The following is a 72,089-nucleotide window of genomic DNA, read 5'->3' on the forward strand; positions in this document are numbered from 1 at the left end:
CAAACCTGCAGAGTTATGAATGACAGCTATCGTCCAAAAATGTATAGAAGTAAGTCTTCGAAGAGGACTTGAAAGTGGGGCAGAATTTCAGGAAAACGATTTCAGGGGGTAGACAGGAATTGCACTTAAAGCATAGGAAAAGAGGCAGAATGTCGACAATGATGCACTTGGCCAAAAAGGGCGTATGCGTTTTTTCCTGAATATATTCAGAAAAAACGCATACGCACTTTTTGGCCAACCAAGCAAGCGTGTAAATAAATCTGCACTACAATGAAGTCTCACTGCCCCCCGGTCAAAAGGGCCATCTGAAAAAAGTGTCAAATCCAGAAAGACAGGACAGGTCATGGAGAACAGGGAGCCTTGTCATGCTGATGGGCGGGATGTAAGTTGCCAACAACCACTCTGGAGAAGTGTATGGTTTTTCCAGAAACACGTAGGAAACAAAGCAACACAGCCTATGGCACTTCCACTTATAGTCCTATAGCTTAGGGAAATTAAATTCAAAAACACACATCCACCCCAGAGTTTGGGACGGCTCTGTTTACAAGAACCTCGTCTATGGTACAAGTAAAATATCCCAGAAAGCAAAAAATGGATAAAGAAGTTGTGGTACGCACGGACAATGGAATATCACTCAGCAATGAAATCTACGTCATCAGGCCCGTAGCGGCATAATGAGTGGATTCAGGTACGATGATTCTACGAGAAATAAGTCACACAGAAAAAGAAACATCATAAGATATCACTAATACACGGAATGTAAAGTTGGCTACACATGAACTGAAATACAAAACAGAACAGGGTCTCAAATTTAGAAAACCAACTTATGCTTGCTTATGGGGAAAGGTGAGTTGGGGTGCTGCATAAAACCAGAGATTGAAATTAGCACAGATACCGTTCCATAAGCCAAATATATAATAGACTAGCCCTACTCCTTGCTCAACGAAATGGACTCAACACCCCATATTCAACGCTTGGCAAGATACCTGACAAGTAAGAATCTTAAAACCCATGGATTTATATGTCTCCATAAGGAAATCAAGCGTGTGTACAGCGGCCTAAACGCAGCAGTGAAAATCCGATAAATCCCATTATCAAACTAAATTTCAAAAACAAAACACAATGACAGTGAAATAGAGAGCAATTCTTAAATCATTCATTCAGGGCTTGTGATGCACCCTGGATTTACCACATCTACACCCAGAGCTGGGTGAGACATAAGGCTGGACACTTCGGGCTGATAGCATTGGTGAGGTTCGGTGAGCAAACGCAGACCCTTTGAAGTCATATTGCATGGTACCCATTTCATGGGTTCCAAATTTCCAGGTTTAAGGGATTCTTCCTTCAGCTAAAACATGCATGGGAAACCCATAGTATGGTCCACCGTGTGATTGGGAAACGTTTTCAAATGCATCTCAGTTTTCGTCCCCTGGTACTCGGGTTCACCATTCCAGACGCTTTACTAACACTCTCCCCACTTGGAGAGTCAGTGCCATTAACCTCCTGTTTGGCACAGTTTGCAATTTCTGCGCAAGATGAACAGGCATAGGGAGATCCAGTGAGAGGCTAGCTGTTGGTGTCTGCACGGGCAAATGGAACGCTCATTTCCCACCAGGAAGAGGAATTACACAAAGGCTCAGCATGCCCTGCTGGAAAGAGATTAGGGCCTGAAGCAATCCTGCGGTTTTGCGGCCAGCTCACAAGAAAGCGAGTTGAAGAAAGGAGCTCAGGGGCACTGTAATTCACAAACCTGCAGAGTTATGAATGACAGCTATCGTCCAAAAATGTACTGAAGTAAGTCTTCAAAGAGGACTTCAAAGCGGGGCAGAATTTCAGGAAAACGATTTCAGGGGGTAGACTGGAATTGCACTTAAAGCGTAGGAAAAGAGGCAGAATGTCAACAATGATGCACTTGGCCAAAAAGGGCGTATGCGTTTTTTCCTGAATATATTCAGGAAAAAACGCATACGCCCTTTTTGGCCAACCAAGCAAGCGTGTAAAGGAAATCTGCACTACAATGAAGTCTCACTGCCCCCCGGTCAAAAGGGCCATCTGAAAAAAGTGTAAAATCCAGAAAGACAGGACAGGTCATGGAGAACAGGGAGCCTTGTTATGCTGATGGGCGGGATGTAAATTGCCAACAGCCACTCTGGAGAAATGTATGGTGTATCCTGAAACACGTAGGAAACAAAGCAACACAGCCTATGTCACTTCCACTTATGGTCCTATAGCTTAGGGAAATTAAAATCAAAAACACACAGCCACCGCAAAGTTTGGGATGGCTCTGTTTACAAGAACCTTGTCTACGGTACAAGTTAAATATCCGAGAAAGGAAAAAATGGATAAAGAAGTTCTGGTACGCACGTACAATGGAATATCACTCAGCAATGAAATCTACGTCTTCAGGCCCATAGCGGCATAATGAGTGGATTCAGGTACAATGATTCTACGAGAAATAAGTCACACAGGAAAAGAAACATCATAATATATCAGTAATACACGGAATGTAAACTTGGCTACACATGAACTGAAATACAAAACAGAACAGGGTCTCAAATTTAGAAAACCAACTTATGCTTGCTTATGGGGAAAGGTGAGTTGGGGTGCTGCATAAAACCAGAGATTGAAATTAGCACAGATACCGTTCCATAAGCCAAATATATAATAGACAAAACCTACTCCTTGCTCAACGAAATGGACTTAACAACCTATATTCAACACCTGGGAAGATACCTGACAAGTAAGAATCTTAAAACCCATGGATTTATATGTCTCCATATGGAAATCAAGCGTGTGTACAGTGGCCTAAAAGCAGCAGTGAAAATCCAATAAATCCCATTATCAAAATGAATTTCAAAAACAAAACACAATGACAGTGAAATAGAGAGCAATTCTTAAATAATTCATTCAGGGCTTGTGATGCACCCTGGATTTACCACATCTACAACCAGAGCTGGATGAGACATAAGGCTGGACACTTCGGGCTGATAGCATTGGTGAGGTTCGGTGAGAAAATGCAGACCCTTTGAAGTCATACTGCATGGTACCCATTCCATGGGTCCCAACTCTCCAGGTTTAAGGGATTCTTCCTTCAGCTAAAACATGCATGGGAAACCCAGAGTATGGTCCACCATGTGATTGGGAAACGTTTTAAAATGCATCTCAGTTTTCGTCCCCTGGTACTCGGGTTCAACATTTGAACGCTTTACTAACACTCTCCCCACTTGGAGAGTCAGTGCCATTAACCTCCTGTTTGGCACAGTTTGCAATTTCTGCGCAAGATGAACAGGAATAGGGAGAAGCAATGAGAGACTAGCTGTTGGTGTCTGCACGGGCAAATGGAACGCTCATTTCCCACCAGGAAGAGGAATTAACCAAAGGCTCAGCGTGCCCGGCCGGAAACATATTAGGGCCTGAAGCAATCCTGCGGTTTTGCGGCCAGCTCACAAGAAACCGAGTTGAAGAAATGAGCTCAGGGGCACTGTAATTCACAAACCTGCAGAGTTATGAATGACAGCTATCGTCCAAAAATGTACTGAAGTAAGTCTTCAAAGAGGACTTGAAAGCGGGGCAGAATTTCAGGAAAACGATTTCAGGGGGTAGACTGGAATTGCACTTAAAGCATAGGAAAAGAGGCAGAATGTCAACAATGATGCACTTGGCCAAAAAGGGCGTATGCGTTTTTTCCTGAATATATTCAGGAAAAAACGCATACGCCCTTTTTGGCCAACCAAGCAAGCGTGTAAAGGAAATCTGCACTACAATGAAGTCTCACTGCCCCCCGGTCAAAAGGGCCATCTGAAAAAAGTGTAAAATCCAGAAAGACAGGACAGGTCATGGAGAACAGGGAGCCTTGTCATGCTGATGGGCGGGATGTTAATTGCCAACAACCACTCTGGAGAAGTGTATGGTTTTTCCAGAAACACGTAGGAAACAAAGCAACACAGCCTATGGCACTTCCACTTATGGTCCTATAGCTTAGGGAAATTAAATTCAAAAACACACAGCCACCCCAGAGTTTGGGACGGCTCTGTTTACAAGAACCTCGTCTACGGTACAAGTAAAATATCCCAGAAAGCAAAAAATGGATAAAGAAGTTGTGGTACGCACGTACAATGGAATATCACTCAGCAATGAAATCTACATCATAAGGCCCGTAGCGGCATAATGAGTGGATTCAGGTACGATGATTCTACGAGAAATAAGTCACACAGAAAAAGAAACATCATAAGATATCACTAATAAACGGAAGGTAAAGTTGGCTATACATGAACTGAAATACAAAACAGAACAGGGTCTCAAATTTAGAAAACCAACTTATGCTTGCTTATGGGGAAAGGTGAGTTGGGGTGCTGCATAAAACCAGAGATTGAAATTAGCACAGATACCGTTCCATAAGCCAAATATATAATAGACAAGCCCTACTCCTTTCTCAACGAAATGGACTCAACACCCCATATTCAACGCCTGGCAAGATACCTGACAAGTAAGAATCTTAAAACCCATGGATTTATATGTCTCCTTAAGAAAATCAAGCGTGTGTACAGCGGCCTAAACGCAGCAGTGAAAATCCGATAAATCCCATTATCAAAATAAATTTCAAAAACAAAACAAAATGACAGTGAAATAGAGAGCAATTCTTAAATCATTCATTCAGGGCTTGTGATGCAACCTGGATTTACCACATCTACACCCAGAGCTGGGTGAGACATAAGGCTGGACACTTCGGGCTGATAGCATTGGTGAGGTTCGGTGAGCAAACGCAGACCCTTTGAAGTCATACTGCATGGTACCCATTCCATGGGTCCCAACTCTCCAGGTTTAAGGGATTCTTCCTTCAGCTAAAACATGAATGGGAAACCCAGACTATCGTCCGCCATGTGATTGGGAAACGTTTTCAAATGCATCTCAGTTTTCGTCCCCTGGTACTCGGGTTCACCATTCCAGACGCTTTACTAACACTCTCCCCACTTGGAGAGTCAGTGCCTTTAACATCCTGTTTGGCACAGTTTGCAATTTCTGCGCAAGATGAACAGGCATAGGGAGATCCAATGAGAGACTAGCTGTTGGTGTCTGCACGGGCAAATGGAACGCTCATTTCCCACCAGGAAGAGGAATTACACAAAGGCTCAGCATGCCCTGCTGGAAAGAGATTAGGGCCTGAAGCAATCCTGCGGTTTTGCGGCCAGCTCACAAGAAAGCGAGTTGAAGAAAGGAGCTCAGGGGCACTGTAATTCACAAACCTGCAGAGTTATGAATGACAGCTATCGTCCAAAAATGTACTGAAGTAAGTCTTCAAAGAGGACTTGAAAGCGGGGCAGAATTTCAGGAAAACGATTTCAGGGGGTAGACTGGAATTGCACTTAAAGCGTAGGAAAAGAGGCAGAATGTCAACAATGATGCACTTGGCCAAAAAGGGCGTATGCGTTTTTTCCTGAATATATTCAGGAAAAAACGCATATGCCCTTTTTGGCCAACCAAGCAAGCGTGTAAAGGAAATCTGCACTACAATGAAGTCTCACTGCTCCCCGGTCAAAAGGGCCATCTGAAAAAAGTGTAAAATCCAGAAAGACAGGACAGGTCATGGAGAACAGGGAGCCTTGTTATGCTGATGGGCGGGATGTAAATTGCCAACAGCCACTCTGGAGAAATGTATGGTGTATCCTGAAACACGTAGGAAACAAAGCAACACAGCCTATGTCACTTCCACTTATGGTCCTATAGCTTAGGGAAATTAATCTCAAAAACACACAGCCACCGCAAAGTTTGGGATGGCTCTGTTTACAAGAACCTTGTCTACGGTACAAGTTAAATATCCGAGAAAGGAAAAAATGGATAAAGAAGTTCTGGTACGCACGTACAATGGAATATCACTCAGCAATGAAATCTACGTCTTCAGGCCCATAGCGGCATAATGAGTGGATTCAGGTACGATGATTCTACGAGAAATAAGTCACACAGGAAAAGAAACATCATAATATATCAGTAATACACGGAATGTAAACTTGGCTACACATGAACTGAAATACAAAACAGAACAGGGTCTCAAATTTAGAAAACCAACTTATGCTTGCTTATGGGGAAAGGTGAGTTGGGGTGCTGCATAAAACCAGAGATTGAAATTAGCACAGATACCGTTCCATAAGCCAAATATATAATAGACAAAACCTACTCCTTGCTCAACGAAATGGACTCAACACCCTATATTCAACGCCTGGGAAGATACCTGACAAGTAAGAATCTTAAAACCCATGGATTTATATGTCTCCATATGGAAATCAAGCGTGTGTACAGTGGCCTAAAAGCAGCAGTGAAAATCCAATAAATCCCATTATCAAAATGAATTTCAAAAACAAAACACAATGACAGTGAAATAGAGAGCAATTCTTAAATAATTCATTCAGGGCTTGTGATGCAACCTGGATTTACCATATCTACACCCAGAGCTGGATGAGACATAATGCTGGACACTTCGGGCTGATAGCATTGGTGAGGTTCGGTGAGCAAATGCAGACCCTTTGAAGTCATACTGCATGGTACCCATTCCATGGGTCCCAACTCTCCAGGTTTAAGGGATTCTTCCTTCAGCTAAAACATGCATGGGAAACCCAGAGTATGGTCCAACATGTGATTGGGAAACGTTTTAAAATGCATCTCAGTTTTCGTCCCCTGGTACTCGGGTTCAACATTTGAACGCTTTACTAACACTCTCCCCACTTGGAGAGTCAGTGCCATTAACCTCCTGTTTGGCACAGTTTGCAATTTCTGCGCAAGATGAACAGGAATAGGGAGAAGCAATGAGAGACTAGCTGTTGGTGTCTGCACGGGCAAATTGAACGCTCATTTCCCACCAGGAAGAGGAATTAACCAAAGGCTCAGCGTGCCCGGCCGGAAACATATTAGGGCCTGAAGCAATCCTGCGGTTTTGCGGCCAGCTCACAAGAAACCGAGTTGAAGAAATGAGCTCAGGGGCACTGTAATTCACAAACCTGCAGAGTTATGAATGACAGCTATCGTCCAAAAATGTACTGAAGTAAGTCTTCAAAGAGGACTTGAAAGCGGGGCAGAATTTCAGGAAAACGATTTCAGGGGGTAGACTGGAATTGCACTTAAAGCGTAGGAAAAGAGGCAGAATGTCAACAATGATGCACTTGGCCAAAAAGGGCGTATGCGTTTTTTCCTGAATATATTCAGGAAAAAACGCATACGCCCTTTTTGGCCAACCAAGCAAGCGTGTAAAGGAAATCTGCACTACAATGAAGTCTCACTGCCCCCCGGTCAAAAGGGCCATCTGAAAAAAGTGTAAAATCCAGAAAGACAGGACAGGTCATTGAGAACAGGGAGCCTTGTCATGCTGATGGGCGGGATGTAAATTGCCAACAACCACTCTGGAGAAGTGTATGGTTTTTCCAGAAACACGTAGGAAACAAAGCAACACAGCCTATGGCACTTCCACTTATGGTCCTATAGCTTAGGGAAATTAAATTCAAAAACACACAGCCACCCCAGAGTTTGGGACGGCTCTGTTTACAAGAACCTCGTCTACGGTACAAGTAAAATATCCCAGAAAGCAAAAAATGGATAAAGAAGTTGTGGTACGCACGTACAATGGAATATCACTCAGCAATGAAATCTACGTCATCAGGCCCGTAGCGGCATAATGAGTGGATTCAGGTACGATGATTCTACGAGAAATAAGTCACACAGAAAAAGAAACATCATAAGATATCACTAATACACGGAATGTAAAGTTGGCTACACATGAACTGAAATACAAAACAGAACAGGGTCTCAAATTTAGAAAACCAACTTATGCTTGCTTATGGGGAAAGGTGAGTTGGGGTGCTGCATAAAACCAGAGATTGAAATTAGCACAGATACCGTTCCATAAGCCAAATATATAATAGACAAGCCCTACTCCTTGCTCAACGAAATGGACTCAACACCCCATATTCAACGCCTGGCAAGATACCTGACAAGTAAGAATCTTAAAACCCATGGATTTATATGTCTCCATAAGGAAATCAAGCGTGTGTACAGCGGCCTAAACGCAGCAGTGAAAATCCGATAAATCCCATTATCAAAATAAATTTCAAAAACAAAACACAATGACAGTGAAATAGAGAGCAATTCTTAAATAATTCATTCAGGGCGTGTGATGCAACCTGGATTTACCACATCTACACCTAGAGCTGGGTGAGACATAAGGCTGGACACTTCAGGCTGATAGCATTGGTGAGGTTCGGTGAGCAAACGCAGACCCTTTGAAGTCATACTGCATGGTACCCATTCCATGGGTCCCAACTCTCCAGGTTTAAGGGATTCTTCCTTCAGCTAAAACATGCATGGGAAACCCAGACTATCGTCCGCCGTGTGATTGGGAAACGTTTTCAAATGCATCTCAGTTTTCGTCCCCTGGTACTCGGGTTCACCATTCCAGACGCTTTACTAACACTCTCCCCACTTGGAGAGTCAGTGCCTTTAACCTCCTGTTTGGCACAGTTTGCAATTTCTGCGCAAGATGAACAGGCATAGGGAGAACCAATGAGAGACTAGCACTTGGTGTCTGCACGGGCAAATGGAACGCACATTTCCCACCAGGAAGAGGAATTAACCAAAGGCTCAGCGTGCCCGGCCGGAAACATATTAGGGCCTGAAGCAATCCTGCGGTTTTGCGGCCAGCTCACAAGAAAACGAGTTGAAGAAATGAGCTCAGGGGCACTGTAATTCACAAACCTGCAGAGTTATGAATGACAGCTATCGTCCAAAAATGTACTGAAGTAAGTCTTCAAAGAGGACTTGAAAGCGGGGCAGAATTTCAGGAAAACGATTTCAGGGGGTAGACTGGAATTGCACTTAAAGCGTAGGAAAAGAGGCAGAATGTCAACAATGATGCACTTGGCCAAAAAGGGCGTATGCGTTTTTTCCTGAATATATTCAGGAAAAAACGCATACGCCCTTTTTGGCCAACCAAGCAAGCGTGTAAAGGAAATCTGCACTACAATGAAGTCTCACTGCCCCCCGGTCAAAAGGGCCATCTGAAAAAAGTGTAAAATCCAGAAAGACAGGACAGGTCATGGAGAACAGGGAGCCTTGTCATGCTGATGGGCGGGATGTAAATTGCCAACAACCACTCTGGAGAAGTGTATGGTGTTTCCAGAAACACGTAGGAAACAAAGCAACACAGCCTATGGCACTTCCACTTATGGTCCTATAGCTTAGGGAAATTAAATTCAAAAACACACAGCCACCCCAGAGTTTGGGACGGCTCTGTTTACAAGAACCTCGTCTACGGTACAAGTAAAATATCCCCGAAAGCAAAAAATGGATAAAGAAGTTGTGGTACGCACGGACAATGGAATATCACTCAGCAATGAAATCTACGTCATCAGGCCCGTAGCGGCATACTGAGTGGATTCAGGTACGATGATTCTACGAGAAATAAGTCACACAGAAAAAGAAACATCATAAGATATCACTAATACACGGAATGTAAAGTTGGCTACACATGAACTGAAATACAAAACAGAACAGGGTCTCAAATTTAGAAAACCAACTTATGCTTGCTTATGGGGAAAGGTGGGTTGGGGTGCTGCATAAAACCAGAGATTGAAATTAGCACAGATACCGTTCCATAAGCCAAATATATAATAGACAAGCCCTACTCCTTGCTCAACGAAATGGACTCAACACCCCATATTCAACGCCTGGCAAGATACCTGACAAGTAAGAATCTTAAAACCCATGGATTTATATGTCTCCATAAGGAAATCAAGCGTGTGTACAGCGGCCTAAACGCAGCAGTAAAAATCCGATAAATCCCATTATCAAAATAAATTTCAAAAACAAAACACAATGACAGTGAAATAGAGAGCAATTCTTAAATAATTCATTCAGGGCTTGTGATGCAACCTGGATTTACCACATCTACACCTAGAGCTGGGTGAGACATAAGGCTGGACACTTCAGGCTGATAGCATTGGTGAGGTTCGGTGAGCAAACGCAGACCCTTTGAAGTCATACTGCATGGTACCCATTCCATGGGTCCCAACTCTCCAGGTTTAAGGGATTCTTCCTTCAGCTAAAACATGCATGGGAAACCCAGACTATCGTCCGCCGTGTGATTGGGAAACGTTTTCAAATGCATCTCAGTTTTCGTCCCCTGGTACTCGGGTTCACCATTCCAGACGCTTTACTAACACTCTCCCCACTTGGAGAGTCAGTGCCTTTAACCTCCTGTTTGGCACAGTTTGCAATTTCTGCGCAAGATGAACAGGCATAGGGAGAACCAATGAGAGACTAGCTGTTGGTGTCTGCACGGGCAAATGGAACGCTCATTTCCCACCAGGAAGAGGAATTAACCAAAGGCTCAGCGTGCCCTGCTGGAAAGAGATTAGGGCCTGAAGCAATCCTGCGGTTTTGCGGCCAGCTCACAAGAAAGCGAGTTGAAGAAAGGAGCTCAGGGGCACTGTAATTCACAAACCTGCAGAGTTATGAATGACAGCTATCGTCCAAAAATGTACTGAAGTAAGTTTTCAAAGAGGACTTGAAAGCGGGGCAGAATTTCAGGAAAACGATTTCAGGGGGTAGACTGGAATTGCACTTAAAGCGTAGGAAAAGAGGCAGAATGTCAACAATGATGCACTTGGCCAAAAAGGGCGTATGCGTTTTTTCCTGAATATATTCAGGAAAAAACGCATACGCCCTTTTTGGCCAACCAAGCAAGCGTGTAAAAGAAATCTGCACTACAATGAAGTCTCACTGCCCCCCGGTCAAAAGGGCCATCTGAAAAAAGTGTAAAATCCAGAAAGACAGGACAGGTCATGGAGAACAGGGAGCCTTGTTATGCTGATGGGCGGGATGTAAATTGCCAACAGCCACTCTGGAGAAATATATGGTGTATCCTGAAACACGTAGGAAACAAAGCAACACAGCCTATGTCACTTCCACTTATGGTCCAATAGCTTAGGGAAATTAAAATCAAAAACACACAGCCACCCCAAAGTTTGGGATGGCTCTGTTTACAAGAACCTTGTCTACGGTACAAGTTAAATATCCGAGAAAGGAAAAAATGGATTAAGATGTTGTGGTACGCACGTACAATGGAATATCACTCAGCAATGAAATCTACGTCTTCAGGCCCATAGCGGCATAATGAGTGGATTCAGGTACGATGATTCTACGAGAAATAAGTCACACAGAAAAAGAAACATCATAAGATATCACTAATACACGGAATGTAAACTTGGCTACACATAAACTGAATTCCAAAACAGAACAGGGTCTCAAATTTAGAAAACCAACTTATGCTTGCTTATGGGGAAAGGTGAGTTGGGGTGCTGCATAAAATCAGAGATTGAAATTAGCACAGATACCGTTCCATAAGCCAAATATATAATAGACAAGCCCTACTCCTTGCTCAACGAAATGGACTCAACACGCCATATTCAACGCCTGGCAAGATACCTGACAAGTAAGAATCTTAAAACCCATGGATTTATATGTCTCCATAAGGAAATCAAGCGTGTGTACAGCGGCCTAAACGCAGCAGTGAAAATCCGATAAATCCCATTATCAAAATAAATTTCAAAAACAAAACAAAATGACAGTGAAATAGAGAGCAATTCTTAAATAATTCATTCAGGGTTTGTGATGCAACCTGGATTTATCACATCTACACCCAGAGCTGGGTGAGACATAAGGCTGGACACTTCGGGCTGATAGCATTGGTGAGGTTCGGTGAGCAAACGCAGACCCTTTGAAGTCATACTGCATGGTAACCATTCCATGGGTCCCAACTCTCCAGGTTTAAGGAATTCTTCCTTCAGCTAAAACATGCATGGGAAACCCACAGTACAGTGCACTGTGTGACCGGGAAACGTTTTCAAATGCATCTCAGTTATCGTCCCCTGGTACTCGGGTTCACCATTCCAGACGCTTTACTAACACTCTCCCCACTTGGAGAGTCAGTGCCATTAACCTCCTGTTTGGCACAGTTTGCAATTTCTGCGCAAGATGTACAGGAATAGGGAGAACCAATGAGAGACTAGCTGTAGGTGCCTGCACGGGCAAAAGGAACACTCATTTCCGACCAGGAAGAGGAATTAAACAAAGGCTCAGCATGCCCTGCCGGAAAGAGATTATGGCCTGAAGCAATCCTGCGGTTTTGCGGCCAGCTCACAAGAAAGCGAGTTGAAGACATGAGCTCAGGTGCACTGTAATTCACAAACCTGCAGAGTTATGAATGACAGCTATCGTCCAAAAATGTATTGAAGTAATTCTTCGAAGAGGACTTGTAAGCGGGGCAGAATTTCAGGAAAACGATTTCAGGGGGTAGACTGGAATTGTACTAAAAGCATAGGAAAAGAGGCAGAATGTCGACAACGATGCACTTGGCCAAAAAGGGCGTATGCGTTTTTTCCTGAATATATTCAGGAAAAAACGCATACGCCCTTTTTGGCCAACCAAGCAAGCGTGTAAAGGAACTCTGCACTACAAGGAAGTCTCACTGCCCCCCCGGTCAAAAGGGCCATCTGAAAAAAGTGTAAAATCCAGAAAGGCAGGACAGGTCATGGAGAACAGGGAGCCTTGTCATCCTGATGGGCGGGATGTAAATTGCCAACAACTACTCTGGAGAAGTGTATGGTGTTTCCAGAAACACGTAGGAAACAAAGCAACACAGCCTATGGCACTTCCACTTATGGTCCTATAGCTTAGGGAAATTAAAATCAAAAACACACAGCCACCCCAGAGTTTGGGACGGCTCTGTTTACAAGAACCTCGTCTACGATAGCAGTTAAATATCCCAGAAAGCATAAAATGGATAAAGAAATTGTGGTACGCACGTACAATGGAATATCACTCAGCAATGAAATCTACGTCATCAGTCCCGTAGCAGCATAATGAGTGGATTCAGGTACGATGATTCTACGAGAAATAAGTCACACAGAAAAAGAAACATCATAAGATATCACTAATACACGGAATGTAAACTTGACTACACATGAACTGAATTACAAAACAGAACAGGGTCTCAAATTTAGAAAACCAACTTATGCTTGCTTATGCAGAAAGGTGAGTTGGGGTGCTGCATAAAACCAGAGATTGAAATGAGCACAGATACCGTTCCATAAGCCAAATATATAATAGACAAGACCTACCCCTTGCTCAACGAAATGGACTCAACACCCCATATTCAACGCCTGGCAAGATACCTGACAAGTAAGAATCTTAAAACCCATGGATTTATATGTCTCCATAAGGAAATCAAGCGTGTGTACAGCGGCCTAAACGCAGCAGTGAAAATCCGATAAATCCCATTATCAAAATAAATTTCAAAAACAAAACACAATGACAGTGAAATAGAGAGCAATTCTTAAATAATTCATTCAGGGCTTGTGATGCAACCTGGATTTACCACATCTACACCCAGAGCTGGGTGAGACATAAGGCTGGACACTTCGGGCTGATAGCATTGGTGAGGTTCGGTGAGCAAACGCAGACCCTTTGAAGTCATACTGCATGGTACCCATTCAATGCGTCCCAAATTCCCAGGTTTAAGGGATTCTTCCTTCAGCTAAAACATGCATGGGAAACCCATAGTGTGGTCCTCCGTGTGATTGGGAAACGTTTTCAAATGCATCTCAGTTTTCGTCCCCTGGTACTCGGGTTCAACATTACAGACGCTTTACTAACACTCTCCCCACTTGGAGAGTCAGTGCATTTAACCTCCTGTTTGGCACACTTGGCAATTTCTGCGCAAGATGAACAGGCATAGGGAGAAGCAATGAGAGACTAGCTGTTGGTGTCTGCACGGGTAAATGGAACGCTCATTTCCCACCAGGAAGAGGAATTAACCAAAGGCTCAGCGTGCCCTGCCGGAAACATATTAGGGCCTGAAGCAATCCTGCGGTTTTGCGGCCAGCTCACAAGAAAAGGAGTTGAAGAAAGGAGCTCAGGGACACTGTAATTCACAAACCTGCAGAGTTATGAATGACAGCTATCGTCCAAAAATGTACTGAAGTAAGTCTTCAAAGAGGACTTGAAAGCAGGGCAGAATTTCAGGAAAACGATTTCAGGGGGTAGACTGGAATTGCACTTAAAGCATAGGAAAAGAGGCAGAATGTCGACAATGATGCACTTGGCCAAAAAGGGCGTATGCGATTTTTCCTGAATATATTCAGGAAAAAACGCATACGCCCTTTTTGGCCACGAAGCAAGCGTGTAAAGGAAATCTGCACTACAATGAAGTCTCACTGCCCCCCGGTCAAAAGGGCCATCTGAAAAAAGTGTAAAATCCAGAAAGGCAGGACAGGTCTTATAGAACAGGGAGCCTTGTTATGCTGATGGGCAGGATGTAAATTGCCAACAGCCACTCTGGAGAAATGTATGGTGTATCCTGAAACACGTAGGAAACAAAGCAACACAGCCTATGTCACTTCCACTATGGTCCTATAGCTTAGGGTAATTAAAATCACAAACACTCAGCCACCGCAAAGTTTGGGATGGCTCGGTTTACAAGAACCTTTTCTACGGTACAAGTTAAATATCCGAGAAAGGAAAAAATAGATAAAGAATATCTGGTACGCACGTACAATGGAATATCATTCAGCAATGAAATCTACGTCTTCAGGCCCGTAGCGGCATAATGAGTGGATTCAGGTACGATGATTCTACGAGAAATAAGTCACACAGAAAAAGAAACATCATAATATATCAGTAATACACGGAATGTAAACTTGGCTACACATAAACTGAATTGCAAAACAGAACAGGGTCTCTAATTTAGAAAATCAAATTATGCTTGCTTATGGGGAAAGGTGAGTTGCGGTGCTGCATAAAACCAGAGATTGAAATTAGCACAGATACCGTTCCATAAGCCAAATATATAATAGACAAGACCTACTCCTTGCTCAACGAAATGGACTCAACACCCCATATTCAACGCCTGGCAAGATACCTGACAAGTAAGAATCTTAAAACCCATGGATTTATATGTCTCCATAAGGAAATCAAGCGTGTGTACAGCGGCGTAAACGCAGCAGTGAAAATCCGATAAATCCCATTATCAAAATAAATTTCAAAAACAAAACAAAATGACAGTGAAATAGAGAGCAATTCTTAAATAATTCATTCAGGGCTTGTGATGCAACCTGGATTTCCCACATCTACACCCAGAGCTGGGTGAGACATAAGGCTGGACACTTCGGGCTGATAGCATTGGTGAGGTTCGTTGAGCAAACTCAGACCCTTTGAAGTCATACTGCATGGTACCCATTCCATGGGTTCCAAATTTCCAGGTTTAAGGGATTCTTCCTTCAGCTAAAACATGCATGGGAAACCCATAGTATGGTCCACAGTGTGATTGGGAAACGTTTTCAAATGCATCTTAGTTTTCGTCCCCTGGTACTCGGGTTCACCATTCCAGACGCTTTACTAACACTCTCCCCACTTGGAGAGTCAGTGCATTTAACCTCCTGTTTGGCACACTTGGCAATTTCTGCGCAAGATGAACAGGCATAGGGAGAAGCAATGAGAGACTAGCTGTAGGTGTCTGCACCGGCAAATGGAACGCTCATTTCCCACCAGGAAGAGGAATTAACCAAAGGCTCAGCGTGCCCTGCCGGAAAGAGATTAGGGCCTGAAGCAATCCTGCGGTTTTGCGGCCAGCTCACAAGAAAGCGAGTTGAAGAAAGGAGCTCAGGGGCACTGTAATTCACAAACCTGCAGAGTTATGAATGACAGCTATCGTCCAAAAATGTACTGAAGTAAGTCTTCAAAGAGGACTTGAAAGCGGGGCAGAATTTCAGGAAAACGATTTCAGGGGGTAGACTGGAATTGCACTTAAAGCGTAGGAAAAGAGGCAGAATGTAAACAATGATGCACTTGGCCAAAAAGGGCGTATGCGTTTTTTCCTGAATATATTCAGGAAAAAACGCATACGCCCTTTTTGGCCAACCAAGCAAGCGTGTAAAGGAAAACTGCACTACAATGAAGTCTCACTGCCCCCCGGTCAAAAGGGCCATCTGAAAAAAGTGTAAAATCCAGAAAGACAGGACAGGTCATGGAGAACAGGGAGCCTTGTTATGCTGATGGGCGGGATGTAAATTGCCAACAGCCACTCTGGAGAAATGTATGGTGTATCCTGAAACACGTAGGAAACAAAGCAACACAGCCTATGTCACTTCCACTTATGGTCCTATAGCTTAGGGAAATTAAAATCAAAAACACATAGCCACCCCAAAGTTTGGGATGGCTCTGTTTACAAGAACCTTGTCTACGGTACAAGTTAAATATCCGAGAAAGGAAAAAATGGATAAAGAAGTTCTGGTACGCACGTACAATGGAATATCACTCAGCAATGAAATCTACGTCTTCAGGCCCATAGCGGCATAATGAGTGGATTCAGGTACGATGATTCTACGAGAAATAAGTCACACAGAAAAAGAAACATCATAATATATCAGTAATACACGGAATGTAAACTTGGCTACACATAAACTGAATTACAAAACAGAACAGGGTCTCAAATTTAGAAAACCAACTTATGCTTGCTTATGGGGAAAGGTGAGTTGGGGTGCTGCATAAAACCAGAGATTGAAATTAGCACAGATACCGTTCCATAAGCCAAATATATAATAGACAAGCCCTACTCCTTGCTCAACGAAATGGACTCAACACGCCATATTCAACGCCTGGCAAGATACCTGACAAGTAAGAATCTTAAAACCCATGGATTTATATGTCTCCATAAGGAAATCAAGCGTGTGTACAGCGGCCTAAACGCAGCAGTGAAAATCCGATAAATCCCATTATCAAAATAAATTTCAAAAACAAAACACAATGACAGTGAAATAGAGAGCAATTCTTAAATAATTCATTCAGGGCTTGTGATGCAACCTGGATTTACCACATCTACACCCAGAGCTGGGTGAGACATAAGGCTGGACACTTCGGGCTGATAGCATTGGTGAGGTTCGGTGAGCAAACGCAGACCCTTTGAAGTCATACTGCATGGTACCCATTCAATGCGTCCCAAATTTCCAGGTTTAAGGGATTCTTCCTTCAGCTAAAACATGCATGGGAAACCCATAGTGTGGTCCTCCGTGTGATTGGGAAACGTTTTCAAATGCATCTCAGTTTTCGTCCCCTGGTACTCGGGTTCAACATTACAGACGCTTTACTAACACTCTCCCCACTTGGAGAGTCAGTGCATTTAACCTCCTGTTTGGCACACTTGGCAATTTCTGCGCAAGATGAACAGGCATAGGGAGAAGCAATGAGAGACTAGCTGTTGGTGTCTGCACGGGTAAATGGAACGCTCATTTCCCACCAGGAAGAGGAATTAACCAAAGGCTCAGCGTGCCCTGCCGGAAACATATTAGGGCCTGAAGCAATCCTGCGGTTTTGCGGCCAGCTCACAAGAAAAGGAGTTGAAGAAAGGAGCTCAGGGACACTGTAATTCACAAACCTGCAGAGTTATGAATGACAGCTATCGTCCAAAAATGTACTGAAGTAAGTCTTCAAAGAGGACTTGAAAGCAGGGCAGAATTTCAGGAAAACGATTTCAGGGGGTAGACTGGAATTGCACTTAAAGCATAGGAAAAGAGGCAGAATGTCGACAATGATGCACTTGGCCAAAAAGGGCGTATGCGATTTTTCCTGAATATATTCAGGAAAAAACGCATACGCCCTTTTTGGCCACGAAGCAAGCGTGTAAAGGAAATCTGCACTACAATGAAGTCTCACTGCCCCCCGGTCAAAAGGGCCATCTGAAAAAAGTGTAAAATCCAGAAAGGCAGGACAGGTCTTATAGAACAGGGAGCCTTGTTATGCTGATGGGCAGGATGTAAATTGCCAACAGCCACTCTGGAGAAATGTATGGTGTATCCTGAAACACGTAGGAAACAAAGCAACACAGCCTATGTCACTTCCACTATGGTCCTATAGCTTAGGGTAATTAAAATCACAAACACTCAGCCACCGCAAAGTTTGGGATGGCTCGGTTTACAAGAACCTTTTCTACGGTACAAGTTAAATATCCGAGAAAGGAAAAAATAGATAAAGAATATCTGGTACGCACGTACAATGGAATATCATTCAGCAATGAAATCTACGTCTTCAGGCCCGTAGCGGCATAATGAGTGGATTCAGGTACGATGATTCTACGAGAAATAAGTCACACAGAAAAAGAAACATCATAATATATCAGTAATACACGGAATGTAAACTTGGCTACACATAAACTGAATTGCAAAACAGAACAGGGTCTCTAATTTAGAAAATCAAATTATGCTTGCTTATGGGGAAAGGTGAGTTGCGGTGCTGCATAAAACCAGAGATTGAAATTAGCACAGATACCGTTCCATAAGCCAAATATATAATAGACAAGACCTACTCCTTGCTCAACGAAATGGACTCAACACCCCATATTCAACGCCTGGCAAGATACCTGACAAGTAAGAATCTTAAAACCCATGGATTTATATGTCTCCATAAGGAAATCAAGCGTGTGTACAGCGGCGTAAACGCAGCAGTGAAAATCCGATAAATCCCATTATCAAAATAAATTTCAAAAACAAAACACAATGACAGTGAAATAGAGAGCAATTCTTAAATAATTCATTCAGGGCTTGTGATGCAACCTGGATTTCCCACATCTACACCCAGAGCTGGGTGAGACATAAGGCTGGACACTTCGGGCTGATAGCATTGGTGAGGTTCGGTGAGCAAACTCAGACCCTTTGAAGTCATACTGCATGGTACCCATTCCATGGGTTCCAAATTTCCAGGTTTAAGGGATTCTTCCTTCAGCTAAAACATGCATGGGAAACCCATAGTATGGTCCACAGTGTGATTGGGAAACGTTTTCAAATGCATCTCAGTTTTCGTCCCCTGGTACTCGGGTTCACCATTCCAGACGCTTTACTAACACTCTCCCCACTTGGAGAGTCAGTGCATTTAACCTCCTGTTTGGCACACTTGGCAATTTCTGCGCAAGATGAACAGGCATAGGGAGAAGCAATGAGAGACTAGCTGTAGGTGTCTGCACCGGCAAATGGAACGCTCATTTCCCACCAGGAAGAGGAATTAACCAAAGGCTCAGCGTGCCCTGCCGGAAAGAGATTAGGGCCTGAAGCAATCCTGCGGTTTTGCGGCCAGCTCACAAGAAAGCGAGTTGAAGAAAGGAGCTCAGGGGCACTGTAATTCACAAACCTGCAGAGTTATGAATGACAGCTATCGTCCAAAAATGTACTGAAGTAAGTCTTCAAAGAGGACTTGAAAGCGGGGCAGAATTTCAGGAAAACGATTTCAGGGGGTAGACTGGAATTGCACTTAAAGCGTAGGAAAAGAGGCAGAATGTAAACAATGATGCACTTGGCCAAAAAGGGCGTATGCGTTTTTTCCTGAATATATTCAGGAAAAAACGCATACGCCCTTTTTGGCCAACCAAGCAAGCGTGTAAAGGAAAACTGCACTACAATGAAGTCTCACTGCCCCCCGGTCAAAAGGGCCATCTGAAAAAAGTGTAAAATCCAGAAAGACAGGACAGGTCATGGAGAACAGGGAGCCTTGTTATGCTGATGGGCGGGATGTAAATTGCCAACAGCCACTCTGGAGAAATGTATGGTGTATCCTGAAACACGTAGGAAACAAAGCAACACAGCCTATGTCACTTCCACTTATGGTCCTATAGCTTAGGGAAATTAAAATCAAAAACACATAGCCACCCCAAAGTTTGGGATGGCTCTGTTTACAAGAACCTTGTCTACGGTACAAGTTAAATATCCGAGAAAGGAAAAAATGGATAAAGAAGTTCTGGTACGCACGTACAATGGAATATCACTCAGCAATGAAATCTACGTCTTCAGGCCCATAGCGGCATAATGAGTGGATTCAGGTACGATGATTCTACGAGAAATAAGTCACACAGAAAAAGAAACATCATAATATATCAGTAATACACGGAATGTAAACTTGGCTACACATAAACTGAATTACAAAACAGAACAGGGTCTCAAATTTAGAAAACCAACTTATGCTTGCTTATGGGGAAAGGTGAGTTGGGGTGCTGCATAAAACCAGAGATTGAAATTAGCACAGATACCGTTCCATAAGCCAAATATATAATAGACAAGCCCTACTCCTTGCTCAACGAAATGGACTCAACACGCCATATTCAACGCCTGGCAAGATACCTGACAAGTAAGAATCTTAAAACCCATGGATTTATATGTCTCCATAAGGAAATCAAGCGTGTGTACAGCGGCCTAAACGCAGCAGTGAAAATCCGATAAATCCCATTATCAAAATAAATTTCAAAAACAAAACAAAATGACAGTGAAATAGAGAGCAATTCTTAAATAATTCATTCAGGGTTTGTGATGCAACCTGGATTTACCACATCTACACCCAGACCTGGGTGAGACATTAGGCTGGACACTTCGGGCTGATAGCATTGGTGAGGTTCGGTGAGCAAACGCAGACCCTTTGAAGTCATAGTGCATGGTAACCTTTCCATGGGTCCCAACTCTCCAGGTTTAAGGAATTCTTCCTTCAGCTAAAACATGCATGGGAAACCCACAGTACAGTGCACTGTGTGACAGGTAAATGTTTTCAAATGCATCTCAGTTATCGTCCCCTGGTACTCGGGTTCACCATTCCAGACGCTTTACTAACACTCTCCCCACTTGGAGAGTCAGTGCCATTAACCTCCTGTTTGGCACAGTTTGCAATTTCTGCGGAAGATGTACAGGAATACGGAGAACCAATGAGAGACTAGCTGTAGGTGCCTGCACGGGCAAAAGGAACACTCATTTCCCACCAGGAAGAGGAATTAAACAAAGGCTCAGCATGCCCTGCCGGAAAGAGATTATGGCCTGAAGCAATCCTGCGGTTTTGCGGCCAGCTCACAAGAAAGCGAGTTGAAGACATGAGCTCAGGGGCACTGTAATTCACAAACCTGCAGAGTTATGAATGACAGCTATCGTCCAAAAATGTATTGAAGTAAGTCTTCGAAGAGGACTTGTAAGCGGGGCAGAATTTCAGGAAAACGATTTCAGGGGGTAGACTAGAATTGTACTAAAAGCATAGGAAAAGAGGCAGAATGTCGACAACGATGCACTTGGCCAAAAAGAGCGTATGCGTTTTTTCCTGAATATATTCAGAAAAAAAAGGCATACGCCCTTTTTCGCCAACCAAGCAAGCGTGTAAAGGAACTCTGCACTACAAGGAAGTCTCACTGCCCCCCCGGTCAAAAGGGCCATCTGAAAAAAGTGTAAAATCCAGAAAGGCAGGACAGGTCATGGAGAACAGGGAGCCTTGTCATCCTGATGGGCGGGATGTAAATTGCCAACAACTACTCTGGAGAAGTGTATGGTGTTTCCAGAAACACGTAGGAAACAAAGCAACACAGCCTATGGCACTTCCACTTATGGTCCTATAGCTTAGGGAAATTAAAATCAAAAACACACAGCCACCCCAGAGTTTGGGACGGCTCTGTTTACAAGAACCTCGTCTACGGTAGAAGTTAAATATCCCAGAAAGTATAAAATGGATAAAGAAAATGTGGTACGCACGTACAATGGAATATCACTCAGCAATGAAATCTACGTCATCAGTCCCGTAGCAGCATAATGAGTGGATTCAGGTACGATGATTCTACGAGAAATAAGTCACACAGAAAAAGAAACATCATAAGATATCACTAATACACGGAATGTAAACTTGACTACACATGAACTGAATTACAAAACAGAACAGGGTCTCAAATTTAGAAAACCAACTTATGCTTGCTTATGGGGAAAGGTGAGTTGGGGTGCTGCATAAAACCAGAGATTGAAATTAGCACAGATACCGTTCCATAAGCCAAATATATAATAGACAAGACCTACTCCTTGCTCAACGAAATGGACTCAACACCCCATATTCAACGCCTGGCAAGATACCTGACAAGTAAGAATCTTAAAACCCATGGATTTATATGTCTCCATAAGGAAATCAAGCGTGTGTACAGCGGCCTAAACGCAGCAGTGAAAATCCGATAAATCCCATTATCAAAATAAATTTCAAAAACAAAACACAATGACAGTGAAATAGAGAGCAATTCTTAAATAATTCATTCAGGGCTTGTGATGCAACCTGGATTTACCACATCTACACCCAGAGCTGGGTGAGACATAAGGCTGGACACTTCGGGCTGATAGCATTGGTGAGGTTCGGTGAGCAAACGCAGACCCTTTGAAGTCATACTGCATGGTACCCATTCAATGCGTCCCAAATTTCCAGGTTTAAGGGATTCTTCCTTCAGCTAAAACATGCATGGGAAACCCATAGTGTGGTCCACCGTGTGATTGGGAAACGTTTTCAAATGCATCTCAGTTTTCGTCCCCTGGTACTCGGGTTCAACATTACAGACGCTTTACTAACACTCTCCCCACTTGGAGAGTCAGTGCATTTAACCTCCTGTTTGGCACACTTGGCAATTTCTGCGCAAGATGAACAGGCATAGGGAGAAGCAATGAGAGACTAGCTGTTGGTGTCTGCACGGGTAAATGGAACGCTCATTTCCCACCAGGAAGAGGAATTAACCAAAGGCTCAGCGTGCCCTGCCGGAAACATATTAGGGCCTGAAGCAATCCTGCGGTTTTGCGGCCAGCTCACAAGAAAAGGAGTTGAAGAAAGGAGCTCAGGGACACTGTAATTCACAAACCTGCAGAGTTATGAATGACAGCTATCGTCCAAAAATGTACTGAAGTAAGTCTTCAAAGAGGACTTGAAAGCAGGGCAGAATTTCAGGAAAACGATTTCAGGGGGTAGACTGGAATTGCACTTAAAGCATAGGAAAAGAGGCAGAATGTCGACAATGATGCACTTGGCCAAAAAGGGCGTATGCGATTTTTCCTGAATATATTCAGGAAAAAACGCATACGCACTTTTTGGCCAACGAAGCAAGCGTGTAAAGGAAATCTGCACTACAATGAAGTCTCACTGCCCCCCGGTCAAAAGGGCCATCTGAAAAAAGTGTAAAATCCAGAAAGGCAGGACAGGTCTTATAGAACAGGGAGCCTTGTTATGCTGATGGGCAGGATGTAAATTGCCAACAGCCACTCTGGAGAAATGTATGGTGTATCCTGAAACACGTAGGAAACAAAGCAACACAGCCTATGTCACTTCCACTATGGTCCTATAGCTTAGGGTAATTAAAATCACAAACACACAGCCACCGCAAAGTTTGGGATGGCTCGGTTTACAAGAACCTTTTCTACGGTACAAGTTAAATATCCGAGAAAGGAAAAAATAGATAAAGAATATCTGGTACGCACGTACAATGGAATATCATTCAGCAATGAAATCTACGTCTTCAGGCCCGTAGCGGCATAATGAGTGGATTCAGGTACGATGATTCTACGAGAAATAAGTCACACAGAAAAAGAAACATCATAATATATCAGTAATACACGGAATGTAAACTTGGCTACACATAAACTGAATTGCAAAACAGAACAGGGTCTCTAATTTAGAAAATCAAATTATGCTTGCTTATGGGGAAAGGTGAGTTGCGGTGCTGCATAAAACCAGAGATTGAAATTAGCACAGATACCGTTCCATAAGCCAAATATATAATAGACAAGACCTACTCCTTGCTCAACGAAATGGACTCAACACCCCATATTCAACGCCTGGCAAGATACCTGACAAGTAAGAATCTTAAAACCCATGGATTTATATGTCTCCATAAGGAAATCAAGCGTGTGTACAGCGGCGTAAACGCAGCAGTGAAAATCCGATAAATCCCATTATCAAAATAAATTTCAAAAACAAAACACAATGACAGTGAAATAGAGAGCAATTCTTAAATAATTCATTCAGGGCTTGTGATGCAACCTGGATTTCCCACATCTACACCCAGAGCTGGGTGAGACATAAGGCTGGACACTTCGGGCTGATAGCATTGGTGAGGTTCGGTGAGCAAACTCAGACCCTTTGAAGTCATACTGCATGGTACCCATTCCATGGGTTCCAAATTTCCAGGTTTAAGGGATTCTTCCTTCAGCTAAAACATGCATGGGAAACCCATAGTATGGTCCACAGTGTGATTGGGAAACGTTTTCAAATGCATCTCAGTTTTCGTCCCCTGGTACTCGGGTTCACCATTCCAGACGCTTTACTAACACTCTCCCCACTTGGAGAGTCAGTGCATTTAACCTCCTGTTTGGCACACTTGGCAATTTCTGCGCAAGATGAACAGGCATAGGGAGAAGCAATGAGAGACTAGCTGTAGGTGTCTGCACCGGCAAATGGAACGCTCATTTCCCACCAGGAAGAGGAATTAACCAAAGGCTCAGCGTGCCCTGCCGGAAAGAGATTAGGGCCTGAAGCAATCCTGCGGTTTTGCGGCCAGCTCACAAGAAAGCGAGTTGAAGAAAGGAGCTCAGGGGCACTGTAATTCACAAACCTGCAGAGTTATGAATGACAGCTATCGTCCAAAAATGTACTGAAGTAAGTCTTCAAAGAGGACTTGAAAGCGGGGCAGAATTTCAGGAAAACGATTTCAGGGGGTAGACTGGAATTGCACTTAAAGCGTAGGAAAAGAGGCAGAATGTAAACAATGATGCACTTGGCCAAAAAGGGCGTATGCGTTTTTTCCTGAATATATTCAGGAAAAAACGCATACGCCCTTTTTGGCCAACCAAGCAAGCGTGTAAAGGAAAACTGCACTACAATGAAGTCTCACTGCCCCCCGGTCAAAAGGGCCATCTGAAAAAAGTGTAAAATCCAGAAAGACAGGACAGGTCATGGAGAACAGGGAGCCTTGTTATGCTGATGGGCGGGATGTAAATTGCCAACAGCCACTCTGGAGAAATGTATGGTGTATCCTGAAACACGTAGGAAACAAAGCAACACAGCCTATGTCACTTCCACTTATGGTCCTATAGCTTAGGGAAATTAAAATCAAAAACACATAGCCACCCCAAAGTTTGGGATGGCTCTGTTTACAAGAACCTTGTCTACGGTACAAGTTAAATATCCGAGAAAGGAAAAAATGGATAAAGAAGTTCTGGTACGCACGTACAATGGAATATCACTCAGCAATGAAATCTACGTCTTCAGGCCCATAGCGGCATAATGAGTGGATTCAGGTACGATGATTCTACGAGAAATAAGTCACACAGAAAAAGAAACATCATAATATATCAGTAATACACGGAATGTAAACTTGGCTACACATAAACTGAATTACAAAACAGAACAGGGTCTCAAATTTAGAAAACCAACTTATGCTTGCTTATGGGGAAAGGTGAGTTGGGGTGCTGCATAAAACCAGAGATTGAAATTAGCACAGATACCGTTCCATAAGCCAAATATATAATAGACAAGCCCTACTCCTTGCTCAACGAAATGGACTCAACACGCCATATTCAACGCCTGGCAAGATACCTGACAAGTAAGAATCTTAAAACCCATGGATTTATATGTCTCCATAAGGAAATCAAGCGTGTGTACAGCGGCCTAAACGCAGCAGTGAAAATCCGATAAATCCCATTATCAAAATAAATTTCAAAAACAAAACAAAATGACAGTGAAATAGAGAGCAATTCTTAAATAATTCATTCAGGGTTTGTGATGCAACCTGGATTTACCACATCTACACCCAGACCTGGGTGAGACATTAGGCTGGACACTTCGGGCTGATAGCATTGGTGAGGTTCGGTGAGCAAACGCAGACCCTTTGAAGTCATAGTGCATGGTAACCTTTCCATGGGTCCCAACTCTCCAGGTTTAAGGAATTCTTCCTTCAGCTAAAACATGCATGGGAAACCCACAGTACAGTGCACTGTGTGACCGGGAAACGTTTTCAAATGCATCTCAGTTATCGTCCCCTGGTACTCGGGTTCACCATTCCAGACGCTTTACTAACACTCTCCCCACTTGGAGAGTCAGTGCCATTAACCTCCTGTTTGGCACAGTTTGCAATTTCTGCGCAAGATGTACAGGAATAGGGAGAACCAATGAGAGACTAGCTGTAGGTGCCTGCACGGGCAAAAGGAACACTCATTTCCGACCAGGAAGAGGAATTAAACAAAGGCTCAGCATGCCCTGCCGGAAAGAGATTATGGCCTGAAGCAATCCTGCGGTTTTGCGGCCAGCTCACAAGAAAGCGAGTTGAAGACATGAGCTCAGGGGCACTGTAATTCACAAACCTGCAGAGTTATGAATGACAGCTATCGTCCAAAAATGTATTGAAGTAAGTCTTCGAAGAGGACTTGTAAGCGGGGAAGAATTTCAGGAAAACGATTTCAGGGGGTAGACTGGAATTGTACTAAAAGCATAGGAAAAGAGGCAGAATGTCGACAACGATGCACTTGGCCAAAAAGAGCGTATGCGTTTTTTCCTGAATATATTCAGAAAAAAAAGGCATACGCCCTTTTTCGCCAACCAAGCAAGCGTGTAAAGGAACTCTGCACTACAAGGAAGTCTCACTGCCCCCCCGGTCAAAAGGGCCATCTGAAAAAAGTGTAAAATCCAGAAAGGCAGGACAGGTCATGGAGAACAGGGAGCCTTGTCATCCTGATGGGCGGGATGTAAATTGCCAACAACCACTCTGGAGAAGTGTATGGTGTTTCCAGAAACACGTAGGAAACAAAGCAACACAGCCTATGGCACTTCCACTTATGGTCCTATAGTTAGGGAAATTAAAATCAAAAACACACAGCCACCCCAGAGTTTGGGACGGCTCTGTTTACAAGAACCTCGTCTACGGTACAAGTAAAATATCCCAGAAAGTAAAAAATGGATAAAGAAGATGTGGTACGCACGTACAATGGAATATCACTCAGCAATGAAATCTACGTCATCAGTCCCGTAGCGGCATAATGAGTGGATTCAGGTACGATGATTCTACGAGAAATAAGTCACACAGAAAAAGAAACATCATAAGATATCACTAATACACGGAATGTAAACTTGACTACACATGAACTGAATTACAAAACAGAACAGGGTCTCAAATTTAGAAAACCAACTTATGCTTGCTTATGGGGAAAGGTGAGTTGGGGTGCTGCATAAAACCAGAGATTGAAATTAACACAGATACCGTTCCATAAGCCAAATATATAATAGACAAGACCTACTCCTTGCTCAACGAAATGGACTCAACACCCCATATTCAACGCCTGGCAAGATACCTGACAAGTAAGAATCTTAAAACCCATGGATTTATATGTCTCCATAAGGAAATCAAGCGTGTGTACAGCGGCCTAAACGCAGCAGTGAACATCCGATAAATCCCATTATCAAAATAAATTTCAAAAACAAAACACAATGACAGTGAAATAGAGAGCAATTCTTAGATAATTCATTCAGGGCTTGTGATGCAACCTGGATTTACCACATCTACACCCAGAGCTGGGTGAGACATAAGGCTGGACACTTCGGGCTGATAGCATTGGTGAGGTTCGGTGAGCAAACGCAGACCCTTTGAAGTCATACTGCTTGGTACCCATTCCATGCGTCCCAAATTTCCAAGTTTAAGGGATTCTTCCTTTAGCTAAAACATGCATGGGAAACCCATAGTGTGGTCCACCGTGTGATTGGGAAAAGTTTTCAAATGCATCTCAGTTTTCGTCCCCTGGTACTCGGGTTCACCATTCCAGACGCTTTACTCACACTCTCCCCACTTGGAGAGTCAGTGTATTTAACCTCCTGTTTGGCACACTTGGCAATTTCTGCGCAAGATGAACAGGCATAGGGAGAAGCAATGAGAGACTAGCTGTAGGTGTCTGCACGGGCAAATGGAACGCTTATTTCCCACCAGGAAGAGGAATTAACAAAGGCTCAGCGTGCCCAGCTGGAAACAGATTAGGGCCTGAAGCAATCTTGCGGTTTTGCGGCCAGCTCACAAGAAAGCGAGTTGAAGAAAGGAGCTCAGGGGCACTGTAATTCACAAATCTGCAGAGTTATGAATGACACCTATCGTCCAAAAATGTATAGAAGTAAGTCTTCGAAGAGGACTTGAAAGCGGGGCAGAATTTCAGGAAAACGATTTCAGGGGGTAGACTGGAATTGCACTTAAAGCATAGGAAAAGAGGCAGAATGTTGACAATGATGCACTTGGCCAAAAAGGGCGTATGCATTTTTTCCTGAATATATTCAGGAAAAAACGCATACTCCCTTCTTGGCCAACAAAGCAAGCGTGTAAAGGAAATCTGCACTACAATGAAGTCTCACTGCCCCCCGGTCAAAAGGGCCATCTGAAAAAAGTGTAAAATCCAGAAAGGCAGGACAGGTCATGGAGAACAGGGAGCCTTGTTATGCTGATGGGCGGATTTAAATTGCCAACAGCCACTCTGGAAAAGTGTATGGTGTTTCCTGAAACACATAGGAAACAAAGCAACACAGCCTATGTCACTTCCACTATGGTCCTATAGCTTAGGGTAATTAAAATCACAAACACACAGCCACCCCAAAATTTGGGATTGCTCTGTTTACAAGAACCTTTTCTAAGGTACAAGTTAAATATGCGAGAAGGGAAAAAATGGATAAAGAAGTTGTGGTACGCACGTACAATGGAATATCACTCAGCAATGAAATCTACGTCTTCAGGCCCGTAGCGGCATAATGAGTGGATTCAGGTACGATGATTCTACGAGAAATAAGTCACACAGAAAAAGAAACATCATAAGATATCACTAATACACGGAATGTAAACTTGGCTACCCATGAACTGAATTACAAAACAGAACAGGGTCTCAAATTTAGAAAACCAACTTATGCTTGCTTATGGGGAAAGGTGAGTTGGGGTGCTGCATAAAACCAGAGATTGAAATTAGCACAGATACCGTTCCATAAGCCAAATATATAATAGACAAGCCCTACTCCTTGCTCAACCAAATGGACTCAACACGCCATATTCAACGCCTGGCAAGATACCTAACAAGTAAGAATCTTAAAACCCATGGATTTATATGTCTCCATAAGGAAATCAAGTGTGTGTACACCGGCCTAAACGCAGCAGTGAAAATCCGATAAATCCCATTATCAAAATAAATTTCAAAAACAAAACACAATGACAGTGAAATAGAGAGCAATTCTTAAATAATTCATTCAGGGCTTGTGATGCAACCTGGATTTCCCACATCTACACCCAGAGCTGGGTGAGACATTAGGCTGGACACTTCGGGCTGATAGCATTGGTGAGGTTCGGTGAGCAAACGCAGACCCTTTGAAGTCATACTGCATGGTACCCATTCCATGGGTTCCAAATTTCCAGGTTTAAGGGATTCTTCCTTCAGCTAAAACATGCATGGGAAACCCATAGTATGGTCCACCGTGTGATTGGGAAACGTTTTCAAATGCATCTCAGTTTTCGTCCCCTGGTACTCGGGTTCACCATTCCAGACGCTTTACTAACACTCTCCCCACTTGGAGAGTCAGTGCATTTAACCTCCTGTTTGGCACACTTTGCAATTTCTGCGCAAGATGTACAGGAATAGGGAGAAGCAATGAGAGACTAGCTGTAGGTGTCTGCACGGGCAAATGGAACGCTCATTTCCCACCAGGAAGAGGAATTAACCAAAGGCTCAGCGTGCCCTGCCGGAAAGAGATTAGGGCCTGAAGCAATCCTGCGGTTTTGCGGACAGCTCACAAAAAAGCGAGTTGAAGAAAGGAGCTCAGGGGCACTGTAATTCACAAACCTGCAGAGTTATGAATGACAGCTATCGTCCAAAAATGTACTGAAGTAAGTCTTCAAAGAGGACTTGAAAGCGGGGCAGAATTTCAGGAAAACGATTTCAGGGGGTAGACTGGAATTGCACTTAAAGCATAGGAAAAGAGGCAGAATGTCGACAACGATGCACTTGGCCAAAAAGAGCGTATGCGTTTTTTCCTGAATATATTCAGGAAAAAACGCATACGCCCTTTTTGGCCAACCAAGCAAGCATGTAAAGGAAATCTGCACTACAATGAAGTCTCACTGCCCCCCCGGTCAAAAGGGCCATCTGAAAAAAGTGTAAAATCCAGAAAGGCAGGACAAGTCATGGAGAACAGGGAGCCTTGTCATGCTGATGGGCGGGATGTAAATTGCCAACAACTACTCTGGAGAAGTGAATGGTGTTTCCAGAAACACGTAGGAAACAAAGCAACACAGCCTATGGCACTTCCACTTATGGTCCTATAGCTTAGGGAAATTAAAATCAAAAACACACAGCCACCCCAGAGTTTGGGACGGCTCTGTTTACAAGAACCTCGTCTACGGTACAAGTAAAATATCCCAGAAAGTAAAAAAGGGATAAAGAAGTCGTGGTACGCACGTATAATGGAATATCACTCAGCAATGAAATCTATGTCATCAGGCCCGTAGCGGCATAATGAGTGGATTCAGGTATGATGATTCTACGAGAAATAAGTCACACAGAAAAAGAAACATCATCAGATATCACTAATACACGGAATGTAAACTTGGCTACCCATGAACTGAATTACAAAATAGAACAGGGTCTCAAATGTAGAAAACCAACTTATGCTTGCTTATGGGGAAAGGTGAGTTGGGGTGCTGCATAAAACCAGAGATTAAAATTAGCACAGATACCGTTCCATAAGCCAAATATGTAATAGACAAGACCTACTCCTTGCTCAACGAAATGGACTCAACACCCCATATTCAACGCCTGGGAACATACCTGACAAGTAAGAATCTTAAAACCCATGGATTTATATGTCTCCTTAACGAAATCAAGCGTGTGTACAGCGGCCTAAACGCAGCAGTGAAAATCCGATAAATCCCATTATCAAAATAAATTTCAAAAACAAAACAAAATAACAGTGAAATAGAGAGCAATTCTTAAATAATTCATTCAGGGCTTGTGATGCAACCTGGATTTCCCACATCTACACCCAGAGCTGGGTGAGACATAAGGCTGGACACTTCGGGCTGATAGCATTGGTGAGGTTCAGTGAGCAAACGCAGACCCTTTGAAGTCATACTGCATGGTACCCATTCCATGGGTCCCAACTCTCCAGGTTTAAGGGATTCTTCCTTCAGCTAAAACATGCATGGGAAACCCATAGTATGGTCCACCGTGTGATTGGGAAACGTTTTCAAATGCATCTCAGTTTTCGTTCCCTGGTACTCGGGTTCACCATTCCAGACGCTTTACTAACACTCTCCCCACTTGGAGAGTCAGTGCCTTTAACCTCCTGTTTGGCACAGTTTGCAATTTCTGCGCAAGATGAACAGGCATAGGGAGAACCAATGAGAGACTAGCTGTTGGTGTCTGCACGGGCAAATTGAACGAACATTTCCCACCAGGAAGAGGAATTAACCAAAGGCTCAGAGTGCCCAGCCGGAAACAAATTAGGGCCTGAAGCAATCCTGCGGTTTTGCGGCCAGCTCACAAGAAAAGGAGTTGAAGAAAGGAGCTGAGGGGCACTGTAATTCACAATCCTGCAGAGTTATGAATGACAGCTATCGTCCAAAAATGTACTGAAGTAAGTCTTCAAAGAGGACTTGAAAGCGGGGCAGAATTTCAGGAAAACGATTTCAGGGGGTAGACTGGAATTGCACTTAAAGCGTAGGAAAAGAGGCAGAATGTCGACAACGATGCACTTGGCCAAAAAGGGCGTATGCGTTTTTTCCTGAATATATTCAGGAAAAAACGCATACGCCCTTTTTGGCCAACCAAGCAAGCGTGTAAAGGAAATCTGCACTACAATGAAGTCTCACTGCCCCCTGGTCAAAAGGGCCATCTGAAAAAAATGTAAAATCCAGAAAGTCAGGACAGGTCATGGAGAACAGGGAGCCTTGTCATGCTGATGGGCGGGATGTAAATTGCCAACAACCACTCTGTAGAAGTGTATGTTGTTTCCAGAAACACGTACGAAACAAAGCAACACAGCCTATGGCACTTCCACTTATGGTCCTATAGCTTAGGGAAATTAAATTCAAAAACACACAGCCACCCCAGAGTTTGGGACGGCTCTGTTTACAAGAACCTCGTCTACGGTACAAGTAAACTATCCCAGAAAGCAAAAAATGGATAAAGAAGTTGTGGTACGCACGTACAATGGAATATCACTCAGCAATGAAATCTACGTCATCAGGCCCATAGCGGCATAATGAGTGGATTCAGGTACGATGATTCTACGAGAAATAAGTCACACAGAAAAAGAAACATCATCAGATATCACTAATACACGGAATGTAAACTTGGCTACCCATGAACTGAATTACAAAACAGAACAGGGTCTCAAATTTCGAAAACCAACTTATGCTTGCTTATGGGGAAAGGTGAGTTGGGGTGCTGCATAAAACCAGAGATTGAAATTAGCACAGATACCGTTCCATAAGCCAAATATATAATAGACAAGACCTACTCCTTGCTCAACGAAATGGACTCAACACCCCATATTCAACGCCTGGCAAGATACCTGACAAGTAAGAATCTAAAAACCCATGGATTTATATGTCTCCATAAGGAAATGAAGCGTGTGTACAGCGGCCTAAACGCAGCAGTGAAAATCCGATAAATCCCATTATCAAAATAAATTTCAAAAACAAAACAAAATGACAGTGAAATAGAGAGCAATTCTTAAATAATTCATTCAGGGTTTGTGATGCAACCTGGATTTACCACATCTACACCCAGAGCTGGGTGAGACATAAGGCTGGACACTTCGGGCTGATAGCATTGGTGAGGTTCGGTGAGCAAACGCAGACCCTTTGAAGTCATACTGCATGGTACCATTCCATGGGTCCCAACTCTCCAGGTTTAAGGAATTCTTCCTTCAGCTAAAACATGCATGGGATACCCACAGTACAGTGCACTGTGTGACCGGGAAACGTTTTCAAATGCATCTCAGTTATCGTCCCCTCGTACTCGGGTTCACCATTCCAGACGCTTTACTAACACTCTCCCCACTTGGAGAGTCAGTGCCATTAACCTCCTGTTTGGCACAGTTTGCAATTTCTGCGCAAGATGTACAGGAATAGGGAGAACCAATGAGAGACTAGCTGTAGGTGCCTGCACGGGCAAAAGGAACACTCATTTCCGACCAGGAAGAGGAATTAAACAAAGGCTCAGCATGCCCTGCCGGAAAGAGATTATGGCCTGAAGCAATCCTGCGGTTTTGCGGCCAGCTCACAAGAAAGCGAGTTGAAGACATGAGCTCAGGGGCACTGTAATTCACAAACCTGCAGAGTTATGAATGACAGCTATCGTCCAAAAATGTATTGAAGTAAGTCTTCGAAGAGGACTTGTAAGCGGGGCAGAATTTCAGGAAATCGATTTCAGGGGGTAGACTGGAATTGTACTAAAAGCATTGGAAAAGAGGCAGAATGTCGACAACGATGCACTTGGCCAAAAAGGGCGTATGCGTTTTTTCCTGAATATATTCAGAAAAAAACGCATACACCCTTTTTGGCCAACCAAGCAAGCGTGTAAAGGAACTCTGCACCACAAGGAAGTCTCACTGCCCCCCCGGTCAAAAGGGCCATCTGAAAAAAGTGTAAAATCCAGAAAGGCAGGACAGGTCATGGAGAACAGGGAGCCTTGTCATCCTGATGGGCGGGATGTAAATTGCCAACAACCACTCTGGAGAAGTGTATGGTGTTTCCAGAAACACGTAGGAAACAAAGCAACACAGCCTATGGCACTTCCACTTATGGTCCTATAGCTTAGGGTAATTAAAATCACAAACACACAGCCACCCCAACGTTTGGGATGGCTCTGTTTACAAGAACCTTTTCTACGGTACAAGTTAAATATCCGAGAAAGGAAAAAATGGATAAAGAATATCTCGTACGCACGTACAATGGAATATCACTCAGCAATGAAATCTACGTCTTCAGGCCCGTAGCGGCATAATGAGTGGATTCAGGTACGATGATTCTACGAGAAATAAGTCACACAGAAAAAGAAACATCATCAGATATCACTAATACACGGAATGTAAACTTGGCTACCCATGAACTGAATTACAAAACAGAACAGGGTCTCAAATTTCGAAAACCAACTTATGCTTGCTTATGGGGAAAGGTGAGTTGGGGTGCTGCATAAAACCAGAGATTGAAATTAGCACAGATACCGTTCCATAAGCCAAATATATAATAGACAAGACCTACTCCTTGCTCAACGAAATGGACTCAACACCCCATATTCAACGCCTGGCAAGATACCTGACAAGTAAGAATCTTAAAACCCATGGATTTATCTGTCTCCATAAGGAAATCAAGCGTGTGTACAGCGGCCTAAACGCAGCAGTGAAAATCCGATAAATCCCATTATCAAAATAAATTTCAAAAACAAAACACAATGACAGTGAAATAGAGAGCAATTCTTAAATAATTCATTCAGGGCTTGTGATGCAACCTGGATTTACCACATCTACACCCAGAGCTGGGTGAGACATAAGGCTGGACACTTCGGGCTGATAGCATTGGTGAGGTTCGGTGAGCAAACGCAGACCCTTTGAAGTCATACTGCATGGTACCCATTCCAGGGGTCCCAACTCTCCAGGTTTAAGGGATTCTTCCTTCAGCTAAAACATGCATGGGAAACCCAGACTATCGTCCACTGTGTGATTGGGAAACGTTTTCAAATGCATCTCAGTTTTCGTCCCCTGGTACTCGGGTTCACCATTCCAGACGCTTTACTAACACTCTCCCCACTTGGAGAGTCAGTGCCATTAACCTCCTGTTTGGCACAGTTTGCAATTTCTGCGCAAGATGAACAGGCATAGGGAGAACCAATGAGAGACTAGCTGTTGGTGTCTGCACCGGCAAATTGAACGATCATTTCCCACCAGGAAGAGGAATTAATCAAAGGCTCAGCGTGCCCGGCCGGAAACATATTAGGGCAGAAGCAATCCTGCGGTTTTGCGACCAGCTCACAAGAAAAGGAGTTGAAGAAAGGGGCTCAGGGGCACTGTAATTCACAAACCTGCAGAGTTATGAATGACAGCTATCGTCCAAAAATATACTGAAGTAAGTCTTCAAAGAGGACTTGAATGCAGGGCAGTATTTCAGGAAAACGATTTCAGGGGGTAGACTGGAATTGCACTTAAAGCATAGGAAAAGAGGCAGAATGTCGACAATGATGCACTTGGCCAAAAAAGGCGTATGCGTTTTCTCCTGAATATATTCAGGAAAAAACGCATACGCCCTTTTTGGCCAACGACGCAAGCGTGTAAAGGAAATCTGCACTACAATGAAGTCTCACTGCCCCCCGGTCAAAAGGGCCATCTGAAAAAAGTGTAAAATCCAGAAAGGCGGGACAGGTCTTGGAGAACAGGGAGACTTGTTATGCTGATGGGTGGGATGTAAAGTGCCAACAGCCACTCTGGAGAAATGTATGGTGTATCCTGAAACACGTAGGACACAAAGCAACACAGCCTATGTCACTTCCACTTATGGTCCTATAGCTTAGGGAAATTAAAATCCAAAACACACAGCCACCCCAAAGTTTGGGATGGCTCTGTTTACAAGAACCTCGTCTATGGTACAAGTTAAATATCCGAGAAAGGAAAAAATGGATAAAGAATATCTGGTACGCACGTACAATGGAATATCACTCAGCAATGAAATCTACGTCTTCAGGCCCGTAGCGGCATAATGAGTGGATTCAGGTATGATGATTCTACGAGAAATAAGTCACACAGAAAAAGAAACATCATCAGATATCACTAATACACGGAATGTAAACTTGGCTACCCATGAACTGAATTACAAAACAGAACAGGGTCTCAAATTTAGAAAACCAACTTATGCTTGCTTATGGGGAAAGGTGAGTTGGGGTGCTGCATAAAACCAGAGATTGAAATTAGCACAGATACCGTTCCATAAGCCAAATATATAATAGACAAGACCTACTCCTTGCTCAACGAAATGGACTCAACACCCCATATTCAACGCCTGGCAAGATACCTGACAAGTAAGAATCTTAAAACCCATGGATTTATCTGTCTCCATAAGGAAATCAAGCGTGTGTACAGCGGCCTAAACGCAGCAGTGAAAATCCGATAAATCCCATTATCAAAATAAATTTCAAAAACAAAACACAATGACAGTGAAATAGAGAGCAATTCTTAAATAATTCATTCAGGGCTTGTGATGCAACCTGGATTTACCACATCTACACCCAGAGCTGGGTGAGACATAAGGCTGGACACTTCGGGCTGATAGCATTGGTGAGGTTCGGTGAGCAAACGCAGACCCTTTGAAGTCATACTGCATGGTACCCATTCCAGGGGTCCCAACTCTCCAGGTTTAAGGGATTCTTCCTTCAGCTAAAACATGCATGGGAAACCCAGACTATCGTCCACTGTGTGATTGGGAAACGTTTTCAAATGCATCTCAGTTTTCGTCCCCTGGTACTCGGGTTCACCATTCCAGACGCTTTACTAACACTCTCCCCACTTGGAGAGTCAGTGCCATTAACCTCCTGTTTGGCACAGTTTGCAATTTCTGCGCAAGATGAACAGGCATAGGGAGAACCAATGAGAGACTAGCTGTTGGTGTCTGCACCGGCAAATTGAACGATCATTTCCCACCAGGAAGAGGAATTAATCAAAGGCTCAGCGTGCCCGGCCGGAAACATATTAGGGCAGAAGCAATCCTGCGGTTTTGCGACCAGCTCACAAGAAAAGGAGTTGAAGAAAGGGGCTCAGGGGCACTGTAATTCACAAACCTGCAGAGTTATGAATGACAGCTATCGTCCAAAAATATACTGAAGTAAGTCTTCAAAGAGGACTTGAATGCGGGGCAGTATTTCAGGAAAACGATTTCAGGGGGTAGACTGGAATTGCACTTAAAGCATAGGAAAAGAGGCAGAATGTCGACAATGATGCACTTGGCCAAAAAAGGCGTATGCGTTTTCTCCTGAATATATTCAGGAAAAAACGCATACGCCCTTTTTGGCCAACGACGCAAGCGTGTAAAGGAAATCTGCACTACAATGAAGTCTCACTGCCCCCCGGTCAAAAGGGCCATCTGAAAAAAGTGTAAAATCCAGAAAGGCGGGACAGGTCTTGGAGAACAGGGAGACTTGTTATGCTGATGGGTGGGATGTAAAGTGCCAACAGCCACTCTGGAGAAATGTATGGTGTATCCTGAAACACGTAGGACACAAAGCAACACAGCCTATGTCACTTCCACTTATGGTCCTATTGCTTAGGGAAATTAAAATCAAAAACACACAGCCACCCCAAAGTTTGGGATGGCTCTGTTTACAAGAACCTCGTCTACGGTACAAGTAAAATATCCCAGAAAGTAAAATATGGATAAAGAATTTGTGGTACGCACGTACAATGGAATATCACTCAGCAATGAAATCTACGTCATCAGGCCCATAGCGGCATAATGAGTGGATTCAGGTACGATGATTCTACGAGAAATAAGTCACAGAGAAAAAGAAACATCATAAGATATCACTAATACACGGAATGTAAACTTGGCTACACATGAACTGAATTACAAAACAGAACAGGGTCTCAAATTTAGAAAACCAACTTATGCTTCCTTATGGGGAAAGGTGAGTTGGGGTGCTGCATAAAACCAGAGATTGAAATTAGCACAGATACCGTTCCATAAGCCAAATATATAATAGACAAGCCCTACTCCTTGCTCAACGAAATGGACTCAACACCCCATATTCAACGCCTGGCAAGATACCTGACAAGTAAGAATCTTAAAACCCATGGATTTATATGTCTCCATAAGGAAATCAAGCGTGTGTACAGCGGCCTAAACGCAGCAGTAAAAATCCGATAAATCCCATTATCAAAATAAATTTCAAAAACAAAACACAATGACAGTGAAATAGAGAGCAATTCTTAAATAATTCATTCAGGGCTTGTGATGCAACCTGGATTTCCCACATCTACACCCAGAGCTGGGTGAGACATAAGGCTGGACACTTCGGGCTGATAGCATTGGTGAGGTTCGGTGAGCAAACGCAGACCCTTTGAAGTCATACTGCATGGTACCCATTCCATGGGTCCCAACTCTCCAGGTTTAAGGGATTCTTCCTTCAGCTAAAACATGCATGGGAAACCCATAGTATGGTCCACCGTGTGATTGGGAAACGTTTTCAAATGCATCTCAGTTTTCGTCCCCTGGTACTCGGGTTCACCATTCCAGACGCTTTACTAACACTCTCCCCACTTGGAGAGTCAGTGCCTTTAACCTCCTGTTTGGCACAGTTTGCAATTTCTGCGCAAGATGAACAGGCATAGGGAGAACCAATGAGAGACTAGCTGTTGGTGTCTGCACGGGCAAATTGAACGAACATTTCCCACCAGGAAGAGGAATTAACCAAAGGCTCAGCGTGCCCGGCCGGAAACAAATTAGGGCCTGAAGCAATCCTGCGATTTTGCGGCCAGCTCACAAGAAAAGGAGTTGAAGAAAGGAGCTGAGGGGCACTGTAATTCACAATCCTGCAGAGTTATGAATGACAGCTATCGTCCAAAAATGTACTGAAGTAAGTCTTCAAAGAGGACTTGAAAGCGGGGCAGAATTTCAGGAAAACGATTTCAGGGGGTAGACTGGAATTGCACTTAAAGCGTAGGAAAAGAGGCAGAATGTCGACAATGATGCACTTGGCCAAAAAGGGCGTATGCGTTTTCTCCTGAATATATTCAGGAAAAAACGCATACGCCCTTTTTGGCCAACCAAGCAAGCGTGTAAAGGAAATCTCCACTACAATGAAGTCTCACTGCCCCCCGGTCAAAAGGGCCATCTGAAAAAAGTGTAAAATCCAGAAAGACAGGACAGGTCATGGAGAACAGGGAGCCTTGTTATGCTGATGGGCGGGATGTAAATTGCCAACAGCCACTCTGGAGAAATGTATGGTGTATCCTGAAACACGTAGGAAACAAAGCAACACAGCCTATGTCACTTCCACTTATGGTCCTATAGCTTAGGGAAATTAAAATCAAAAACACACAGCCACCCCAAAGTTTGGGATGGCTCTGTTTACAAGAACCTTGTCTACGGTACAAGTTAAATATCCGAGAAAGGAAAAAATGGATAAAGAAGTTGTGGTACGCACGTACAATGGAATATCACTCAGCAATGAAATCTACGTCTTCAGGCCCATAGCGGCATAATGAGTGGATTCAGGTACGATGATTCTACGAGAAATAAGTCACACAGAAAAAGAAACATCATCAGATATCACTAATACACGGAATGTAAACTTGGCTACACATAAACTGAATTACAAAACAGAACAGGGTCTCAAATTTAGAAAACCAACTTATGCTTGCTTATGGGGAAAGGTGAGTTGGGGTGCTGCATAAAACCAGAGATTGAAATTAGCACAGATACCGTTCCATAAGCCAAATATATAATAGACAAGCCCTACTCCTTGCTCAACGAAATGGACTCAACACCCCATATTCAACGCCTGGCAAGATACCTGACAAGTAAGAATCTAAAAACCCATGGATTTATATGTCTCCATAAGGAAATGAAGCGTGTGTACAGCGGCCTAAACGCAGCAGTGAAAATCCGATAAATCCCATTATCAAAATAAATTTCAAAAACAAAACAAAATGACAGTGAAATAGAGAGCAATTCTTAAATAATTCATTCAGGATTTGTGATGCAACCTGGATTTACCACATCTACACCCAGAGCTGGGTGAGACATAAGGCTGGACACTTCGGGCTGATAGCATTGGTGAGGTTCGGTGAGCAAACGCAGACCCTTTGAAGTCATACTGCATGGTAACCATTCCATGGGTCCCAACTCTCCAGGTTTAAGGAATTCTTCCTTCAGCTAAAACATGCATGGGAAACCCACAGTACAGTGCACTGTGTGACCGGGAAACGTTTTCAAATGCATCTCAGTTATCGTCCCCTGGTACTCGGGTTCACCATTCCAGACGCTTTACTAACACTCTCCCCACTTGGAGAGTCAGTGCCATTAACCTCCTGTTTGGCACAGTTTGCAATTTCTGCGCAAGATGTACAGGAATAGGGAGAACCAATGAGAGACTAGCTGTAGGTGCCTGCACGGGCAAAAGGAACACTCATTTCCGACCAGGAAGAGGAATTAAACAAAGGCTCAGCATGCCCTGCCGGAAAGAGATTATGGCCTGAAGCAATCCTGCGGTTTTGCGGCCAGCTCACAAGAAAGCGAGTTGAAGACATGAGCTCAGGGGCACTGTAATTCACAAACCTGCAGAGTTATGAATGACAGCTATCGTCCAAAAATGTATTGAAGTAAGTCTTCGAAGAGGACTTGTAAGCGGGGCAGAATTTCAGGAAAACGATTTCAGGGGGTAGACTGGAATTGTACTAAAAGCATTGGAAAAGAGGCAGAATGTCGACAACGATGCACTTGGCCAAAAAGGGCGTATGCGTTTTTTCCTGAATATATTCAGAAAAAAACGCATACACCCTTTTTGGCCAACCAAGCAAGCGTGTAAAGGAACTCTGCACTACAAGGAAGTCTCACTGCCCCCCCGGTCAAAAGGGCCATCTGAAAAAAGTGTAAAATCCAGAAAGGCAGGACAGGTCATGGAGAACAGGGAGCCTTGTCATCCTGATGGGCGGGATGTAAATTGCCAACAACCACTCTGGAGAAGTGTATGGTGTTTCCAGAAACACGTAGGAAACAAAGCAACACAGCCTATGGCACTTCCACTTATGGTCCTATAGCTTAGGGTAATTAAAATCACAAACACACAGCCACCCCAAAGTTTGGGATGGCTCTGTTTACAAGAACCTTTTCTACGGTACAAGTTAAATATCCGAGAAAGGAAAAAATGGATAAAGAATATCTGGTACGCACGTACAATGGAATATCACTCAGCAATGAAATCTACGTCTTCAGGCCCGTAGCGGCATAATGAGTGGATTCAGGTATGATGATTCTACGAGAAATATGTCACACAGAAAAAGAAACATCATCAGATATCACTAATACACGGAATGTAAACTTGGCTACCCATGAACTGAATTACAAAACAGAACAGGGTCTCAAATTTCGAAAACCAACTTATGCTTGCTTATGGGGAAAGGTGAGTTGGGGTGCTGCATAAAACCAGAGATTGAAATTAGCACAGATACCGTTCCATAAGCCAAATATATAATAGACAAGACCTACTCCTTGCTCAACGAAATGGACTCAACACCCCATATTCAACGCCTGGCAAGATACCTGACAAGTAAGAATCTTAAAACCCATGGATTTATCTGTCTCCATAAGGAAATCAAGCGTGTGTACAGCGGCCTAAACGCAGCAGTGAAAATCCGATAAATCCCATTATCAAAATAAATTTCAAAAACAAAACACAATGACAGTGAAATAGAGAGCAATTCTTAAATAATTCATTCAGGGCTTGTGATGCAACCTGGATTTACCACATCTACACCCAGAGCTGGGTGAGACATAAGGCTGGACACTTCGGGCTGATAGCATTGGTGAGGTTCGGTGAGCAAACGCAGACCCTTTGAAGTCATACTGCATGGTACCCATTCCAGGGGTCCCAACTCTCCAGGTTTAAGGGATTCTTCCTTCAGCTAAAACATGCATGGGAAACCCAGACTATCGTCCACTGTGTGATTGGGAAACGTTTTCAAATGCATCTCAGTTTTCGTCCCCTGGTACTCGGGTTCACCATTCCAGACGCTTTACTAACACTCTCCCCACTTGGAGAGTCAGTGCCATTAACCTCCTGTTTGGCACAGTTTGCAATTTCTGCGCAAGATGAACAGGCATAGGGAGAACCAATGAGAGACTAGCTGTTGGTGTCTGCACCGGCAAATTGAACGATCATTTCCCACCAGGAAGAGGAATTAATCAAAGGCTCAGCGTGCCCGGCCGGAAACATATTAGGGCAGAAGCAATCCTGCGGTTTTGCGACCAGCTCACAAGAAAAGGAGTTGAAGAAAGGGGCTCAGGGGCACTGTAATTCACAAACCTGCAGAGTTATGAATGACAGCTATCGTCCAAAAATATACTGAAGTAAGTCTTCAAAGAGGACTTGAATGCGGGGCAGTATTTCAGGAAAACGATTTCAGGGGGTAGACTGGAATTGCACTTAAAGCATAGGAAAAGAGGCAGAATGTCGACAATGATGCACTTGGCCAAAAAAGGCGTATGCGTTTTCTCCTGAATATATTCAGGAAAAAACGCATACGCCCTTTTTGGCCAACGACGCAAGCGTGTAAAGGAAATCTGCACTACAATGAAGTCTCACTGCCCCCCGGTCAAAAGGGCCATCTGAAAAAAGTGTAAAATCCAGAAAGGCGGGACAGGTCTTGGAGAACAGGGAGACTTGTTATGCTGATGGGTGGGATGTAAAGTGCCAACAGCCACTCTGGAGAAATGTATGGTGTATCCTGAAACACGTAGGACACAAAGCAACACAGCCTATGTCACTTCCACTTATGGTCCTATAGCTTAGGGAAATTAAAATCAAAAACACACAGCCACCCCAAAGTTTGGGATGGCTCTGTTTACAAGAACCTCGTCTACGGTACAAGTTAAATATCCGAGAAAGGAAAAAATGGATAAAGAATATCTGGTACGCACGTACAATGGAATATCACTCAGCAATGAAATCTACGTCTTCAGGCCCATAGCGGCATAATGAGTGGATTCAGGTATGATGATTCTACGAGAAATAAGTCACACAGAAAAAGAAACATCATCAGATATCACTAATACACGGAATGTAAACTTGGCTACCCATGAACTGAATTACAAAACAGAACAGGGTCTCAAATTTAGAAAACCAACTTATGCTTGCTTATGGGGAAAGGTGAGTTGGGGTGCTGCATAAAACCAGAGATTGAAATTAGCACAGATACCGTTCCATAAGCCAAATATATAATAGACAAGACCTACTCCTTGCTCAACGAAATGGACTCAACACCCCATATTCAACGCCTGGCAAGATACCTGACAAGTAAGAATCTTAAAACCCATGGATTTATCTGTCTCCATAAGGAAATCAAGCGTGTGTACAGCGGCCTAAACGCAGCAGTGAAAATCCGATAAATCCCATTATCAAAATAAATTTCAAAAACAAAACACAATGACAGTGAAATAGAGAGCAATTCTTAAATAATTCATTCAGGGCTTGTGATGCAACCTGGATTTACCACATCTACACCCAGAGCTGGGTGAGACATAAGGCTGACACTTCGGGCTGATAGCATTGGTGAGGTTCGGTGAGCAAACGCAGACCCTTTGAAGTCATACTGCATGGTACCCATTCCAGGGGTCCCAACTCTCCAGGTTTAAGGGATTCTTCCTTCAGCTAAAACATGCATGGGAAACCCAGACTATCGTCCACTGTGTGATTGGGAAACGTTTTCAAATGCATCTCAGTTTTCGTCCCCTGGTACTCGGGTTCACCATTCCAGACGCTTTACTAACACTCTCCCCACTTGGAGAGTCAGTGCCATTAACCTCCTGTTTGGCACAGTTTGCAATTTCTGCGCAAGATGAACAGGCATAGGGAGAACCAATGAGAGACTAGCTGTTGGTGTCTGCACCGGCAAATTGAACGATCATTTCCCACCAGGAAGAGGAATTAATCAAAGGCTCAGCGTGCCCGGCCGGAAACATATTAGGGCAGAAGCAATCCTGCGGTTTTGCGACCAGCTCACAAGAAAAGGAGTTGAAGAAAGGGGCTCAGGGGCACTGTAATTCACAAACCTGCAGAGTTATGAATGACAGCTATCGTCCAAAAATATACTGAAGTAAGTCTTCAAAGAGGACTTGAATGCGGGGCAATATTTCAGGAAAACGATTTCAGGGGGTAGACTGGAATTGCACTTAAAGCATAGGAAAAGAGGCAGAATGTCGACAATGATGCACTTGGCCAAAAAAGGCGTATGCGTTTTCTCCTGAATATATTCAGGAAAAAACGCATACGCCCTTTTTGGCCAACGACGCAAGCGTGTAAAGGAAATCTGCACTACAATGAAGTCTCACTGCCCCCCGGTCAAAAGGGCCATCTGAAAAAAGTGTAAAATCCAGAAAGGCGGGACAGGTCTTGGAGAACAGGGAGACTTGTTATGCTGATGGGTGGGATGTAAAGTGCCAACAGCCACTCTGGAGAAATGTATGGTGTATCCTGAAACACGTAGGACACAAAGCAACACAGCCTATGTCACTTCCACTTATGGTCCTATAGCTTAGGGAAATTAAAATCAAAAACACACAGCCACCCCAAAGTTTGGGATGGCTCTGTTTACAAGAACCTCGTCTACGGTACAAGTAAAATATCCCAGAAAGTAAAATATGGATAAAGAATTTGTGGTACGCACGTACAATGGAATATCACTCAGCAATGAAATCTACGTCATCAGGCCCATAGCGGCATAATGAGTGGATTCAGGTACGATGATTCTACGAGAAATAAGTCACACAGAAAAAGAAACATCATAAGATATCACTAATACACGGAATGTAAACTTGGCTACACATGAACTGAATTACAAAACAGAACAGGGTCTCAAATTTAGAAAACCAACTTATGCTTGCTTATGGGGAAAGGTGAGTTGGGGTGCTGCATAAAACCAGAGATTGAAATTAGCACAGATACCGTTCCATAAGCCAAATATATAATAGACAAGCCCTACTCCTTGCTCAACGAAATGGACTCAACACCCCATATTCAACGCCTGGCAAGATACCTGACAAGTAAGAATCTTAAAACCCATGGATTTATATGTCTCCATAAGGAAATCAAGCGTGTGTACAGCGGCATAAACGCAGCAGTAAAAATCCGATAAATCCCATTATCAAAATAAATTTCAAAAACAAAACACAATGACAGTGAAATAGAGAGCAATTCTTAAATAATTCATTCAGGGCTTGTGATGCAACCTGGATTTCCCACATCTACACCCAGAGCTGGGTGAGACATAAGGCTGGACACTTCGGGCTGATAGCATTGGTGAGGTTCGGTGAGCAAACGCAGACCCTTTGAAGTCATAATGCATGGTACCCATGCCATGGGTCCCAACTCTCCAGGTTTAAGGGATTCTTCCTTCAGCTAAAACATGCATGGGAAACCCATAGTATGGTCCACCGTGTGATTGGGAAACGTTTTCAAATGCATCTCAGTTTTCGTCCCCTGGTACTCGGGTTCACCATTCCAGACGCTTTACTAACACTCTCCCCACTTGGAGAGTCAGTGCCTTTAACCTCCTGTTTGGCACAGTTTGCAATTTCTGCGCAAGATGAACACGCATAGGGAGAACCAATGAGAGACTAGCTGTTGGTGTCTGCACGGGCAAATTGAACGAACATTTCCCACCAGGAAGAGGAATTAACCAAAGGCTCAGCGTGCCCGGCCGGAAACAAATTAGGGCCTGAAGCAATCCTGCGATTTTGCGGCCAGCTCACAAGAAAAGGAGTTGAAGAAAGGAGCTGAGGGGCACTGTAATTTACAATCCTGCAGAGTTATGAATGACAGCTATCGTCCAAAAATGTACTGAAGTAAGTCTTCAAAGAGGACTTGAAAGCGGGGCAGAATTTCAGGAAAACGATTTCAGGGGGTAGACTGGAATTGCACTTAAAGCGTAGGAAAAGAGGCAGAATGTCGACAATGATGCACTTGGCCAAAAAGGGCGTATGCGTTTTCTCCTGAATATATTCAGGAAAAAACGCATACGCCCTTTTTGGCCAACCAAGCAAGCGTGTAAAGGAAATCTGCACTACAATGAAGTCTCACTGCCCCCCGGTCAAAAGGGCCATCTGAAAAAAGTGTAAAATCCAGAAAGACAGGACAGGTCATGGAGAACAGGGAGCCTTGTTATGCTGATGGGCGGGGTGTAAATTGCCAACAGCCACTCTGGAGAAATGTATGGTGTATCCTGAAACACGTAGGAAACAAAGCAACACAGCCTATGTCACTTCCACTTATGGTCCTATAGCTTAGGGAAATTAAAATCAAAAACACACAGCCACCCCAAAGTTTGGGATGGCTCTGTTTACAAGAACCTTGTCTACGGTACAAGTTAAATATCCGAGAAAGGAAAAAATGGATAAAGAAGTTCTGGTACGCACGTACAATGGAATATCACTCAGCAATGAAATCTACGTCTTCAGGCCCATAGCGGCATAATGAGTGGATTCAGGTACGATGATTCTACGAGAAATAAGTCACACAGAAAAAGAAACATCATAATATATCAGTAATACACGGAATGTAAACTTGGCTACACATAAACTGAATTACAAAACAGAACAGGATCTCAAATTTAGAAAACCAACTTATGCTTGCTTATGGGGAAAGGTGAGTTGGGGTGCTGCATAAAACCAGAGATTGAAATTAGCACAGATACCGTTCCATAAGCCAAATATATAATAGACAAGACCTACTCCTTGCTCAACGAAATGGACTCAACACCCCATATTCAACGCCTGGCAAGATACCTGACAAGTAAGAATCTAAAAACCCATGGATTTATATGTCTCCATAAGGAAATGAAGCGTGTGTACAGCGGCCTAAACGCAGCAGTGAAAATCCGATAAATCCCATTATCAAAATAAATTTCAAAAACAAAACAAAATGACAGTGAAATAGAGAGCAATTCTTAAATAATTCATTCAGGGTTTGTGATGCAACCTGGATTTACCACATCTACACCCAGAGCTGGGTGAGACATAAGGCTGGACACTTCGGGCTGATAGCATTGGTGAGGTTCGGTGAGCAAACGCAGACCCTTTGAAGTCATACTGCATGGTAACCATTCCATGGGTCCCAACTCTCCAGGTTTAAGGAATTCTTCCTTCAGCTAAAACATGCATGGGAAACCCACAGTACAGTGCACTGTGTGACCGGGAAACGTTTTCAAATGCATCTCAGTTATCGTCCCCTGGTACTCGGGTTCACCATTCCAGACGCTTTACTAACACTCTCCCCACTTGGAGAGTCAGTGCCATTAACCTCCTGTTTGGCACAGTTTGCAATTTCTGCGCAAGATGTACAGGAATAGGGAGAACCAATGAGAGACTAGCTGTAGGTGCCTGCACGGGCAAAAGGAACACTCATTTCCAACCAGGAAGAGGAATTAAACAAAGGCTCAGCATGCCCTGCCGGAAAGAGATTATGGCCTGAAGCAATCCTGCGGTTTTGCGGCCAGCTCACAAGAAAGCGAGTTGAAGACATGAGCTCAGGGGCACTGTAATTCACAAACCTGCAGAGTTATGAATGACAGCTATCGTCCAAAAATGTATTGAAGTAAGTCTTCGAAGAGGACTTGTAAGCGGGGCAGAATTTCAGGAAAACGATTTCAGGGGGTAGACTGGAATTGTACTAAAAGCATTGGAAAAGAGGCAGAATGTCGACAACGATGCACTTGGCCAAAAAGGGCGTATGCGTTTTTTCCTGAATATATTCAGAAAAAAACGCATACACCCTTTTTGGCCAACCAAGCAAGCGTGTAAAGGAACTCTGCACTACAAGGAAGTCTCACTGCCCCCCCGGTCAAAAGGGCCATCTGAAAAAAGTGTAAAATCCAGAAAGGCAGGACAGGTCATGGAGAACAGGGAGCCTTGTCATCCTGATGGGCGGGATGTAAATTGCCAACAACCACTCTGGAGAAGTGTATGGTGTTTCCAGAAACACGTAGGAAACAAAGCAACACAGCCTATGGCACTTCCACTTATGGTCCTATAGCTTAGGGTAATTAAAATCACAAACACACAGCCACCCCAAAGTTTGGGATGGCTCTGTTTACAAGAACCTTTTCTACGGTACAAGTTAAATATCCGAGAAAGGAAAAAATGGATAAAGAATATCTGGTACGCACGTACAATGGAATATCACTCAGCAATGAAATCTACGTCTTCAGGCCCGTAGCGGCATAATGAGTGGATTCAGGTACGATGATTCTACGAGAAATAAGTCACACAGAAATAGTAACATCATAAGATATCACTAATACACGGAATGTAAACTTGGCTACCCATGAACTGAATTACAAAACAGAACAGGGTCTCAAATTTAGAAAACCAACTTATGCTTGCTTATGGGGAAAGGTGAGTTGGGGTGCTGCATAAAACCAGAGATTGAAATTAGCACAGATACCGTTCCATAAGCCAAATATATAATAGACAAGCCCTACTCCTTGCTCAACGAAATGGACTCAACACCCCATATTCAACGCCTGGCAAGATACCTGACAAGTAAGAAACTTAAAACCCATGGATTTATATGTCTCCATAAGGAAATCAAGCGTGTGTACAGCGGGCTAAACGCAGCAGTGAAAATCCGATAAATCCCATTATCAAAATAAATTTCAAAAACAAAACACAATGACAGTGAAATAGAGAGCAATTCTTAAATAATTCATTCAGGGCTTGTGATGCAACCTGGATTTCCCACATCTACACCAAGAGCTGGGTGAGACATAAGGCTGGACACTTCGGGCTGATAGCACTGGTGAGGTTCGGTGAGCAAACGCAGACCTTTTGAAGTCATACTGCATGGTACCCATTCCATGGGTTCCAAATTTCCAGGTTTAAGGGATTCTTCCTTCAGCTAAAACATGCATGGGAAACCCATAGTATGGTCCACCGTGTGATTGGGAAACATTTTCAAATGCATCTCAGTTTTCGTCCCCTGGTACTCGGGTTCACCATTCCAGACGCTTTACTAACACTCTCCCCACTTGGAGAGTCAGTGCATTTAACCTCCTGTTTGGCACACTTTGCAATTTCTGCGCAAGATGAACAGGAATAGGGAGAAGCAATGAGAGACTAGCTGTAGGTGTCTGCACGGGCAAATGGAACGCTCATTTCCGACCAGGAAGAGGAATTAAACAAAGGCTCAGTGTGCCCTGCCGGAAAGAGATTAGGGCCTGAAGCAATCCTGCGGTTTTGCGGCCAGCTCACAAGAAAGCGAGTTGAAGAAAGGAGCTCAGGGGCACTGTAATTCACAAACCTGCAGAGTTATGAATGACAGCTATCGTCCAAAAATGTACTGAAGTAAGTCTTCCAAGAGGACTTGAAAGCGGGGCAGAATTTCAGGAAAACGATTTCAGGGGTAGACTGGAATTGTACTAAAAGCATAGGAAAAGAGGCAGAATGTCGACAACGATGCACTTGGCCAAAAAGGGAGTATGCGTTTTTTCCTGAATATATTCAGGAAAAAACGCATACTCCCTTTTTGGCCACCAAGCAAGCGTGTAAAGGAAATCTGCACTACAATGAAGTCTCACTGCCCCCCCGGTCAAAAGAGCCATCTGAAAAAAGTGTAAAATCCAGAAAGGCAGGATAGGTCATGGAGAACAGGGAGCCTAGTCATGCTGATGGGCGGGATGTAAATTGCCAACAACCACTCTGGAGAAGTGTATGGTGTTTCCAGAAACACGTAGGAAACAAAGCAACACAGCCTATGGCACTTCCACTTATGGTCCTATAGCTTAGGGAAATTAAAATCAAAAACACACAGCCACCCCAGAGTTTGGGATGGCTCTGTTTACAAGAACCTCATCTATGGTAGAAGTTAAATATCCGAGAAAGCATAAAATGGATAAAGAAGTTGTGGTACGCACGTACAATGGAATATCTCTCAGCAATGAAATCTACGTCATCAGGACCGTAGCGGCATAATGAGTGGATTCAGGTACGATGATTCTATGAGAAATAAGTTAGACAGAAAAAGAAACATCATAAGTTATCACTAATACACGGAATGTAAACGTGGCTACCCATGAACTGAACTACAAAACAGAACAGGGTCTCAAATTTAGCAAACCAACTTATGCGTGCTTATGGGGAAAGGTCAGTTGGGATGCTGCATAAAACCAGAGATTGAAATTAACACAGATACCGTTCCATAAGCCAAATATATAATAGACAAAACCTACTCCTTGCTCAACGAAATGGACTCAACACCCTATATTCAGCGCCTGGGAAGATACCTGACAAGTAAGACTCTTAAAACCCATGGATTTATATGTCTCCATAAGGAAATCAAGCGTGTGTACAGTGGCCTAAAAGCAGCAGTGAGAATCCGATAAATCCCATTATCAAAATTAATTTCAAAAACAAAACACAATGACAGTGAAATAGAGAGCAATTCTTAAATAATTCATTCAGGGCTTGTGATGCAACCTGGATTTACCACATCTACACCCAGAGATGGATGAGACATAAGGCTGGACACTTCGGGCTGATAGCATTGGTGAGGTTCGGTGAGCAAACGCAGACCCTTTGAAGTCATACTGCATGGTACCCATTCCATAGGTCCCAACTCTCCAGGTTTAAGGGATTCTTCCTTCAGCTAAAACATGCATGGGAAACACAGAGTATGGTCCACCATGTGATTGGGAAACGTTTTCAAATGCATCTCAGTTTTCGTCCCCTGGTACTCGGGTTCAACATTTGAACGCTTTACTAACACTCTCCCCACTTGGAGAGTCAGTGCCATTAACCTCCTCTTTGGCACAGTTTGCAATTTCTGTGCAAGATGAACAGGAATAGGGAGAAGCAATGAGAGACTGGCTGTAGGTGTCTGCACGGCCAAATGGAACGCTCATTTCCCACCAGGAAGAGGAAGTATACAAAGGCTCAGCGTGCCCTGCCGGAAACAGATTAGGGCCTGAAGCAATCCTGCGGTTTTGCGGCCAGCTCACAAGAAAGCGAGTTGAAGAAATGAGCTCAGGGGCACTGTAATTCACAAACCTGCAGAGTTATGAATGACAGCTATCATCCAAAAATGTATTGAAGTTGTCTTCGAAGAGGACTTGAAAGCGGGGCAGAATTTCAGGAAAACGATTTTAGGGGGTAGACTGGAATTGTACTAAAAGCATAGGAAAAGAGGGAGAATGTCGACAATGATGCACTTGGCTAAAAAGGGCGTATGCGTTTTTTCCTGAATATATTCAGGAAAAAACGCATACGCACTTTTTGGCCAACCAAGCAAGCGTGTAAAGGAAATCTGCACTACAATGAAGTCTCACTGCCCCCTGGTCAAAAGGGCCATCTGAAAAAAATGTAAAATCCAGAAAGTCAGGACAGGTCATGGAGAACAGGGAGCCTTGTCATGCTGATGGGCGGGATGTAAATTGCCAACAACCACTCTGGAGAAGTGTATGTTGTTTCCAAAAACACGTACGAAACAAAGCAACACAGCCTATGGCACTTCCACTTATGGTCCTATAGCTTAGGGAAATTAAAATCAAAAACACACAGCCACCCCAGAGTTTGGGACGGCTCTGTTTACAAGAACCTCGTCTACGGTACAAGTAAAATATCCCAGAAAGCAAAAAATGGATAAAGAAGTTGTGGTATGCACGTACAATGGAATATCACTCAGCAATGAAATCTACGTCATCAGGCCCATAGCGGCATAATGAGTGGATTCAGGTACGATGATTCTACGAGAAATAAGTCACACAGAAAAAGAAACATCATAAGATATCACTAATACACGGAATGTAAACTTGGCTACCCATGAACTGAATTACAAAACAGAACAGGGTCTCAAGTTTAGAAAACCAACTTATGCTTGCTTATGGGGAAAGGTGAGTTGGGGTGCTGCATAAAACCAGAGATTGAAATTAGCACAGATACCGTTCCATAAGCCAAATATATAATAGACAAGACCTACTCCTTGCTCAACGAAATGGACTCAACACCCCATATTCAACGCCTGGCAAGATACCTGACAAGTAAGAATCTAAAAACCCATGGATTTATATGTCTCCATAAGGAAATCAAGCGTGTGTACAGCGGCCTAAACGCAGCAGTGAAAATCCGATAAATCCCATTATCAAAATAAATTTCAAAAACAAAACAAAATGACAGTGAAATAGAGAGCAATTCTTAAATAATTCATTCAGGGTTTGTGATGCAACCTGGATTTACCACATCTACACCCAGAGCTGGGTGAGACATAAGGCTGGACACTTCGGGCTGATAGCATTGGTGAGGTTCGGTGAGCAAACGCAGACCCTTTGAAGTCATACTGCATGGTAACCATTCCATGGGTCCCAACTCTCCAGGTTTAAGGAATTCTTCCTTCAGCTAAAACATGCATGGGAAACCCACAGTACAGTGCACTGTGTGACCGGGAAACGTTTTCAAATGCATCTCAGTTATCGTCCCCTGGTACTCGGGTTCACCATTCCAGACGCTTTACTAACACTCTCCCCACTTGGAGAGTCAGTGCCATTAACCTCCTGTTTGGCACAGTTTGCAATTTCTGCGCAAGATGTACAGGAATAGGGAGAACCAATGAGAGACTAGCTGTAGGTGCCTGCACGGGCAAAAGGAACACTCATTTCCGACCAGGAAGAGGAATTAAACAAAGGCTCAGCATGCCCTGCCGGAAAGAGATTATGGCCTGAAGCAATCCTGCGGTTTTGCGGCCAGCTCACAAGAAAGCGAGTTGAAGACATGAGCTCAGGGGCACTGTAATTCACAAACCTGCAGAGTTATGAATGACAGCTATCGTCCAAAAATGTATTGAAGTAAGTCTTCGAAGAGGACTTGTAAGCGGGGCAGAATTTCAGGAAAACGATTTCAGGGGGTAGACTGGAATTGTACTAAAAGCATTGGAAAAGAGGCAGAATGTCGACAACGATGCACTTGGCCAAAAAGGGCGTATGCGTTTTTTCCTGAATATATTCAGAAAAAAACGCATACACCCTTTTTGGCCAACCAAGCAAGCGTGTAAAGGAACTCTGCACTACAAGGAAGTCTCACTGCCCCCCCGGTCAAAAGGGCCATCTGAAAAAAGTGTAAAATCCAGAAAGGCAGGACAGGTCATGGAGAACAGGGAGCCTTGTCATCCTGATGGGCGGGATGTAAATTGCCAACAACCACTCTGGAGAAGTGTATGGTGTTTCCAGAAACACGTAGGAAACAAAGCAACACAGCCTATGGCACTTCCACTTATGGTCCTATAGCTTAGGGTAATTAAAATCACAAACACACAGCCACCCCAAAGTTTGGGATGGCTCTGTTTACAAGAACCTTTTCTACGGTACAAGTTAAATATCCGAGAAAGGAAAAAATGGATAAAGAATATCTGGTACGCACGTACAATGGAATATCACTCAGCAATGAAATCTACGTCTTCAGGCCCGTAGCGGCATAATGAGTGGATTCAGGTACGATGATTCTACGAGAAATAAGTCACACAGAAATAGTAACATCATAAGATATCACTAATACACGGAATGTAAACTTGGCTACCCATGAACTGAATTACAAAACAGAACAGGGTCTCAAATTTAGCAAACCAACTTATGCGTGCTTATGGGGAAAGGTCAGTTGGGATGCTGCATAAAACCAGAGATTGAAATTAACACAGATACCGTTCCATAAGCCAAATATATAATAGACAAAACCTACTCCTTGCTCAACGAAATGGACTCAACACCCTATATTCAACGCCTGGGAAGATACCTGACAAGTAAGACTCTTAAAACCCATGGATTTATATGTCTCCATAAGGAAATCAAGCGTGTGTACAGTGGCCTAAAAGCAGCAGTGAAAATCCGATAAATCCCATTATCAAAATAAATTTCAAAAACAAAACACAATGACAGTGAAATAGAGAGCAATTCTTAAATAATTCATTCAGGGCTTGTGATGCAACCTGTATTTACCACATCTACACCCAGAGCTGGATGAGACATAAGGCTGGACACTTCGGGCTGATAGCATTGGTGAGGTTCGGTGAGCAAACGCAGACCCTTTGAAGTCATACTGCATGGTACCCATTCCATAGGTCCCAACTCTCCAGGTTTAAGGGATTCTTCCTTCAGCTAAAACATGCATGGGAAACCCAGAGTATGGTCCACCATGTGATTGGGAAACGTTTTCAAATGCATCTCAGTTTTCGTCCCCTGGTACTCGGGTTCAACATTTGAACGCTTTACTAACACTCTCCCCACTTGCAGAGTCAGTGCCTTTAACCTCCTGTTTGGCACAGTTTGCAATTTCTGCGCAAGATGAACAGGCATAGGGAGAATCAAAGAGAGACTAGCTGTTGGTGTCTGCATGGGCAAATGGAACGATCATTTCCCACCAGGAAGAGGAATTAACCAAAGGCTCAGCGTGCCCGGCCGGAAACATATTAGGGCCTGAAGCAATCCTGCGGTTTTGCGGCCAGCTCACAAGAAAAGGAGTTGAAGAAAGGAGCTCAGGGACACTGTAATTCACAAACCTGCAGAGTTATGAATGACACCTATCGTCCAAAAATGTATAGATGTAAGTCTTCAAAGAGGACTTGAAAGCGGGGCAGAATTTCAGGAAAACGATTTCAGGGGGTAGACTGGAATTGCACTTAAAGCATAGGAAAAGAGGCAGAATGTTGACAATGATGCACTTGGCCAAAAAGGGCGTATGCGTTTTTTCCTGAATATATTCAGGAAAAAACGCATACGCCCTTTTTGGCCAACCAAGCAAGCGTGTAAAGGAAATCTGCACTACAATGAAGTCTCACTGCCCCCCGGTCAAAAGGGCCATCTGAAAAAAGTGTAAAATCCAGAAAGGCAGGACAGGTCATGGAGAACAGGGAGCCTTGTTATGCTGATGGGCGGATTTAAATTGCCAACAGTCACTCTGGAAAAGTGTATGGTGTTTCCTGAAACACGTAGGAAACAAAGCAACACAGCCTATGGCACTTCCACTTATGGCCCTATAGCTTAGGGAAATTAAAATCAAAAACACACAGCCACCCCAAAGTTTGGGATGGCTCTGTTTACAAGAACCTCGTCTACGGTACAAGTAAAATATCCGAGAAAGCATAAAATGGATAAAGAAGTTGTGGTACGCACGTACAATGGAATATCACTCAGCAATGAAATCTACGTCATCAGGACCGTAGCGGCATAATGAGTGGATTCAGGTACGATGATTCTATGAGAAATAAGTCAGACAGAAAAAGAAACATCATAAGTTATCACTAATACACGGAATGTAAACTTGGCTACCCATGAACTGAATAACAAAACAGAACAGGGTCTCAAATTTAGCAAACCAACTTATGCTTGCTTATGGGGAAAGGTCAGTTGGGATGCTGCATAAAACCAGAGATTGAAATTAGCACAGATACCGTTCCATAAGCCAAATATATAATAGACTAAACCTACTCTTGCTCAACGAAATGGACTCAACACCCTATATTCAACGCCTGGCAAGATACCTGACAAGTAAGAATCTTAAAACCCATGGATTTATATGTCTCCATAAGGAAATCAAGCGTGTGTACAGTGGCCTAAAAGCAGCAGTGTAAATCCGATAAATCCCATTATCAAAATGAATTTCAAAAACAAAACACAATGACAGTGAAATAGAGAGCAATTCTTAAATAATTCATTCAGGGCTTGTGATGCAACCTGGATTTACCACATCTACACCCAGAGCTGGATGAGACATAAGGCTGGACACTTCGGGCTGATAGCATTGGTGAGGTTCGGTGAGCAAACGCAGACCCTTTGAAGTCATACTGCATGGTACCCATTCCATGGGTCCCAACACTCCAGGTTTAAGGGATTCTTCCTTCAGCTAAAACATGCATGGGAAACCCAGAGTATGGTCCAACATGTGATTGGGAAACGTTTTCAAATGCATCTCAGTTTTCGTCCCCTGGTACTCGGGTTCAACATTTGAACACTTTACTAACACTCTCCCCACTTGGAGAGTCAGTGCCATTAACCTCCTGTTTGGCACAGTTTGCAATTTCTGTGCAAGATGAACAGGAATAGGGAGAAGCAATGAGAGACTAGCTGTAGGTGTCTGCACGGGCAAATGGAACGCTCATTTCCGACCAGGAAGAGGAATTAACCGAAGGCTCAGCGTTCCTTGCCGGAAAAAGATTAGGGCCTGAAGCAATCCTGCGGTTTTGCGGCCAGCTCACAAGAAAGCGAGTTGAAGAAATGAGCTCAGGGGCACTGTACTTCACAAACTTGCAGAGTTATGAATGACAGCTATCGTCCAAAAATATATTTAAGTAAGTCTTCGAAGAGGACTTGAAAGCGGGGCAGAACTTCAGGAAAACGATTTCAGGGGGTAGACTGGAATTGTACTAAAAGCATAGGAAAAGAGGCAGAATGTCGACAATGATGCACTTGACCAAAAAGGGCGTATGCGTTTTTTCCTGAATATATTCAGGAAAAAACGCATACGCCCTTTTTGGCCAACCAAGCAAGCGTGTAATGGAAATCTGCACTATAATGAAGTCTCACTGCTCCCCGGTCAAAAGGGCCATCTGAAAAATATGTAAAATCCAGAAAGTCAGGACAGGTCATGGAGAACAGGGAGCCTTGTCATGCTGATGGGCGGGATGTAAATTGCCAACAACCACTCTGGAGAAGTGTATGGTGTTTCCAGAAACACGTAGGAAACAAAGCAACACAGCCTATGGCACTTCCACTTATGGTCCTATAGCTTAGGGAAATTAAAATCACAAACACACAGCCACCCCAAAGTTTGGGATGGCTCTGTTTACAAGAACCTTGTCTACGGTACAAGTTAAATATCCGAGAAAGGAAAAAATGGATAAGAAAGTTCTGGTACGCACGTACAATGGAATATCACTCAGCAATGAAATCTACGTCTTCAGGCCCGTAGCGGCATAATGAGTGGATTCAGGTACGATGATTCTACGAGAAATAAGTCACACAGAAAAAGAAACATCATAATATATCAGTAATACACGGAATGTAAACTTGGCTACACATAAACTGAATTACAAAACAGAACAGGGTCTCAAATTCAGAAAACCAACTTATGCTTGCTTATGGGGAAAGGTGAGTTGGGGTGCTGCATAAAACCAGAGATTGAAATTAGCACAGATACCGTTCCATAAGCCAAATATATAATAGACAAGCCCTACTACTTGCTCAACGAAATGGACTCAACACACCATATTCAACGCCTGGCAAGATACCTGACAAGTAAGAATCTTAAAACCCATGGATTTATATGTCTCCATAAGGAAATCAAGCGTGTGTACAGCGGCCTAAACGCAGCAGTGAAAATCCGATAAATCCCATTATCAAAATAAATTTCAATAACAAAACACAATGACAGTGAAATAGAGAGCAATTCTTAAATAATTCATTCAGGGCTTGTGATGCAACCTGGATTTACCACATCTACACCCAGAGCTGGGTGAGACATAAGGCTGGGCACTTCGGGCTGATAGCATTGGTGAGGTTCGGTGAGCAAACGCAGACCCTTTGAAGTCATACTGCATGGTACCCATTCCATGGGTCCCAACTCTCCAGGTTTAAGGGATTCTTCCTTCAGCTAAAACATGCATGGGAAACCCAGACTATCGTCCACCGTGTGATTGGGAAACGTTTTCAAATGCATCTCAGTTTTCGTCCCCTGGTACTCGGGTTCACCATTCCAGACGCTTTACTAATACTCTCCCCACTTGGAGAGTCAGTGCCTTTAACCTCCTGTTTGGCACAGTTTGCAATTTCTGCGCAAGATGAACAGGCATAGGGAGAACCAATGAGAGACTAGCTGTTGGTGTCTGCACGGGCAAATTGAACGATCATTTCCCACCAGGAAGTGGAATTAACCAAAGGCTCAGCATGCCCGGCCGGAAACATATTACGGCCTGAAGCAATCCTGCGGTTTTGCGGCCAGCTCACAAGAAAAGGAGTTGAAGAAAGGAGCTCAGGGGCAGTGTAATTCACAAACCTGCAGAGTTATGAATGACAGCTATCGTTCAAAAATGTACTGAAGTAAGTCTTCAAAGAGGACTTGAAAGCGGGGCAGAATTTCAGGAAAACGATTTCAGGGGATAGACTGGAATTGCACTTAAAGCGTAGAAAAAGAGGCAGAATGTCAACAATGATGCACTTGGCCAAAAAGGGCGTATGCGTTTTTTCCTGAATATATTCAGGAAAAAACGCATACGCCCTTTTTGGCCAACCAAGCAAGCGTGTAAAGGAAATCTGCACTACAATGAAGTCTCACTGCCCCCCCGGTCAAAAGGGCCATCTGAAAAAAGTGTAAAATCCAGAAAGGCAGGACAGGTCATGGAGAACAGGGAGCCTTGTCATGCTGATGGGCGGGATGTAAATTGCCAACAACCACTCTGGAGAAGTGTATGGTGTTTCCAGAAACACGTACGAAACAAAGCAACACAGCCTATGGCACTTCCACTTATGGTCCTATAGCTTAGGGAAATTAAAATCAAAAACACACAGCCACCCCAGAGTTTGGGACGGCTCTGTTTACAAGAACCTCGTCTACGGTACAAGTAAAATATCCCAGAAAGCAAAAAATGGATAAAGAAGTTGTGGTACGCACGTACAATGGAATATCACTCAGCAATGAAATCTACTTCATCAGGCCCGTAGCTGCATAATGAGTGGATTCAGGTATGATGATTCTACGAGAAATAAGTCACACAGAAAAAGAAACATCATAAGATATGACTAATACACGGAATGTAAACTTGGCTACCCATGAACTGAATTACAAAACAGAACAGGGTCTCAAATTTAGAAAACCAACTTATGCTTGCTTATGGGGAAAGGTGAGTTGGGGTGCTGCATAAAACCAGAGATTGAAATTAGCACAGATACCGTTCCATAAGCCAAATATATAATAGACAAGACCTACTCCTTGCTCAACGAAATGGACTCAAAGCATGGGAATATACCTGACAAGCAAGAATCTTAAAACCCATGGATTTATATGTCTCCATAAGGAAATCAAGCGTGTGTACAGCAGCATAAACGCAGCAGTGAAAATCCGATAAATTTCATTATCAAAATAAATTTCAAAACCAAAACACATTGACAGTGAAATAGAGAGCAATTCTTAAATAATTCATTCAGGGCTTGTGATGCAACCTGGATTTACCACATCTACACCCAGAGCTGGGTGAGATATACGGCTGGACACTTCGGGCTGATAGCATTTGTGAGGTTCGGTGAGCAAACGCAGACCCTTTGTAGTCATACTGCATGGTACCCATTCCATGGTTCCCAACTCTCCAGGTTTAAGGGATTCTTCCTTCAGCTAAAACATGCATGGGAAACCCACAGTACAGTGCACTGTGTGACCAGGAAACGTTTTCAAATGCATCTCAGTTATCGTCCCCTGGTACTCGAGTTCACCATTCCAGACGCTTTACTAACACTCTCCCCACTTGGAGAGTCAGTGCCATTAACCTCCTGTTTGGCACAGTTTGCAATTTCTGCGCAAGATGTACAGGAATAGGGAGAACCAATGAGAGACTAGCTGTAGGTGTCTGCACGGGCAAAAGGAACACTCATTTCCGACCAGGAAGAGGAATTAAACAAAGGCTCAGCATGCCCTGCCGGAAAGAGATTATGGCCTGAAGCAATCCTGCGGTTTTGCGGCCAGCTCACAAGAAAGCGAGTTGAAGAAATGAGCTCAGGGGCACTGTAATTCACAAACCTGCAGAGTTATGAATGACAGCTATCGTCCAAAAATGTATTGAAGTAAGTCTTCGAAGAGGACTTGTAAGAGGGGCAGAATTTCAGGAAAACGATTTCAGGGGGTAGACTGGAATTGTACTAAAAGCATAGGAAAAGAGGCAGAATGTCGACAACGATGCACTTGGCCAAAAAGGGCGTATGCGTTTTTTCCTGAATATAAATTCAGGAAAAAACGCATACGCCCTTTTTGGCCAACCAAGCAAGCGTGTAAAAGAAATCTGCACTACAATGAAGTCTCACTGCCCCCCCGGTCAAAAGGGCCATCTGAAAAAAGTGTAAAATCCAGAAAGGCAGAACAGGTCATGGAGAACAGGGAGCCTTGTCATGCTGATGGGCGGGATGTAAATTGCCAACAACCACTCTGGAGAAGTGTATGGTGTTTCCAGAAACACGTGGGAAACAAAGCAACACAGCCTATGTCACTTCCACTTATGGTCCTATAGCTTAGGGAAATTAAAATCAAAAACACACAGCCACCCCAGAGTTTCGGACGGCTGTGTTTACAAGAATCTCGTCTACGGTACAAGTAAAATATCCCAGAAAGCAAAAAATGGATAAAGAAGTTGTGGTACGCACGTACAATGGAATATCACTCAGCAATGAAATCTACTTCATCAGGCCCGTAGCGGCATAATGAGTGGATTCAGGTATGATGATTCTACGAGAAATAAGTCACACAGAAAAAGAAACATCATAAGATATGACTAATACACGGAATGTAAACTTGGCTACCCATGAACTGAATTACAAAACAGAACAGGGTCTCAAATTTAGAAAACCAACTTATGCTTGCTTATGGGGAAAGGTGAGTTGGGGTGCTGCATAAAACCAGAGATTGAAATTAGCACAGATACCGTTCCATAAGCCAAATATATAATAGACAAGACCTACTCCTTGCTCAACGAAACGGACTCAAAGCCTGGGAATATACCTGACAAGTAAGAATCTTAAAACCCATGATTTATATGTCTCCATAAGGAAATCAAGCATGTGTACAGCAGCCTAAACGCAGCAGTGAAAATCCGATAAATCCCATTATCAAAATAAATTTCAAAACCAAAACACATTGACAGTGAAATAGAGAGCAATTCTTAAATAATTCATTCAGGGCTTGTGATGCAACCTGGATTTATCACATCTACACCCAGAGCTGGGTGAGATATACGGCTGGACACTTCGGGCTGATAGCATTTGTGAGGTTCGGTGAGCAAACGCAGACCCTTTGTAGTCATACTGCATGGTACCCATTCCATGGTTCCCAGCTCTCCAGGTTTAAGGGATTCTTCCTTCAGCTAAGACATGCATGGGAAACCCAGAGTATTGTCCACCGTGTGATTGGGAAACGTTTTCAAATATATCTCAGTTTTCGAACCCTGGTACTCGGGTTCACCATTCCAGACACTTTACTAACATTCTCCCCACTTGGAGAGTCAGTGCCTTTAACCTCCTGTTTGGCACAGTTTGCAATTTCTACGCAAGATTAACAGGAATAGGGAGAAACAATGAGAGACTAGCTGTAGGTGTCTGCACGGGCAAATGGAACGCTCATTTCCCACCAGGAAGAGGAATTAACCAAAGGCTCAGTGTGCCCTGACGGAAACAGATTACGGCCTGCAGCAATCCTGCGGTTTTGCGGCCAGCTCACAAGAAAGCGAGTTGAGGAAACGAGCTCAGGGGCACTGTATTTCACAAACCTGCAGAGTTATGAATGACAGCTATCGTCCAAAAATGTATTGAAGTAAGTCTTCGAAGAGGACTTGAAAGCGGGGCAGAATTTCAGGAAAACGATTTCAGGGGGTAGCCTGGAATTGCACTTAAAGCATAGGAATAGAGGCAGAATGTCGACAATGATGCTCTGGCCAAAAAGTGCGTATGCGTTTTTTCCTGAATATATTCAGGAAAAAACGCATACGCCATTTTTGGCCAAGCAAGCAAGCAGGTAAATGAAACCTGCACTACAATGAAGTCTCACTGCCCCCCGGTCAAAAGGGGCATCTGAAAAAGTGTAAAATTCAGAAAGGCAGGACAGGTCATGGAGAACAGGGAGACTTGTTATGCTGATGGGGGGGATGTAAATTGCAAACAGCCACTCTGGAGAAGTGTATGGGGTTTCCTGAAACACGTAGGAAACAAAGCAACGGAGCCTATGTCACTTCCACTTATGGTCCTATAGCTTAGGGAAATTAAAATCAAAAACACACAGCCACCCCAAAGTTTGGGACAGCTCTGTTTACAAGAACGTCGTCTACGGTACAAGTTAAATATCCCAGAATGTGAAAAATGGTTAAAGAAGTTGTGGTACGCACGTACAATGGAATATCACTCACCAATGAAATCTATGTCATCAGGCCCGTCGCGGCATATTGAGTGGATCCAGGTACGATGATTCTAAGTGAAATAAGTCACACAGAAAATGAAACATCATAAGATATCACTAATACACGGAATGTAAACTTGGCTACACATGAACTGAATTACAAAACAGAACAGGGTCTCAAATTTAGAACACCAACTTATGCTTGCTTATGGGGAAAGGTGAGGTGGGGTGCTGCATAAAACCAGAGATAGAAATTAGCACACATACCTTTCCATAAGCCAAATATGTAATAGTCAAGACTTACACCTTGCTCAACGAAATGGACTAAACACACCATATTCAACTCCTAGGATTACACATGACTAGTAAGAATCTTCAAATCCATGGATTTATATGTCTCCGTAAGAGAATCAAGTGTGTGTACAGCTGCATGAAGGCAGCAGAGAAAATCCGATAAATCCCATTATCAAAATAAACTACAAAAACAAACACAATGACAGTGAAATAGAGAGCAATTCTTAAATAATTCATTCAGGGCTTGTGATGCAACCTGGATTTACCACATCTACACCTAGAGCTGAGTGAGACATAAGGTTCGACACTTTGGGCTGATAGCATTGGTGAGGTTCGGTGAGAAAATGCAGGCCATTTGAAGTCATACTGCATGGTACCCATTGCATGGGTCCCACCTCTCCAGGTTTAAGGGATTCTTCCTTCAGGTAAAACACGCATGGGAAACCCAGAATATGGTCCACCGTGTGACCGGGAAACCTTTTTAAATGCATCTCAGTTTTCTTCCCCTCATACTCGGTTTTACCATTCCAGACGCTTTACTAACTCTTTCCCCAATTGGAGAGTCAGTGCCTTTAACCTCCTGTTTGGCACAGTTTGGAATTTCTGAGCAAGATGAACAGGAATAGGGAGAACCAATGAGAGATTAGCTGTAGGTGTCTGCACGAGCAAATTTAATGCTCATTTCCCATCAGGAAGAGGAATTAGCCAAAGGCTCAACATGCCGTGCCGGAACCAGATTAGGGCCTGAAGCAATCCTGCGGTTTTGCGGCCAGCTCACAAGAAAGCGAGTTGAAGAATGGAGCTCAGGGGCACTGTAATTCACAAACCTGCAGAGTTATAAATGACAGCTATCGTCCAAAAATATATTGAAGTAAGGCTGCAAAGAGGACTTGAACGCGGGGCAGAATTCCAGGAATACGATTTCAGGAGGTAGATGGGAAGTCCTCTGAAAGTATAGGAGAAGAGGCAGAACTTCGACAATGATGCACTTGGTCAAAAAGGGCATATGCGTTTCTTCCAGGGCCCTCATTAAAGAGGGTAGGAGGCTCCCAGCATGCTTCAGTGGCCAACAGAGGGCCTACGTCGCCAAGGCGACGTGAGCCATCCAGGCAGGAGTGACCTCACATCAGAGCGCCCACCTCACAGAAGGGTAAGGAACCCAGTCATGATCAGACTCTCACCAGAGTGCCCACATAAGCAAGGGGCTGGGAATCAGGCACGAGTGTCCTCACACCCGTGGGGCCACATCATCGAAAGTTGAGGTACCCAGCACATGTGGCCTCAAACCAGAAGACCCACATCACCATGGGTCTCAGAGCGAGGCAGGCAGGATTAACCTCAAAACACATGGCCCATTGTATAAAAAGGTGAGGAATCCAGCAGTTGGAACATCCCAGCAGGCGGCCCAGAGCACCGAGGCTATGGGATCCAGGCAGTGATGAACTCACAACAGAGGGCCCTCATCGTGATACTGTAAGCAACCCAGCCGTTGTGACCTCAGAGCACAAGGCCCACATCCCCATGGGGAAGGGAACCAAGCAGGAGTGTCATCACACCAGTGGGCACACAACAGAAAATGTGGGGAGCCCAGCAGTTAGGGCCGGACGCCAGAGGGCCCTCATCACTGAGGAGAGGAGGCTCCCAGCAAGCTCCAACTGCTACCAGAGGGCCGACGTCGCCAATGCGGGGTGTGCCAGCCAGGCAGGAGTGACCTCAGAGCAGAGGGCCAACCACACAAAAGTGTGAGGAACCCAAAGAGGATCAGACTCTCACCAGAGGGCCCACATCACCAAGGGAATGGAAACCAGGCAGGAGTGTCCTCACACCAGTGGGGCCACATCACCGAAATGTGACGGACCCAGCACACGTGGCCTCAAACTACAGGACACACATCACCAAGGGGCTGGGAGTGAGGCAGGCAGGAGGAGCCTCAAAACAGAGGGCCCATTGCGTAAAAAAGGTGAGGAATCCCGCAGTTGGAACCTCCCAGCAGGCGGCCAGGAGCAGCGAGGCTATGGGATCCAGGCCTGACTGAACTCAAAACAGAGGGCCCACATTCTGACACTGTGAGCAACCCAGCCGTTGGGACCACAGAGCAGAAAGCCCACATCCCCTAGGGAAGGGACCCTGGCTGGAGTGTACTCACACGACAGGGCGCACATCAGAAAATTTTGGGAGCCCATGAGTTAGGGCCTGACGCCAGAGGGCCCTCATTACCGAGGGGAGGAGACTCCCAGCAGGCACCAACTCCCAACTGAGGGCCCACATCGCCAACGTGACGTGTGCCAGCCAGGCAGGAGTGACCTCACAGCAGAGGGCCCACCTCCCAGAAGTGTGAGGAATCCAGACAGGATCAGACTCTCACAAGAGGGCCCCAATCACCAAGGGGATGGGAACCAGGCAGGAGTGTCCTCACACCAGTGGGGCCACATCAATAAAGGTGAGGAAACCGGTACATGTGGCCTTAAACCAGAGGACCTACATCACAAAGGGGCTGGGAGTGAGTCAGGAAGTAGGAGCATAAAAACACAGGACCCAAAGAATAAAAAAGGTAAGGAATCCAGCAGTAGGAACCTCCCAGCAGTCGGCTCAGAGCACAGAGTCTATGGGATCTAGGCCTGAGTGAACTAACACCAGAGAGCCAACATCATGAAACGGTGAACAACACAGGTGTTGGGACCTTAGAGCAGAAGGCCCACATGCCCATGGGGATGGGAACCTCGCAGGAGTGTCCTCGCACCACTTAGCACGTATCAGAAAATGTGGGTACCCAGCAGTTAGGGCCTGACGCTAGAGGGCCCCCATCACCGAGGGGAGGAGGCTCCCAGCAGGCTCCAAGTGCCACAAGAGGGCCGATGTTGCCCAGGTGGGGTGTGCCAGCCAGGCAGGAGTGACCTCACAGCAGAGGGCCCACCTCACAGAAGGGTGAGGAACCCAGCCAGGATCAGACTCTCACCAGAGGGCCCACATCATCAAGGGGATAGGAAGCAGGCAGGAGTGTCCTCACACCAGTGTGGCCACATCATCGAAAGGCGAGGGACCCAGCACACGTGGCCTCACACCAGAGGACACACATCACCAAGGGACTGGGAGTGAGGCAGGCAGGAGGAGTCTCAAAACAGAGGGTCCATAGAAGAAAAAAGGTGAGGAATCCCGCAGTTGGAACCTCCCAGCAGGTGGCCAGGAGCAGCGAGGCTATGGGATCCAAGCCGGAGAGAACTCACAGCAGAGGGCCCTCATCATGAAACTGAGCAACCCACGGTTGGGACCTCAGAGCAGAAGGCCCACATTCCCATGGGGTTGGGAACCTGGCACGAGTGTACTCGAACCACAGGGCGCATATCAGAAAATATTGGGAGCCCAGGAATTAGGGCCTGACGCCAGAGGGCCCTCATTACCGAGGGCAGGAGACACCCAGCAGGCACCAAATCCCACCAGAGGGCCGACTTCGCCAAGGCGGGGTGTGCCAGCCAGGCAGGAGTGACGTCAGAGAAGAGGGCCCACCTCACAGAAGTGTGAGGAACCCAACCAGGATCAGACTCTCACCGGATGGCCCACATCACCAAGGGGATGGGAACCAGGCAGGAGTGTCCTCACACCAGTGGGGCCACATCAGCCAAAGGTGAGGAACCCAGCACATGTGGCCTCAAACCACAGGACACACATCACCAAGGGGCTGGGAGTGAGGCAGGTGTCCGGAGGGGCACATTTAATTCTAATTTCCCACCAGGAAGAGGAATTAACCAAAGGCTCAGAGTGCCGTGCCAGACCCTGATTATGGCCTAAAGCAAACCTGCGGTTCTGTGGCCAGCTTTCAAGGAAACGAGTTAAGAAAGGAAATCACAGGCACTGTAATTCACAAACCTGCAGAGTTATAAATGACAGCTATTGGCAAAAATATACTGAAGTAAGTCTGCAAAGAGGACTTCAAAACGAGGCAGAATTGCAGGAATCATATTTCAGGAGGTAGATTGGAATTGCGTTTAAAGCATGTGAAAAGCGGCAGATCTTTGACAGTGATGCACTTGGACAAAAGTGCGTAAACATTTTTTCCTGAATATATTCAGGAAAAAACACATATGCCCTTTTTGGCCAACCAAGCACTCGAGCAATGGAAATCCGCACTACAATGAAGTCTCATATCCCATTCGTCAAAAGGGCCATCTGAAAAATGTGTAAAAACCAGAAACACAGGACAGGCCATGGAGAACAGGGAGCCTTGTTATGCTGATGGGCGGGATGTAAATTGCCAACAGACACTCTGGAGATGTTTATGGTGTATCCTGAAACATCTGAAAAACAAAGCTACAGACCCTAGGGCACTTCCACTTTTGGCCCTATAGCTTAGGAAAATTAAAATCAACAAGACACAGCCAACACCAAATTTAGGGCTGCTGTGTTTACAAGAACCTTGAGTCCAGTACAAATTAAATATCCCAGAAAGAAAAATATGGATAAAGGAGTTGTGCTACTTACGTACAATGGAATATCACTCAGCAACGAAATCAATGTCATCAGGCCTGTAGCAGCAAATTGAGTGGATTTAAGTATGATGATTCTAAGAGAAATATGTCACACAGAGAAAGGTAATTATCATAAGATATCACTAATAGAGAGAGTGTAAACTTGGCTACACATAAACTGAATTCCAAAACCGAACAGAGTCTCACATTTAGATAAAAACTTATGCTTGCTTAAGGGGAAAGTTGAGTTGCGGTGCTGTATAAAACCAGAGATTGAAATTAGCACACATACCGTTCCATAAGCCAAATATGTAATAGACAAGACCTACTCTTTGCTCAACGAAATAGACTCATCCATGGTGTATCACCTCACACCTGTTAGAATGGGCATCATCAGAAAATCTACAAACAACAAATGCTGGAAAGGGTGTGGAGATAAGGAACCCTCTTCCGCTATTGTTGGGAATGAAATTGATACAGTCACTGTGGAGAAAGTTATGGAGTTTCTTATAAAACTAAGAATAGAATTACCATATGATACAGCAGTCCCACTACTGGGCATATACCCAGACAAAACCATAAATCAAAAAGAGACATTCACCGCAATGTTCATTGCATCACTATTTACAATATCCAGGTAATGGAAGCAACCTAAATGCCCACAGACAGACGAATGCATAAAGACGTGGTACATATATAAAATGGAATATTACTAAGCCATAAAAAGGAATGAAATTGGGTCATTTGTAGAGACGTTGATGGATCTAGAGACTGTCATACAGAGTGAAGTAAGTCAGAAAGAGAAAAAGAAATCTTGTCTATTAATGGCTATATGTGGAACCTAGACAAATTGTACAGATGAACCGTTTTGCAAGGCAGAAATAGAGCAACAGATGTAGACAACAAACGTATGGACACCAAGGGGGGAAAGCTGTTGGGGGGTGGTGGTGGGAGGAGTTGAGAGATTGGGATTGGCATGTATACATTTATATGTATAAAATAGATAACCAAAAAGAACCTGCTGTATAAAAAAATAAAATAAAATTCAAATTACAAAAAGTAAAACAGAAAAAATATTCTTCCCTTCACATACATGTATTTATATGAATAAATTATTTCCATGCTTATATCTGTAAATACAAAAAAGAGGAATAAAATCTACCTTGAACCAAAAAAGAAAAAAAAACAGAACCCACCAGCTACACAGAGGAAAACCGTATCAGGGCACTTGCTCCAGTTGTAAACAATTCTGAAGTTGGTCGGTGGTGGGGAATCATCTCCCATTCAGCCAGCAGGCCCCACGCAACAAGCGTCCTCATTGCAAAGCTGGGGGACCGTGCCGAGGCATCTGTGAGTAAACGTGGGCTGAGCCCCAGGCCAGCTGCTGCTGAAATGTTCCCACCCTTCCCAGGTAAAACACCTGAATATGTACAAGGACTTGAAAGCCTAGAGGAAGGGCCATGGAGCCACATGAGCGACAGCATGCCAGCCGACTTGGTGCCTGCAGGCCAGCCAGGATGGTCCTGGTCCTGGGTGCTCTTCTGGAAGCTTTCCATTTCCCTGCCTGAGATACCCCTGCTGTCCCGGCCCCCACTGCTTTCTTCCTCACTCACCTCTGCCCAGGGAGAAATTCCAGCGGCAGGTATGGGTGACACATCCTCTTCTTTAGCAGGTGGCATCTTGGCAACTGCTGCAGAAAGTCCAGCAGAGCCCCACTCACACTGGGCCACCCACAAAGCCGTGGCCTCTCACTCCCTCCCACCAGTCCAGCCCCAAGACTGCTGACAGGGCAGAGAAAATGGCGTCAGGCACAGCTGCAGGGGCTCTTGCTGGCTGGAGCGGTGTTTATATTGATCTGAACCCAGGCACACCTGGGGAGGGCTGGCCGGCACGGTCAGGCTTCCCAGGCCAGCCAATAATCACCCCTCAGGGGCTCACAGTTGCAGAAACTGGAACTTGCTGAATCGGCCAGGTCCAAGGAACAGGTGTGGGCTCCTGAGAGTCAGGATAGACAAGGGGTTGCAGCTCTGGCTTGTTTTCTAATTATATTATCTGGCCCATGAGTGGGAGACAACTTCAAGAAAACCCTCTCCTAATGAGAGGAACCCAGGAGTCAGGGAGAGGAGGGGTGGCTGGTGGGTGGAGACAGAGGCCTGGTGCCCCGGGTGCAGTGGAAGTCTCTGGAAGACCAGGTGGAGGGAGGTCACACAGAGTGATGCCCAGGGTCACAGACCTGTCGGAGCTGCTGTTTGTTAGTTCAAGTCCTGCTCTGAGGTGCTCTGTGTCAGATCTGAGTGACAGGTGAGCTGGGAGTGCTCTGCAATGAGGGCGATATGCACGGTTCCTGTGTTCCCAGCCCTGCCATGGTACCTGCAAGGGTAGCTCTGTATCCTGGGAGGGGCCTGACCACGAGAGCCCCGTGGGCTGGGGTGGGGTACCTGCCCAGGTGAGCTCCATATCCTGGGATTGGCCTGACCTCGAGAGCCCCATGGGCTGCTGGAGTCCTGGTAAAGGATGTCAGGACAGTCAGTGAAGCCACCGAGGATATACCTCCAGTAGTTCCTAAATCCTACACCCTGCTGGTCATTCTACCAACCACCAGGACATGGTATTCTGTATTAGTCTTCAATGATGCCTTCTTTTGTATTCTATTAGTCCCAGAGTCACAAGAAATTTTGGCTTGTGAGTGGCAGGACTCAACATACAACTAAAACAATACTTCCGGGCCGTGTTGCCCCAAGGGTTCAAAAATTCCCACACCATCTTTGGGGAAAGCTCAGCTAAAGACCTAAAAGTTCTACCTCTGGAAAAGGAAACACTCCTTCAATATGCAGACGACATTCTGATCGCCAGCCCTACTAAGGAGACCTCTGAACTACCAAGCCAATAAAGGATACAAGTTGTCCAAGAAAAAGCTCAAATATCAGACTACGGTGACCTGCCTGGGCTTCATTCTCACAGAAGGTCGGAGAAGCCCATCCCAGGAAAGGGAAGAAACAATTTACAGCCTTACCCATTTCTAAAACTAGAAGACAGCTTAGGGGTTCCTGGGGAGGCCAGGGTTTGCTGCTTCTGGATCCCTAACTACAGTCTACTAGCTCGGCCTCTATATGAAACACTGAAAGGAAAAGGTGATGATCCTTTTGAATAGAATGCAGAAGTGGCCTTTCAAGAATGGAAAGAGCAGTCAATTCAGACCCTTGCCCTGGAACTCCCTAATTTAGCTAAACCCTTTGACCTTTACATTCCTGGTGAACGGTGAATCGCCACTGGAGTATTAGTGCAAAACCTGGGACCACTTGAAATGGAACAATGCAAGAATGCGATCCAGGTAGGATAAACTACGGTCACCAAGGGGCTTGGCCCACCACCACATCTGGCCAAGATACTGGCAGTATCTGATAACCTGGAAATCAGCAGCCCAAAAGGCCACCTCCCTCCTAAGGGAAAAGGAACCCTCGTGGTGATCCTAACCCCCAACCATGCCCTGAAGTTGCAGGGTTGGCTCCGTGGGCACACTGATCTTGAGGGAGGAGGCCCTCCAACTCCAACCTCCATAGAGATAACCGGGGCAAAGGGGCACCATGACGACTCATGTGAAGGTGTCTGCACATGCAAATTTAACGCTCATTTCCCACCAGGAAGAGGAATTAACCAAAGGCTCAGCATGCCCGGCCGGAAACAGATTAGGGCCTGAAGCAATCCTGCGGTTTTGCAGCCAGCTCACAAGAAAACAAGTTGAAGAAAGGAGCTCAGGGGCACTGTAATTCACAAACCTGCAGAGTTATGAATGTCAGCTATCGTCCAAAAATATACTGAAGTAAGTCTTCAAAGAGGACTTGAAAGCGGGGCAGAATTTCAGGAAAACGATTTCAGGGGGTAGACTGGAATTGCACTTAAAGCATAGGAAAAGAGGCAGAATGTCGACAACGATGCACTTGGCCAAAAAGGGCGTATGCGTTTTTTCCTGAATATATTCAGGAAAAAACGCATACGCCCTTTTTGGCCAACCAAGCAAGCGTGTAAAGGAAATCTGCACTACAATGAAGTCTCACTGCCCCCCGGTCAAAAGGGCCATCTGAAAAAAGTGTAAAATCCAGAAAGACAGGACAGGTCATGGAGAACAGGGAGCCTTGTTATGCTGATGGGCGGGATGTAAATTGCCGACAGCCACTCTGGAGAAATGTATGGTGTATCCTGAAACACGTAGGAAACAAAGCAACACAGCCTATGTCACTTCGACTTATGGTCCTATAGCTTAGGGAAATTAAAATCAAAAACAAACAGCCACCCCAAAGTTTGGGATGGCTCTGTTTACAAGAACCTCGTCTACGGTACAAGTTAAATATCCGAGAAAGGAAAAAATGGATAAAGAAGTTCTGGTACGCACGTACAATGGAATATTACTCAGCAAAGAAATCTACGTCTTCAGGCCCATAGCGGCATAATGACTGGATTCAGGTACGATGATTCTACGAGAAATAAGTCACACAGAAAAAGAAACATCATAATATATCAGTAATACACGGAATGTAAACTTGGCTACACATAAACTAAATTACAAAACAGAACAGGGTCTCAAATTTAGAAAACCAACTTATGCTTGCTTATGGGGAAAGGTGAGTAGGGGTGCTGCATAAAACCAGAGATTGAAATTAGCACAGATACCGTTCCATAAGCCAAATATATAATAGACAAGACCTACTCCTTGCTCAACGAAATGGACTCAACACCCCATATTCAACGCCTTGCAAGATACCTGACAAATAAGAATCTTAAAACCCATGGATTTATATGTCTCCATAATGAAATCAAGCATGTGTACAACGGCCTAAACGCAGCAGTGAAAATCCGATAAATCCCATTATCAAAATAAATTTCAAAAACAAAACACAATGACAGTGAAATAGAGAGCAATTCTTAAATAATTCATTCAGGGCTTGTGATGCAACCTGGATTTACCACATCTACACTCAGAGCTGGGTGAGACATAAGGCTGGACACTTCGGGCTGATAGCATTGGTGAGGTTCGGTGAGCAAACGCAGACCCTTTGAAGTCATACTGCATGGTACCCATTCCATGGGTCCCAACTCTCCAGGTTTAAGGGATTCTTCCTTCAGCTAAAACATGCATGGGAAACCCACAGTACAGTGCACTGTGTGACCGGGAAACGTTTTCAAATGCATCTCAGTTTTCGTCCCCTGGTACTCGGGTTCACCATTCCATACGCTTTACTAACACTCTCCCAACTTGGAGAGTCAGTGCCTTTAACCTCCTGTTTGGCACAGTTTGCAATTTCTGCGCAAGATGAACAGGCATAGGGAGAACCAATGAGAGACTAGCTGTTGGTGTCTGCACGGGCAAATTGAACGATCATTTCCAACCAGGAAGTGGAATTAAACAAAGACTCAGCGTGCCCGGCCGGAAACATATTATGGCCTGAAGCAATCCTGCGGTTTTGCGGCCAGCTCACAAGAAAACGAGTTGAAGACATGAGCTCAGGGGCACTGTAATTCACAAACCTGCAGAGTTATGAATGACAGCTATCGTCCAAAAATGTATTGAAGTAAGTCTTCGAAGAGGACTTGAATGCGGGGCA

Source organism: Delphinapterus leucas, unplaced genomic scaffold, assembly GCF_059928025.1.
Source record: "Delphinapterus leucas isolate spDelLeu-1000000601 "Yukka" unplaced genomic scaffold, BTC_Dleu_Yukka2 spDelLeu_asBTCV2_sq31, whole genome shotgun sequence".
Lineage (NCBI taxonomy): Eukaryota > Metazoa > Chordata > Mammalia > Artiodactyla > Monodontidae > Delphinapterus > Delphinapterus leucas.